This window comes from Bidens hawaiensis, unplaced genomic scaffold, assembly GCF_021521415.1.
Source record: "Bidens hawaiensis isolate Kalapana, Puna unplaced genomic scaffold, B.hawaiensis_p1.1 tig00041035_1, whole genome shotgun sequence".
Lineage (NCBI taxonomy): Eukaryota > Viridiplantae > Streptophyta > Magnoliopsida > Asterales > Asteraceae > Bidens > Bidens hawaiensis.
The window spans coordinates 1-72,089 of record NW_027497243.1 but is presented as its reverse complement, the minus strand read 5'-3'; the positions used below and the strand labels follow the sequence as shown (position 1 = coordinate 72,089).

At 36.0% G+C, this 72,089-nt stretch overlaps 3 protein-coding genes across 4 annotated transcripts; 1 reads left to right on the top strand and 2 right to left on the bottom strand.

Moving 5' to 3' along the window:
* Nucleotides 1-9,111: 9,111 nt before the first annotated feature.
* On the bottom strand, nt 9,112-14,013 carry LOC143592541 (filament-like plant protein 7). 2 transcript variants are annotated; one of them, XM_077072440.1, is made up of 6 exons: nt 13,925-14,013; nt 13,321-13,434; nt 11,472-11,613; nt 10,145-11,387; nt 9,985-10,045; nt 9,112-9,709 (listed from the first exon to the last, which is right to left on the bottom strand). In XM_077072440.1, exons 2-6 carry the CDS (start codon nt 13,402-13,404, stop codon nt 9,293-9,295), a joined length of 1,947 nt encoding a protein of 648 aa, XP_076928555.1. In that variant the 5' UTR covers nt 13,405-13,434; nt 13,925-14,013; the 3' UTR covers nt 9,112-9,292. The 2 variants fall into 2 exon arrangements, with proteins under 2 accessions (XP_076928555.1, XP_076928554.1); XM_077072439.1 differs by lacking the exon at nt 13,925-14,013 and having other exon boundaries at nt 9,113-9,709; nt 13,321-13,472.
* A 24,840-nt stretch (nt 14,014-38,853) lies between these two features.
* LOC143592540 (putative E3 ubiquitin ligase SUD1) lies at nt 38,854-47,683 on the top strand. Its single transcript, XM_077072438.1, has 9 exons — nt 38,854-39,132; nt 42,060-42,725; nt 43,355-44,131; nt 44,222-44,433; nt 45,103-45,429; nt 45,506-45,666; nt 45,754-45,917; nt 45,999-46,145; nt 47,107-47,683. The coding sequence occupies exons 1-9, from the start codon at nt 38,884-38,886 to the stop codon at nt 47,608-47,610; spliced, it is 3,207 nt and encodes a 1,068-aa protein (XP_076928553.1). The 5' UTR covers nt 38,854-38,883; the 3' UTR covers nt 47,611-47,683.
* A 1,386-nt stretch (nt 47,684-49,069) lies between these two features.
* Nucleotides 49,070-49,603, bottom strand: LOC143592543 (uncharacterized). The gene has a single exon (XM_077072441.1). It carries the CDS (start codon nt 49,601-49,603, stop codon nt 49,070-49,072), a length of 534 nt encoding a protein of 177 aa, XP_076928556.1.
* Nucleotides 49,604-72,089: the final 22,486 nt, after the last annotated feature.

The following is a 72,089-nucleotide window of genomic DNA, read 5'->3' as shown; positions in this document are numbered from 1 at the left end:
TGAATGATCAATTCCATTCTATATGTATCTTTGTATCAAACTAGTGATTTACCCGCCACGTTGTGGCGGGGCAGCTAGTAAAACCGCTAGCGTTGAAACTCGGGTTCGTAAAACCTGAGTGTTACAAAGGCGAGTCAAAGCAAATTTGGACATTATCAGTTAGGCTCGTTACACTACTGACACCGTTGCTAAAACCTGAGCGTTAAAACCCAAAAAATAAATTGGTCAAGTTAACATATAAAATAAAGAGTCGATGTTTATTTGGTCAAAAAAACCGGGCGGTGATAAAACCCAGGCGTTGTCGGTCCTAGGCATTAAGGTGGTAACTCGACACGAATTCGGTCGGTTTCCGTAACCTTCGTTACGGTACCAAAGCTAAAAACGGAAAACATATAAAAATTGAGGTGGACCAATGGGGTGGCGTCGGCCAGTAAACTCAGGCGTTAATAAACCCGAGCGTTGTCGGTCCCACGCTTCGAAGTTATGAGCCTAAGTGAAATTAAAAATTGGGTTTCCGTCACATTTGTTACCGTAGAGAAATTACCACAATAAAAAGAACACTAAATTGGCGTTCGGTCGGCTTCCGTTATGTTCGTTATTGTACTGGAAATTAAGAAAAAAAAAACAAAATGCAAAGTCTAATAAGGTTACGTCAAGTGGTCCAATCGCCACTTAGCGGCGCCAAGCTCCTTAGTTGTTAATAATAATAATAATAATAATAATAATAATAATAATAATAATAATAATAATTAGCAATTTCAAATAATTTAACATTGTTTTGTTTAAAACTATTTGTTTTCAATTTAATACAACTGTTTAACAAAAATTAAAATCAGAATCATGTAATAAGTAATAATAAAAACATCATATACAAGATTCTTGTGTCCTATGTAATACATGAACAAGTATACATTATTTTTAACATCTCTTGCATCCCACTTATTAAGCATGAGCGAAACGCTTTGATTTAAGTGAATAAGCATAACGAAACACTCTGATTTAATTCCTAAGTGAGCCCAGTGAGGAGTGAGGGGCGACCAATTATCTAAAAAGGGGTGGAGGCATGTTATGTGATAATTCGGGTTAATTAGTTTTCTTGCTTGCCAAGTTGGGGTTTCTCTATATATAGAATATAACCAAGTAGGGTTTAATCTATGAGATTTATTGTATTAGTGTTTTTGAGTTATATTTCCCTATTATAATAAAAGCGAGTTTTACTTTATATTGTGTGTTCGTTATTTTGTTTGTGTTCTTGATATCGATTCAATCCATGAATTGGCATCAGAGCCTCGTTAAAGAACCGAACAAATAACCTGATCCGATCACCGCCGCCGCCGAAGGATTCGAAGCCTGTAAGGCCCCATTCCCGGCAACCCTACTTTGGTGTTGGATTTACTCATAAACACAGTTCTAAAATCAGAGTTAATTAAGAACTTTCGCGGAAAACTAAAAACATCAATCATCACATTACAAAACGTCAAATCATGTCTTAACATACAAGTTGTCTTTTAATAAACATTAACATAAAATAGTCATGACGCTTCTTCATATAAGTCAGTCTCTTTAGCTCATGCCATGTGTCCCTCCTCAAGCCAGCTGCCTCAATCTATTTGCCTGCACGCATACTAAAAGTCAGCTACGTTGAGTGAGTTCTAGTTAATCAATTAACATACATTAAATTCATATCCTTACTCATACGTGTCCGAAGATACGTATTCATACCTTACCTATTATTACTTCTTTCATACATACTTTATATACATGAATACGTACTTACATACATTCTTTCATAAAACCCTATGGTATACCATAAGCTATTCTATCTTAAACATCACAGATATTATAAGGGTCTGGTCCCTAACATCACAGATATTATGAGGGTCTGGTCCTATCATCTCAGATATTATGAGGGTCTGGTCCCTAACATCTCAGATATTATAAGGGTCTGGTCCCTTCTGTCTCGAATAACCATACCTTTATCATACGTGCATACTTTACATATCTTCTAGTTATAAATATATATACATACTCGTTCATACAATCATTATGTAACAATACATTCAATAAACAATCATACACGTATCATACACTTACCAATCAAGTAAGTGTATTATCTATCACATAGGAATATGCACACAGCCCCGAAAACATAACAGATAAAGGGGCTAGAACTCACATGGAGTCGGTTTCTCTCGCCGTTAATGGTAATGGTGCCCTTTCTTAGTTGTGCAGGGCTAACTGTACAATACATTACGCATGTCAATTATCCATTACTACGACTTCCAACATCTAAGTTAATGATACCCTCAACTAACGGGGGTCCGTGGGCAGCGCCCCTGGTAGCGAGGTCTAGGGGCGGCAGCCCATAGCAGGGTCCAAGGGGCAGAGCCCCTGGCTGAGGTTGAATCGGGTCACATTTTAATAGCAACTTAATAGGTCCTTTATCAAAAACGCATCAGAAAACGAATCGGGTCACGTTTTAATAGCAACTTAAACAATTTCGCATGGGAGGAATTTCGCATGGAAGAATATCGCTTCGGATGGAAGTATTTCGCTTTGCATGGAAGTATTTTGCTTCGCATGGCTTTTTCGCTTCACATGGAAGTATTTTGCTTCGCATGACTTTTTCGCTTCGCATGGTCATGCGATGCGATTTCCTTTTCATGCGAAAAACCCATTTTTACTTCATTTTCACTATTTTAAGGCCATTTTCCTCTGAGACTCTTCCTTAGGACCCGATTCTACACTTTTTATGAGTTTTGGGCCGTACCAACTTTGTATACTCGTGTTTTCATGGTCTGAACATCATCTTTTGTCCTACAACACTCCCGTGAGGTTATAACTTACCAAGTTTATGTTTTTCTTACGTTCTACAACCCGATCTATCGTTCTATCAGTTTGCATGTCGAATCAACCACAAAACTTACCCTCTTAAACCAAAACTCACCTTTTTGCTTTGGGTTCGGTTCGGATCTGGACCAACTCGTAGATCGGGACGTGTTCTTGTCGTTTAAACGGTGTTTACATACGAGATTCTTCCTTCTTCTTACACGGATTTGAATCCGGAATGTAGAGAGAAAGTGTGTGTGTGTGTGTGTGTGTGTGTGTGTGTGTGTGTGTTGTGAAAGGAAATGGTGAAAGGGTGGAGGGGTTGGGTTTATATAGGGGTTATGGGCCCCGTAACCCACTCACAATTCCAAGTGCAAATATTATCCAAACACTTAACACAAAACTAATTTAACGACACACAGTTAATAACAAAACTTTCTGTTATTTACTATTTAACAAAAGTTGGATGTTACAAAGCCGCTTCCATGATTAGTTTGCCGCCGCCGAACAAGGAGCTGCTGCCACCACCATCGATCCGATCGATTAAGGTCGATCGAAGGTAACTTGGCCACCAAGGTTTGAGCCGTCGTCAAGTTTGTTGACCAAGAAATCTTTCAAACACGAGGTTTGATTGAAGTCGGGTTTTACAACACATTATAACACGCTGTTAAACTACTCACGAAAAAGGAAATCAATGGGAGACAACGTTCGGCCACAAAAGGGTAAAGAATCCGGGCCATCATCCGTTCAACGTTCGATGCTTTCACCCAAGAACTAATATGATTGGTCTCTACGTTTGAAGGCCATTATTCATATTCACAAGGTATGGGATGCCATAGATCTAGGTTCGGCCGATTTAGAGATGAATGAACTCGCAACGGGGTTGTTGTATCAATCGGTGCCCGAGTCGTTGATCATGCAAGTTGGTGATCAAGGAACCGCCAAGAAGATGTGGGATACCATAAAGACTTGCCATGTCGAAACTGAAAGGGTTAGAGAAGCAAGATTGCAAACGTTGGAGTCTAAGTTTAATCGGTTATGGATGAAAGATTCGAAATCGATCGATGAATATTCTGGTAAGTTTTCCGGATTAGCTTCAAGGTTCTCGAGGAGCCAAAGTTAGTAAAGAAACTTCTCAATAGTGTTCCAAGGGCGAAGTATATCCAGATGGTAGCATCCCTCGAGCAGATCTTGGATCTCAAAACCGCAACTTATGACGACGTTGTCGGCCAGTTAAAAGCTTATGAGGAGAGAATCGAGGATGAGCAAATCCGTTCAGGTTCAGGTAATCAGACTAAATTATTATATTATAGTTTTGACTCTAATATCATAAGGGAAGCGAAGGAAGTCAGTCCTGAGGTTGTGGGGACCGAGGGCATGGCCGAAGCCGAGGTAACGGCCAAGATTAAACGAAATTAACCGGTGAGAAATCGAACCAAACTGAGGGCAAGGATAAGGTCAAGAAGGATCGATCCAAAGTTGTTTGCTACCGGCGTGACCAGTTGGGTAACTTTACATCGGCGTGTCCCAAAAGACGTGGTAAGACACATGAAGCCCACGTAGCCGAAACTGAAGTAGCTGATAAGGCTTTTTATATGCACGAAGTAGTCTTTTTAAATGAAGATAGTCTAATACCTAAGAGGTTCGAAACCAAATCGGTGGAACCCAACATGTGGTAATTAGATAACGGTGCTAATAATCACATGATAGGTAGTAGGTCGTTTTTCTCAAAATTAAACGAGTGGATTACCCGGAAAGCCAGATTTGGTGATGGATCATGTGTTGAGATTCGAGGCAAGGGATCTATTTTATTTCAAGGTAAGAAGGGCGGTCATATGTTGTTGACCGAAGTTTATTATATACCCAAGCTCAAGAGTAACATCATTAGTCTTGGATAAGAAACCAAATCTTGGTGTGATGTTAGGATGAAGGGCGAGTATTTGACTGTGTTCGATAGTGGTGGGGTTTTATTGATGCGGGTTACTCAATCATCCAACCGACTTTATAAGATCCTATTGAAAGTCAGTTAATCGGCTTGCCTTCAAGCCAAATTGGGTGATGATGCATGGCGTTGGCACGCTCGGTTAGGGCACATCAACTTCAAGTCGATGAAGACGATGGCCAAGAAGCAAATGGCTTACGGGTTACCAGATATCGTACACGAGAACAAGTTATGTGAATTGTGTTTAGTCAAGAAGCAAAACCTGAAACTCGTTTCCATTGAGTGCATCTTATCGAGCCTCACAAGTTTTGGAATTAATTCATGGAGACTTACGTGGGTCGATCACACCATCTACTATTAGAGGTAATCAGTATATATTTGTACTAATCGATGGTTTTTCTAAGTACATGTGGTCCTTATTGATGAAAGAGAAAAGTGAAGCGTTTGAAAGATTTAAACGGTTCAAGGTGTTAGTCGAGAGCAAAATCAGATCGATTATCAAAACTCTCCGAACAGATTGGGGAGGAGAGTTCACTTCACTAGCATGCAACCGTTTTTGTGAAGAAAGCGGGATTGCTCAACATTTGGCAACTCCCTATTCGCATCAACAAAACGGTGTTGCTAAATGCCGAAACCGAACCCTAATGGAGATAACGAGAAGTATACTCAAAGCGATGGGTGTACCAAATTACATGTGGGGTGAATCGGTACGTCATTCAACGTATATTATTAACCGGGTACCAACGAAGGCTTTAAAGAAGCAAACACCGTACGAGAAGTAAGAAAAAGAAACCAAGTCTTGAGCAAATTAGGGTGTTTGGATGTAAAGCATACGCAAAAGTCGAAGGGGTAAAGATGAAGAAGTTGGATGATTGTTCGAGACCACTTGTTCATCTTTGAACCGAGTCTGGTTCTTAGGCCTACCGGTTATGTAACCCAACAACCCGTAAGATTTTTGTGAGTCGGGATGTCGTTTTTGATAAATGTGTTGGATGGAATTGGGAGAAGTTAAATGAGACCGAAGAAGGGGAACCGAGGATGTTCAAAATGGTTTGGGAAACTTTATTGATATTGGAACGGGTCCGATTAACCCAATCGAACCTGATCCACCCGATGATGGGCCTCACTCGACGACCGAGACCAACCTAGAAGCAAGCTCCACTAGCGGTCCGGAAAGCCTAGCTCATAGCAGCTCATTTAGGGGTTCCGATATTGTGCATGTTGGCTTAATCGGAAGCCCAGTCTCAGCCCAATCTCCATAAACCAACAACGAATCAGTAGCCCAACAAATTTTGAGGAGATCGAATCGTGTATCGGTACCACCAAGACACCTTAACGATTATGTTTTGTTTTATTATGATGATTGTGAACAGGTTTTGCTAGCAATCAATGACGAGCCGATGAGTTATCTCGAAGCAAAGAATCTAAGAAATGGATGAAAGCAATGAGGGCAGAAATCGAATTCATCAACAAAAAGGAAACATGGACTTTGGTTGATAAACCGAATGGGGTACAATCCATAGGTTTGAAGTGGGTCTTCAAAGTCAAGAAGAATACGGATGGGACTATTAATAAACACAAAGCTCGTTTAGTGGCAAAGGGTTACGTGCAACAACCCAGAGTCGATTTCAATGAAGTATTCGCACCAGCGGCTAGAATCTATTCGATTTTTGATGGAATTAGCAGCTTCATATGGTTGGGAAATTCGTCATCTTGATGTCAAAACCGTGTTCCTACATGGTGAGTTAAAGGAAGTTGTTCATGTAACTCAACTGGAGGGTTTTGAAAGAAAAGGTGAAGAGTATAAGGTTTACCAGCTTTCAAAGGCCATATACGGGTTAAGGCAAGCACCAAGAGCATGGAACATAAAACTCGATCAGATCCGAAAAGAGATGAAATTCGTAAAGTGTAAGAAGGAACAGCCTGTATACCGAAAGACTGGAGGTAAACACTTTCTAATTGTTGCGGTGTATGTTGATGATTTGTTCGTGATCAAAACGAGTACGAGGATTATACACGAGTTCCAACGAGACATGTTGGCTAAGTTTGAAATGTCCAACCTTGGAAGGTTAACATAGTATCTTGGAATCGAAGTTACTCAAAGTGATTCCGGGATAACGATTAGTCAACAAGGATATGCTCGAAAGATTTTATTGGAGATCGGTTTTACCATTATTAACCCAACTCAAGTATCAATGGCATTTGGTTTAAAGTTTTGAAAAGCTGAGAACGAAGAAGAGATTGATGCCAAGGCTTATCACAAGATTGTTGGATGTTTGCGATATTTACTCCGCACACAGCCTGATTTGTCGTATTCAGTCGGAATTGTGAGTCGTTACATGCAAAGTCCAAGAAAACCACATGGGTTAGCAATTAAATACATATTGAGGTACGTTAAAGGAACCGCAAGTTATGGGATAAGATACAAACGTAGCAGGTCTAGAAAGTTGGTCGGTTTTTCTGATAGTAGCACAAGGTGGACGAAGAGGATCGAAAAAGTACCACGGGTTATGTTTCTATTACGGGTCTTCACCCATTGCATGTTGTATGCAAAAACAACACATGGTTGCCTTATGTTCATGCAAAAGCTCAAAAGGCCGACATGCTCACGAAAGCTCTCGCACGAATCAAGTTCAAGGAGATGCGCGAACTGCTTGGAGTTAAAGGCCTTCCTAATCATTACTCAGAAATTAGGGGGTGAATGAAGGCCCAAAGTAATTCCTGAGTGAGCCCGGTGAGGGGCAGCCCGATTATCTAAGAAGGGGAGAAGGTCCGTTATGTGATAATTAGGGTTAATTAGTTTTCTTGCTTGGCAAGTTGGGGTTTCTCTATATATAGATTATAACCAAGTAGGGTTTAATCTATTAGAGTTATTGTATTAGGGCTTTTAAGTTATATTTCTCTAGTATAATAAAAGTGAATTTTACTTTGTATTGTGTGTTCGTTATTTTGCTCGTGTTCTTGATATCGATTCAATCCTTGAGAGTTAAATGCTTCCCTCCATCTGGCTGGAGGGAATATTAGCATACATACTAAAATTCTATGACATATTAACATGCATGCATAGCATGAAATGGAGTAAGACTAAATGTTGTGGTCCGCTAACCAGGGCGCAAGCCCCTTGCTTGTAGTGAACACCACAACACCACCTCGTGAACAAAGGCGCGAACAGCCTAGCGCGAGACGAATTGCGGCAGAAAAGGAATGTTCGAGGTTGTTGGGTCTTAGATCTTGTGCATTTGGTCTGTGTTCACCCCACTTTCATTCATTTCTTTAGTTTAATAGTAAAAAGAAAATCAAACTTCAAGAAGAAGAAAGATGAAGGTTGGCTTTTTTGCAGGTAGCATGATTGTTATAAACTATTTCATGGTTCTTCTGTTCTATAAACTAAAACCTGGGTTTTTTATTTTTATTATTTCATAGCTAAATTTTAATGTATTTTCTAGCCTAATTGTTATAAACATTTCATGGGCCTTTGGTTGTAATATTTTCAGTCTGGTAGGTATTTTTTTTTATTTTAATATTAGTTTACAAATTTAGAATATATATATTTCTTTATTAGTCTAAATTCTGTTTACAAATCCGTAATATCAAATAAAAAGTTAGCAAGAAGCTAGAATTAACGGGAAAAATACCAACAAACAAAAACAGGAGAAAAGACCAAACCAACATTATCAAAATGCCTAAATAAATTTCATGGAATACTTGTTTTAGTGATTATTGTTTCTACAACCCTTCCAAAACACAATCTTGCTAGTTGGTGAAAACAAATGTTAGAATAAATGTGTATCAAATCAATTTTGTTTATTGGGCCTCTCATTTTTCTCAGTGTTGTAATCACTAGTTTCCAGTCAGATAGTGCGGTGGGCACTCTAGATTAATCAGGGATTAATGAGAATTAATCAGGATCAACTGGGTGATTAATCAACGTTTAATTGACGCATAGTCAAGATTTTTCAACTATAACTTTTATATATGCTCAAGCCTAATGAAAGCCATCTAACAGCATTCATAACAGGTCCTCTGTATTTATGTGAGCGAATTCCATATATTCTACGAAATGGTTTTGAGTTGAGGAGAGAAAAATGTTATTGTTCAAGATTAAATTTGAAAATCCATTATTCATACTCTATAATATTTTTATATTTGTTGAAAGTGGTTGTAAGTGGAGATGAGAGAAAATTAATGATAAAGGTATAAAAATATTATTTAACTAAAGTTAAAGTTAGTAGAGAGTAAAATGTAATGATTTTATTGTAATTATAAGAATTGAGAGAAAGGTTCTGCTAGGAATGGAATACTGCATAGAACAGGCCATGGGTGTGTGCATATTTGATCAAACCAAAGGCTTTTTATAGTAATCATTATTAGTTACCGCTAAATGACTCTAAAATTTAAATGCTATACTACCTTATGAACTTCTTTATTAGAAAACTAAGCATAACCAAGCCCACAAACACAAGTCATTAGGCTCACTAAACACAAACAACCAAACACCATTACACAAAACCATTACATCTTTTATGCACCAATAGTGAGCACCTTCTTATTACTTCCACTTTTCTTCCTAAACAGAAGCTTCCTCAACAACTCGGTTCCTTTACCCCGTTTCTTACTCGGCACAATAACCAAAGCCCCGGGTCCCACGCGCGACTTGCAGCTCCCGACACGAACAACCGGTAGTGGTACTTTCGTCTCAGTGGCAGTTATTGTCTCCTTGGTCTTCGGGGAGTTTAGTAGATCATCCATGTCAGCACCGTCCTCTGCCATGAGACGGTCACGTAAGGATGAACATTGACTTGACTTATTATTATTAGAAGTCAACTCTGTTGACTCTGGCAGTGGTGGTGGTGTTAGTGCTTTTAACTGGCGGCCGATGCTGAATATAGTCTCTTGACACTCCGCCAGTTTTGCAGACGCTGCGGTTATTTCCCATCCCTGCAAAATTTTCATAATTTGAAATCTCTTGATATTTTATGTAATCAGTCAAACGGGTAAAATAAAAGAAATCAACATATATAAGGAAACAGGTCAAACGGATTGCTAGCTGCGTATATTGTATTTTAAATGCAGACAACCTCCTAAATTGCTCTACTCTAAAAATTATATTATTGTCGTCATGATATAGTTAGTTATATTTACCGCATTAACTATATACATAATATAATAAAAGACCAAAAGGAATTTCAGGTCAATGCGCCCACTTTACTTACAGTCGGGACCAGCTTTGACTCTTGCACAACATCTACATTTGCCACATCTTTATCAGCCACACTGCACATTACATCTTCAGAAAATTAGTCCAGATTTCAATAATACAAAAAATGTTTAAAATTTTAAAATCAGAAAGCCAAATACAGCATTGACTTTGACCTTGCTAGTTGGAGTTGTAGATCAAGGCATGTTGCTTCTAGTTCTTCACAGCAATGACTTCTGTCTTCTAATTCCACTTTGAGAGCTGAAATATTCTGATTTGCTTCATTAATTTGAACTGTAGCAACTGAAAGTTTATGGTCAAGTTCCTCATTGACCAACTTCTGGTTCTCCAGTTGGTCCTCAATCATTGACTTTGACTTTTTTAGGTCTTCCAGTTCAGTTTTTAGGCTTGTTTCACTCTCAGGAGATTTCCAAGTAATATAACCACTAACATGATCTGAATCATAGTGGCATTTCAAACCTGTTTTAACTTCCTCCAAGATTTCATCAAAACCTTTTTCTGAAACACGGGTTTGCTCCAAGATCACGTTTAGAACGCTTTGTAACCAATCATTGGATGGATTGATGATGTCGCCTTGTGTAACAGGAACTAATTCCTTGCCTACAGAATCAAGATTACTTGCATCTGAAGAAACAATTGCTAATCTCTCCATCTCAACAAAATCATCCATCAAACTCATATCTGAGTCTCCGACCATTGTGCGCCGACTCACACTACTATGAGCATATTCTGCTTCCAAAACACGAATTTCATCTTCTTTTTTACGCAAATTTTCTTTTAAAATCTTGTTTTCTTCTTCCACTTCACATAACCGATTCATCATGAAAACTGTTCTTTTATCGTTAGACCCCGTTACCTGTTTCTTCACCAACAACCGAAGCTTCTGACACTCGGCCTCCAACTTCACCACCCGTTTCAAACTTTCTTGATTCTGTATGTTCGCCACGTCAGCACACCGGGTCCTTATCTCAAGTTCCCTTTCAAGAACCCGATATTCATATTTCAATATATCATTTTCCTTTTCAACAGAATCGAGTCTTGAAATCAACTCACTGAATCCCACTGTTGCTTGTGACATTTGGTGACTTACATCTTCAATGAGCTCTTCTTTCATTAAAAGAGCATTTGAAAGTTGAGCATTCTCAACCGTTAAAGTCGCAAGCTTTTTACTCGTTTCTATAAATTTTTCTTCCAATTTCTTATGCGCCCTTTTGATATTATCCACAGCTTCACTCACCTTTTGATCTTGTTCATCTTTTAAACAAGTTATTTGCTGTCGATAATCCTTTAACGCGGTGTTTAAGTTAACTAATCTTTCATTAGCCTCAGCTTTCTGTAACACGGCTTCTTCTAGTTCTTGGTTTTGCAAGGCCATTTGCGCAGCAGTCTTCTCACGGTCTTGAATAGTAATAAGAAGGAAAATGAACAATAAGATGTTTGAAATAGAATTGGAATATTGGATTTTGGAGGATTGATGGTTACCTGCAACGGCTTGTTGTGCGGTTTTTGCATGTTGGGCTATGAGATTATCTTTGGCATTGCATTCACAGAGAAGAGAAGCTACCTTTTCATGGAGGTTTTTCACAGTTCTCTCTAAAGCTGCTTCTTTGTCATACTGAAGCCTCTGTTGTATAGATGGAACATGTTTAGTGTATTAATAAGTTAAATGACTTTTTTTTAACCTATCATGCTTCAATTTTCAATATATATATATATATATAATAAAGGATCTCTCATGCCACGTGTCACCTCCATATCCACTCTCACAATTTTTTTTCGGCTCTCTGTTATACGCGTTTCTTATTTTAATAATGATTTATTTTTAAAGATAATGCTAATTATACTAACAATGCGCGTTTATTTTAAATTACCCCTTATTTAAGAAACTTTGAAAAAAAATTAAGAAACTTTTTAAATGGGAATCAAGATTTAAACCCTTATTGTACATATTTTATATTTCTTTTTATAAAATTTTAGTTTATGTAATGCATTTTTCCACCTGTAAGATGTACATAAAGATTTAAAAATTTTGTGTATTGATATTTTCCACCCCGTGTAGCACACGGGTTCTAAGTTAGTAATATATATACACAAAGGAAGGACAGGTACAAATTGATTTTCGCATGAGAAGTGTAAGAAGCAATCCGGACCTTTGATGAAATCAATTTAATGGTTAAGATTAACATGGTGGCAAATTGGTAATTAATTGAACATTAATAATAGCTAGGAGGGGTAAAAAGGAGAATTTGGCTCTTGTGTTGACTTTTTTCATTAAACAATAACTCCACCAATTTCTTTAAACTCAAATAGCTATTATATAACATTATAACTCATCATTTTGTTATATCATAAAATAGAGTATTTATTCTTTTAAACATGGGTATAATAATGTTATACTTGTATATAAAAAAAATGACAGTTTTTAAAAAGGTGTAACACACTATGCAATATAATTGTGTTATTATTCCATTACATGGTGCATTTATCTCTTTTACCATTTTGGCAGTATTTTACGTTTATTAAGATTTAGTTTATTAATATTTTTAATCAAATGTACAAAATAACTGAGAAACAATAAAAGAAGCTGGTATACATTTACTTTTTAACTGCAAAATAGATATATAATAATTCCTTCCCAAAAGAGGAACGACACACTTATTCATCCTCCTCCGGGCCCCATGCCATCGCCGGGCCCACCCAACCACCAACCGCCTCACACCTCCCTCTTCCGCCCACTCACCACCGCATCACTGCCACGTGGTCCCAAGTTATGGACCATCCATCTATCCACATGTCACCTCTACTCGCACGATTCTCTAATTTATGATTTTGTATAAAAGTTTCTGTTAATCCCTTTAAACGAAAGGGGTTTTCTTGTTCATGCTCGTCATTAAGAAAATGAGCGTGTTCGTGTTCGTTTATGTGTGTTCGTTAACAGTATAAACAAACAAACAAACAGAGATGAACGGGCATAATTGAGCTAGCACCAATTAGAAGTATATACCAACAAACAATTTGTTAGGCCTAAAAAGGTTAATTAAACTACACTACATTGTAATTAGCGAAATTTTAATTTCATAGAACTATATTGTAATGAGCCCAACAAACTTAAGTGAATATATAAAGACACATAAACGAACGCACTTAAACAAACAACAAAAATGAACATTAACGGTCATAAATGAACGATCGAGACATGTGTTCGTGTTTGTTTGTCACATGTCTCGTTCATTTAACTAAATGAACAAAATGTTTTGTTCATGTTTGCTCTTGTATTAAATAACCAAACATCACTACTAAACTAAATGAAGTAAATAAGCTAGTAGAATACCTCTGCTTCATTTTCAGATTCACTGTTTCCATCAATTGACTTTTGTGCAAATTTTTTCTTCCAAAGCCATGTTTTTTGGTCCATGATTTTGTGATCTGGTCACAATAATCAAGCCTACACACATCAAATAAACACAAAATTGAAGGCAAATATAAAATGTAAAAGATGCATTGGTAATTTACAAAAGAAAAGGTGGGATTCTAACTTAAAGCCAAGTAGAAAAATATATAAAGAATGTAAAAGAAAAAGAAATCTTATTTTTTTGTCCCCACTGCATGCTTATACATTTATTTATACAATAAATTCCATATGTTTCAACATAACATCACTCGATTTCACATTTACACCTCTTACACCTTCTTTTCTCTTTACTTATTGCCATTTAAAGATTAATCATTTAATGTAATAAAACCAAAGCACCCATGAAAGCAAAGGCACACAGAATTTGTTTAAAAGTTTTAGATTTGTAGAAGACTTTGAAGCACTCATGAAAACAGATAACTCTCCAAATTGTTCAAAACTGTTAAAATTAATAACAAGTAGTTAATTATCTTACAAACTCATGACTGAAAAAGAACATAAATCAAAACCCACAAAAGCTTACCTGACTAAACTCAGCTCAGAAGCATATACAGCAGTGATCAAAGTTATAAGCTTGGTTGAGGCATTTCATCAAACAGGTTGGCTGCATCACGGAAAGTGATGAAATTATGAAGAAACTTTGGTAGAAATGAAGTGATTTAAGAGACCCAGAAACTTAAGAAGCAAATGCAGCAGCAATGATAAAAGTGAAGGTTGGTTGAGGCATTTCATCAAACAGGTTGAGTGCAGCCGAGAAATAAATAAAAAGAAGTAATTATTATTATTATGGGATGAAAATGGGCACCGACAGATAAATGGGTTTGATGAGAATAGTGGCGTGGTGAGTGGGAAAATATGAGTGTGAGAAAAAGAAAAAGGGTGGCATATAAAAGTCATGGTGCACAGTACAAGCAGAGACTCAGGCCTGTGGTTTGGTTGGTAACTTGGCTTTACGATATGAATCAACAAAAATGTTGTACAAGGGTGAATAGTATTATCACCAAACAATACATTATTATAAGAAAAAAAATTACAGAAACATCTGAAACACATTTGGGACGAGTATTTGGGTTTGAAAGCAGGTATGAGATTATTTTTAAAAAATTCTACGTATATAAGACGGGTATAAGATTAGGTAATGCCTAGCTCGATTACTTGAAACTGCATATCAATTTACAGTGTTGTAAAAATCGCTAGTCGAATGGTGGGGTGGGAACTAACGATTAATCATGATTAATCGAATCGGACTTTAATGTATAATTTTCAGTTTCATATATACGCATTTTTATTTTTAATTTTCAGTTTTCTACATACATAAACACATTTGGACCAGAATCTAGCCAGAAACCGCTGATTTTTGCTGGAATCTTGCCGGAAGCCGCTGATTTTGGCCTGAATCCCGCCAAAACCCGCCCATTCATGCCAAAACCTCATCGAAAAAAGCCGTTTAAGTCTGATTAATCCTGATTTTGGCCGGATTTAACCATTGACCGATTAATTGGCCAGTTAGCCCAAAATTAATTAGCGATTAATCGGGGATTAATCAGCGCCTTGTCGGGATTTTTACAACATTGTTGATTTACATGAATCACATACTTAACTAGGTGTTATCCCGGCGCGTTGCGCTTGTGTACCTTCGTTGTAGTTGTTTCTTCGTTTAGCTAGGCGGGCGGTTACTTCGGTGTACCTTCGTTGTAGTTATTTCTCTGTTTAGATAGGCAGTGCGTGCAATTTATTAATTTACAAAAGTTCCTTCCATTTATGGTGCTACGTGTAGCTACTTGCAACAATTGCGCCGGTCACACGATTCAAATGCACATAAAACATAGTACGTTATAATAACTTTATCATCACACCACCTTTTCCATTACTTGATTTAGTAAGAAATCTATAAATATAAGAATCTATTTCTATTTAAAAAAAAACTCAAAATTGAACTGGAAAAAAAAATAGGTTATGAGCAAAGGTTCAAACTCATGACCCACCAATTGCTACAAACTACATTCCCACCACACCAACTTTCATAATTGTTACTTTTGTTGCTTTTAAATATTAAATACTAAAACATATTTTAAAATATTAAAAAAAAGAAACTTTGTTGCTTTGATTGGACCTCGTTAAAATCACTATAGCAGCAAGTATTCCTTTAATATATATTATATTGTATAATTTTTTTAAATATATATTTTTTTTATTTTTCATTGATAATTTTCCATTAATGTTTCATTCTAGTAGCTTACTTATGTGAAAACTTAATTTTCTTTTGGAACATGTGTATATGATGATATAATACGCATTTTGTATGCTATGAGGTATGAACTTAGCGTCTGGAACTTATATCATTGCGAAATCTATATATTTTAAATATTTCAAATATCAATATGATCATATTGATATTGTTATGTTATGTGTGTTATCTATCGTGTTTAATATATTTTAGTTATTATAAACATAAATTATACAATAATTAGAATGGCAAGAAAAAAAATATACTTGAAAATCTAAATGTGAATTTTTAACAAACTAATGGGCATACCTGTTATCCTCATATATCCCCAATACCGACGGATACTAGGTCATGTATGGAGCATTGTTATACAATTGGGTATGGGACTATGATCACTTATACTCATCTCATTATCCCAACATGTGTATCTTATATTCTCAACGAACGAATCAAATTGATTTGTTTATATTTTTTTAAAAAAAATTAGGAGAGAAGAGTGAGAAACAATAATCGTTAAAGTTTATGAGAGAAGACTTGCCAACATTAGTTGCAACTGTTGACTGAGAAAAAATGAGAGAAGGAACAACGAATGAAAAATCAACTTCGACAGTTATCGCATGTGGTTCGATAGTAGTGAAAACGTTTCTAATGTAATGGAGTTAGTGGAATGAATGAGATCAAAGTTGGTATTCCTGAGTATGATGTTAGGGTTGATGCATATTTACGAATTGAGGAGTGGGTGAGAACTATTGAACTAGTGTTCAATTACAAACACAAGATAACAAGGACAAGATTGTGGCTCACAAACTAAGAATATATGGTTGAATGCAGGTTCTACTGCAATACGGCATGATGGGCTAATACATGTTATAAGAGACAACAACTAGGTAATTAAATGCAAAGGCAATACATGGAAAAAATTAAGAAATCTTAAAACAAAAATTCATTCCATTCTATTATCTTAAGCGGAGTTTCTCTCAACTACAGCGACAACCAAATACAAGCATCCCACATCCAAAACCAGAAGTAAATAATTTTAATGTTTATATCACCTACAAATACAACTAACAGGCCCTCCAAACCATAGCACCCTCGTTAAATCGAATTTACATGAGTTTGATTCATTCAAAGAAATTATTTTAATTTGGTTAGATATACGACAAATTTGTCAGCTCCACCACACCAATTGACAAAACTGATGCTTGAATCCTACATACATGGTGGTATTTTTTTTTTCCCATAAGAAATACCCCACGGATACCCCAAATGCGAGATACACAACACAAAATAGACTTAACTCTAGGATCCATCACTCCGAACTAATCATCAAGAAACCGGTGATATCGAAAACCATATTGACGGGTTCTTACCAAATGCCTTATTCGAGAATTCTTAAGCTCTAAATTTATACTTACACTTTTAGTCCTTACTCTATTGGAGTGTCTACCACCTCCAAAATTATTACTATACTTAATATGTTGTTCCAACTTTGAGGTCAAACTTTCTTCAAGCCAAGAAGGATGAGGGTAATATCATTGGCAACCCAAATTTACCTGCTCCAGATCTTATTATCAGTTGCATAGTGAATGGCATGTTCAACTTAAGTGCATTGATTAGTCAAGACCCTCACAAATCAACATTTGTCAGTGTGATACATACACGTACACGTTGAAGAAGTTTAATCATTATGAAAACTAAATGTTCTTCACTTCTTCATAATTTTGATATAAACTTGTCCGAAGCACATGTACTTGTAAAAATGTTGGGCACTCCTATATTTGTTAAATTTATCTCTTAAATTAATCAAATTTGAACAACTTGAGTAAATCCCCGACACTTCTATATTTACGGCCTTTGTCTGGATTATTAAAAGACAAAAGTTTCATCAAATAAGCTAATCTCACATTGACGGGTATATATTAACTATTATGTAACTTTTTTTTATTATATAAGATTATATTTTTATCTTTTCTTTTTGTAAGATACTGAATATCACCTTAAGTTATAATGAGAAAACAAGCCATTATTGTAAAATTTGTTTTCATGATTTTTAAACATGTTTAAAGAATTTAATAAGTATTATTATATATAATAATTAGGAACTTTGGTGTTGCTAAGTGCTGATCGGGCCACTTGGCGGCACCGTATTTATCCTTGGATTTTTTTTTTTAGTTCTGATATCATGACAAAGATAATGAAAACCAAATGAATTCGCGTAGACTCGCTGCATTTTGTTTTAATTTCAATGCTATAACCAATGTGACGGAAATCAGCCGAATTTGCTTAGACTCACCGCCTCAACTTCCAGGATCGGCAATGCTCAGATCTTCCCAATGCCCGAGTATTACCGACTGACGCCACTCAATTGATCCAACTCAAATTTTATAAGTTTTTGTTTTATTTTTGGTTTTTAGTTCCGGTATTATACACACTTAACCTAAGTAGTTAATGCGGAAAAATATCGGATATCGTTCAAGGACGGATATATGAGATATCAGTTATCGCAGTGAGATATCGGTGGTATATCGTTAATTTTAATATCATATAAACTTCATATATATAGCAATTTAACACAAATAATTCAGTATAGTCTCCTACCATTAACAAATTAACCTTTTACAAATTGCAAAACAATAACAATCGTAGCAAGTAAGAATTGATTAATACTTAAAACAATAACATTGAACACTAAAAGTTAATAATTAAGACTTAAAACATTGATATCGGGAATATCAGTGATATATCAGTCAAATATTAGTCCAATATCGGTCAATATCGTTGATACTATCGGTACCGATATTCTGATTTATATATCTTCAAGGACCGATAACTGATATATCAGTGATATATCGGTGATATATCGGCGTTATCGACTGCATAGCACTTAACTGAAACCGACTGAATATGTGTCGACTTACCGCCTCAACGCCAAGGACTGACAAGTTTGGGTTTATCATCGCCCGAGTTTTACCAACCTGCTGGACGCAACCGGGTATCACACTAGTTTACTAGTTTGAGCCCCGTGTTACGAAGGTTTATTTAGGTTTTTGTATTTAATCTTTTTGTTACTTTATATTTTGTAATGATTTGTTTTATGTTTTAATGTTGTTTTGTTTTAATTTACATATATATTACTTTCATTATATTTTTTTTAATGTTTGGGCTCTTTCAATTGAGATGTGTATATTTTTTTAGGTTTTTAAAGAATGAACATGTTGATTTTTTAAAACGAACAAACATGAACATAAATATTTGTCTTATAAAAAAAGGTCGTTGATGTAGGTGACGATAGTAGTTGATGCATGAAAGGGAAGGTTGACGATGGTGGGTGGGAATCGGAAGTTAATCGATGATGAAGAGGATAGACCGGCGACAGAGAATATGCAGAGGAGAGAAATTACATTAGGGTTTAATGATGAAAGGGTTTCACAAATAAATGAGAAGTTACAGCCTGTTTAAAGGCTATCCGGGTTTGGCGAGAACCATGACTCGCGAAAATTATTGTTTAACGATTAAGGGGTTATTTCACAAACGAATGAGATGTTATAACCCGTTTAAGGGCCATCCAGGTTTGGTGAGACCACGACTCACGAAAGCGATTGTTTGATTATGAAAGGGTTTCACAAAAAATGAGATTTATAACCCATTTAAGGACAATTTGGGTTTAGTAAGACCCATACCCACAAATTCAAGTTAAACTTATGAGAAGCCTCAAATCACAAATCAAGTAATCTATTGGCTTGAGAGGCATGGGAAGCAACAAAAAAGTGGCACATAGGATTTTTTATGATATGCATTTAGATAGATAGATAGATAGATTTGTTTTTATAATAAAATTTAAAGATTTTAATATTGCAAAAGTAGAATTGATCCCCCACTTGTTGCTTGGTGGTATGGAGCAAATTCTCTAGTGAAGACCCAAATTCGATCTCTAATTGTGTTACTTTGGGTGGATATTGACAATTAAGGATTTGAGCTAGACCTTGCGAGTTATCAGTTCGGATCCCAAGCCCACTCGGGTTTTCGACCCACCGTGTGTTACGCCAGAGAGTTCTGCTCTTGTGGCGGCACAACGACTATCAAGTGGCAGACGCCCATATGGTTTTCAGGGGGAACGCCTAAACCAAACTCTGAACTCAGCATGGGTCCAGTTAAGACGACGTAGTCTAGCTAGAGTAGGTTAACGGGGCTCTTCAAATTAAATAATACGATTGCCTAAATATAAATAAGAAAGTCGTCTTTCAAAAATACAAGAATAAAATCGATGACTTCTTTCAATGTATTGTTGTAAAAATTTAGAAACTTCAATGCACCAAAATTATATGAGAAAATTCTCAGAATAACTACTAGAATGAAAGAGATTTAAGCTTGTCTCTCAATCTCACTTAATACACCAAATGTCATTTTCTAGATGGTCAGACCGAGTAGAAGAACAAATCTGACGAGTAATTTTTGGGCAATTCACAGCCATACGCGTGGCACTAATTTAGACAGGACGAGTATTAGGGGTTGAAAATTTGTGAAGACGAGTATTCTATAAAACAAAATGCAAGAGGGCGAGTTTTTTTAAAGAACAGTTTTGCCGGCCGTGTAAATTATTAAAAGGTTTGTTTTTTAAAAATTATATTATTATAGTTATTTTTACTCACAATTAGTTTTTCTTTTATAAATATAAAGTTCTATAAAATTCCGATATACCCTTGAGACGTAATTTTTTTATCTACATCCCGACATAAATTTTATTAAAACCAATCGGGCAAAAAAAACTTCGATATAAATATGGCCCACTTGGTTATGATTAACATTTATGTCAGGACGTAGAAATGAAAAGCACGTTTCAACGGTATATTCAAAATTTATTAAACTATATATTTTAAAAGTTATAAAAGAAAATGAATTATCATAGTATAATATTCAAACAAACTCTTTGAAAATTTACTCGCCCTGATAAAATTGTTCTTCAAAAAACTCACCCCTTACATTTTGTATGTTAAAATACTCATCCCGACAAATTTACAACTCCTAATATACTCGTTCCGACCAATTTTGTAGAAAAAACTCGTTGACTCTAACAATCTAGTTGGTCTGAGATTGTGATGGACATTTTAGGAATATAGTGTAGAATGAGGATAAAACTCGAAACTTTTTCCTTGCAATGAACATTATCGGAATTTTTCTAAATTATATTAATGAGCTTTTTTCACGTAAAACTTGTTTTAATAATTTATATCCATATACTCTAATAAAACGTTACAAGTTTTGTCACTTGTCACTTCTATATTAAAACCTCACAATTTTTAACAAATTTATAATAGTAAAATAATATTTACCATTCTTAGAATGTATACTTCAAAATTTGTTGTTGCCCGTTTAGGTTGCGATGCAGCTTGTTGTCCGTTTGCCTGCCACTTTATTGTAATCGTTTTGACTTGTTATATATAATTTATTTACTAAAAAAAATTGTTAATTTAATATTTATAACAATCTTTTACTTTAAAACTGTTTTAAAGATTATTGTATAACGATTGTTTATTAATAGTATTTAATAGTTTTATTGTTTCTTATATATCGATTATTTATTAAACATTTTATTTTTAAAAACTACTCGTGTAATAAACAGATCTCAAACTAGTAGTTTTATATAAAACTAATCACAAAATAAGGAAATATACAGTTGGTAGTGGTGACAAAAAGAGAGGAGACAACCAGGGCAGCTATCTGTCAATTACCATCATGGAGCATGAGTATCTATCTATTATTTCTATTCAAACAAACTTGTTTGCATTCCTTTTTCCCAACAAATACCACAAATTTAGTCGGTTAATATTTAAAATTAATATACTCGGTGATTTTTTTTATAACGGTAAACGTTACTTTTACTCTAGTTTATACCGGCAATCCTAAACTACCCTTATAATATTGTCTAACTTTGATCATGGACCTCCCCTTACAACAATTGTTTCTACTAGTGGGCTAACCCCACAATAGCATATACTCGGTAGATATCATGTGGTAGAATGATGTGTTTTGAACTGATTGGTTGCAACCTCAATTTTTACGAGGTGATGTATGATGATTTAGAAGTAAAATATGCATAAAGATAAAGTGTGTTTTTTATAGGAAAAAAAAGGATTTTTTTAAATAACATACTTTATTAAATAATAATCTTGTTATCTCAATTATCATTTTATAAAATAGTCATTTTCAACAATTAGATTAACTATAAATTCAAAAGTCCTAACATTACATTTGTTTTGTTTAAAATAAAAATACAATCTTAAAGATTATACTACAACATTAAAAGAGCATCGTTGTACCGCTCCTATCGTCCTGTCACAATCATGCGGATGAAGGGAGTGGTGCAACAACTCCTACTGCCCTACTTTGTCACCATTCCGCAGGCTTGTCGTCTGCTTGCTCCTGCACTCAGAGCATCACGGTACCACCGCACTATACCACCTTGTTTTCCCGATTCACCCTCCCCATGCAAAACTGCAACCAAATCTATTAGTGGGCAGTAATGCATGTGATTTTTGTGCTTTAGACTTTAGAGATTATAGATTATAGATTTTTTGAGATTATATATTTATGTTTTACAACCAAATTTAATATAAATTATTTACTTTATCACGTTTACAAACTAATATGACATATGTGTTGGGTTTCAGTGGTGATCAGTTAAAAATTTTTTTGTTTATTAAATCCGGTTCAATAAACGTGACAAATAATAATTAATCATATTAATTAATAATTATACGCAGCGGAATATATATAATTAATCAGCACCGAAAACTAAACCCGACAGGATCCGGTTACATACAATACGAGTGAGTACGAGTCAAAACATTAAATATAAACTAACAATATATTTAAGTTTACCTCGGTTAATAATTAACCGGTTGAGACACCGAAGGCTAACGAACCGAGCTAGGTGACACAACGAGATCCAACGACCAATCAGTGGCGGTGCACGACGGCAACGGCAGTGATGGTGGTATCCGGACAGCGGCGGCGGCGGCTGTGAGCGGCAACGGTCGGCGACGGCTGGCGTCGATGGCACCGGCAGCGGCGGCAAGCGGTGGCGGTGGTTGGACAACGCCGGTGGTCAGGCAGCGGCGGTGGTACAGGTTGGCCGCCGATTGGATGGAGGAAGAAAGGAGATGGACTTGTTGTTTAGCTTAGGGTTAAGGATATGTCAATAACATCATGTGTTTATATAACCTTTAATTAGGTTTAACTAACTTACTTAGTTATAAACCCATGGGCTAACAAGTCCACTTCTTGCTCCAAAGCCCGCTCCATGTAATTTCATCTCGTTAAAGTATCTAACCCGGTTAACTAACTTAAGCAGGTCAATGGCTCGTTACCTCACGGAGTAACTCTCACGGGTCATAACCCGGTTGGCCGTATTGACTTACCCGAACCGGTCCATAATTCCAACAGTCTCCCACTTGGACGGTTTTTGGTTAAGTTACTCAATACTGACAGCCAGCGGTGCTCTAGCTACACATAGCTGCCCCCAACAAGTTATAACATTTTAAATTCATTAACCAAAATAATCTTGGAATACACTATTGCAAGATAACGAATTTATGGTAATCGTTGTCATCTATCATTTCTGTATAAGACATCAATTGAACAATGAGACATGGATCAGGTTCAATCTCATATGATATTCAATCATTATAGTTCTCGATCAAGAGTCAAAGTGGTCCAATCAAACACACAGTTAGTTTGGGTGAGGCCTCACACTTTACCAGTTTGAATCAACGAGGGCGCCAAAATGTCTAACTGTTACATATCATTTAAGAGTACAGAATCCTATCTTGAATACATACAACTCCCACTGAACTTCAGATTATTCCCAACCAATGCCTTTATAGCTGGCAGTTACGCGACAGCGGTTGACATTGATTAAAGAATAGCCTTTAGTAAACGAAAGTTCGAATATGTACCTCAGGTCTAAGGATACTAAATGAGTATACCAGTATCAAAACATCTTATGACTAAGATCCATGAAGATGATTTGATGCGAGTTACATCCAACGTCATTCATAATGAGGTCTGTGAGTTTGGAAGTCAACTCCTTGAGTCCAAAGTCAGAATAGTCTTAATTCAGAGTCGTTCCCACAAGTCTGACCGACTACGGATAATATAGAATACAATATTCACGGATTAAACGTATTAAAACGAACACAGTTATATCATTCGACATTTGCATTTAACCATTAAATCAAAAGAGAACTTAAAGTATAACTGTGTGAAATGTTCACACATCCAAATACTAAATCAAAATAAACTACTAGCTAATCTAAAACCGATAGCATCTCTGTGATGATCATGCTTGTCCTGAGTCATCGGGTTAGTGAACGGGTCAGCTAGGTTTTGATCTGTGTCTACTTTGCTTATTATGATGTCTCCTTGTTCCAATATATCTTGTATATAGTAGAACTTACTTAGAATGTTCTTGGCCCTGTGATGAGATCTGAGCTCTTTGGCTTGAGCATTGGCTCCTGTGTTATCACAGATTACGTCGATCAGTTTCAGAAAACTTGGAACCAGATCGAGGTGGGCTATGAATTTCTTCATCCAAGCAGATTGTGAGCGAGAAACATCTCGGTCATTATGGAAGCTAGCATCAGTGTAACACCTTACAGTGAGTTCTTCTTTCACTCCTCCAAACACCAAGAACATGTCTTTCGTCCTTTTCAGGTACCTTAGAATGTTCTTCACAGCAGTCCAGTGGGCAATGCTAGGGTGCTGCTGAAAACGACTAGTCATGCTCAGTGCATACGAGACATCATGTCTAGTACATAACATAGCTACATGATAGAACCAATCGCTGAAGCATATGGAATCGCTTGCATGTGCTTAGTTTCAATGTCCGTTGCCGGAGATTGCGATTTGTTCAACACGGTTCCTTTAGCCATGGGGAGAGCTCCTTTCTTGGAGTTATCCATAGAGAAGCGTGCCATTACTTTGTCTATGTATGTACTTTGACTCAGCCCTAGAAGCCGCTTAGACCTATATCGGTAGATCTTAATTCCTAGAATATAAGCAGCTTCACCAAGATCTTTCATTGCGAAACAAGATCCCAACCAGTTCTTAACTTCCTTAAGCATGGGGATGTTGTTTCCAATGATCAGTATATCATCCACATACAGGGTAAGGAATGATATAGTGCTCCTACTAGCCTTTCTGTAAACACAAGGCTCATCTTCATTTTTGATAAAACCAAACTCTTTGATTTTCTCATCAAAATGAAGATTTCAGCTGTGAGATGCCTGTTTAAGTCCATAATTGGACTTATTCAGTTTGGACACCCTGTTAGGATATTTAGGATCGACAAAACCTTCTGGCTGAACTATATAGACATCTTCAGAAAGATGTCCATTAAGAATATCCTTATCGACTTAGTCATAGCAACGGGCAAGAAGGTTTCATCATAGTCAATACCCCGAGTTTGAGTAAAACCTTTCGCGACTAGCCGTGCTTTATAAGTCTGTACATTTCCATGCATGTCGGTTTTCTTCTTGAAAATCCACTTACTCCCTACTGCCCGACACTCGGGGGGGTAGCTCAACCAAGTTCCAGACTTGATTGGTACGCATAGATTGCATCTCGGCGTTCATGGCATCTTGTCATTTCTCATATTCCGGATCTAAGATAGCAGACTTGTAATTAGTAGGTTCGCCGCTTGACTCGGCTACTAAGAGGACCTCGGGACCATCTAGATGCCATAGGTATTTAGAGTTTGGTACGCGAGTCCTATTACTTCTGCGAATGCTTGTGCTCATGTCCGATGTATCAGCAACAACAACTTGTTGATCAAACGTTCCAACTTCCTCAGCGGTAGTTTGTAGTTCTTGAATTTCTTCAAGATCGACAATATTATCTCCAGTTCCTTGATTGAGAATTTCCTTCTTAAGAAAGTGGCCCTTCCTTTTTATTGAAATCACATTTGTATCAGGATGGAAGAAATAATATCCGCTTTGGTTATAGTATCCGATGAAAACAACTTTTACGTCGCGAGGATCGAGCTTATCGTCAGAATCACTAGTGACATAAGCATCACATCCCCATACTCTAAGGAAAGACAAATTGGGTTTTCACCCATGCCATATCTTATATGGGGTTTTGCTTACCTTTTTAGTTGGAGCCAGATTGACAATGCGGGCGGTGGTCAAAAGAGCAAAGGTCTAAAAGGAGTGAGGCGAGTTAGTTCTACACATCATCGATCGGACCATGTTTAGTAAGGTTCGATTTCTCCTCTCGCTCACGCCATTGTGTTGGGGTGTGTCGGGTGGAGTGAGATGTGAAACAATTCCACGCTCTTTCAGATGATGTATGAATTCTGCTGAGATACTCTCCGCCTCGATCTGATCGAAGCATTTTAATAGTTTTCCCGAGTTGGTTTTCTACTTCGTTTTGAAACTCTTTGAACTTTTCAAAGGTTTCATGCTTGTGTTTCATGAGATACACATAGGCATATCGACTATAATCGTCAATAAAAGAAACGGAGTATCTTTCATGATTTCTAGACATGGTTCTGAAAGGACCGCATACATCAGTATGTATGATTCCCAGCAGATCCTTTGCTCGTTCATTCTTATGAGTGAAGGAGTCTTTGGCGAGTTTGCCAGCTAAGCATGATTCGCAGTCATCAAAAGAGTCTGGTCCTGTGGATTCAAGAATCGCTTCGGATTGGAGTCTCTTAACTCGTGCCTTGCTTATGTGGCCAAGTCGGCAATGCCATAGAAATGTATCATTAATGCCAGATCTGATACATTTAGAAAGATTATATACATTATTGTTTATTTGAACATCAACCTCATAAATACCATTTCGAGGTTTAGCCTCAAAATAAAAAGATATCATTCAAGTAGGTAGAAATAGCATTACTATTAAAAATGTACTTAAATCCTTGTTCAAATTATAAAGAAACTGAAATAATGTTTCTGGTCAAACCAGGTGCAAACAAACAGTTATCCAAAGTAACTACAAGGCCAGACGGACAAGCAAAACGATATGTGCCGGTTGCAAGAACTGGGACTCTCTTCCCATCACCAACGATGAGTTCCATGCTGCCTTATTTCAACTTCTTCCAGTTTTCAGGCTCCTGCAAGACATTAACTATGTGGTAACCACATCCGGTATCAAATACCCATGTGTTGCTAGAGACAGTGAAAATTTCAATAACGTAAATAGAAATACCTTTAGAGGAGCTTTCACCATTGGTCCTCTGCCTTTTCAGCTCAGCAAGGTAGTCGGCACAGTTACGTTTCCAGTGTCCCATTTTATTGCACTTGCAGCACTGGCGCTCCTCAGGAGGCGACGGTGGTACCTTTGTAACACCTTTGTTAGTGTTGGTGGCAGACCTGGCAGCAACAGTAACCTTCTTCTTGCCTTTACCGTTATGACCCCAGTTCTTGGGTTTAGGCTTGACGATACCAACAGATCGAACCATAAGAACTTGATTGTTTTTAGCGGGAATATTCATCTCAGCCGTCTTGAGCATTCCATTAAGCTCCGGCACTGTCTTCACCCAGCCATTCATATTGAAATCCATTACGAACTGGTCGTAAGAACTGGGAAGAGAGTTCAGAATGTAATCCGCTGCCATTCATCTGACAGGGAATAATCAAGTTTCCTTAGCTGTTCGATGTACCATTTCATCTTGATGACATGCGCACTAACAGGTGACCCTTGTTCCATTCTGCAGCTGATGAGCTGCTTCATGGTGTCATAGCGTCTTTGACAGGCTTGTTTCTAGAACATGCCCTTGAGTTGCTCAAGCATCTCATAGGAACCAAAATCTTCCAAGCCTTTAGCAAGCTCGTATGACATGGTGGCTAGCATGATACACGCGACTTCAGCATAGTCGTCCATATGTTTGTCAAGAACCCTCCTGGCATCAACAGTATTGTTTTCAGGCTCGATTGGAACAGGTCAATCGAGAACATAGTGCTTCTTTGCCATCTTGAGAACAAGTCCCAAGTTGCGGTGCCATTCAAGAAAGTTGGTGCCATTCAACTTTTCTTTCTCAAGTATAGCCTTGAGGGTGAATGAGGTGTTATTATTACTAGACATCTGTTCAATTAAGCAAAAGTAAATTTTATTAGCATTTTCGATGTTTTAATCCTATTATTAATGACCCAATGACATTAGTCAATAGGAACTTGAGAATCTGGCTTCCAGTTACTAATGGCAGCTGTAGCACACAACATTAGTAAGTGGTTAGGTAGATAGACAACGATTGCCAATTGTGAATAGAGCACAGCTCTCGTTTATGAGGCTTATTAAGATAAAATTTGCCTAAGTAGATACGTTTAGCCTCATCTATGCCTACCTTAGTCTCCAGACAGCTGTAGCACGTAACAAGAGAGTAAAGTAATAGTCGCCTTAGTATAGTCACTTGTGAAAGAGCCAGATGTGTCAACGGAACCCTTTCACCTTGAAGGGATAGGCTAGAAATCCAGTGCGGTGCTGTAGCTCCAAACACTTGAAGTTTCGCAGTATGCCTCAAGTGTGACTTATAGTAGGATGTCATAGACTATTGATTTAAATTGGAATTAACTTTAAATATTTACCGAATAGAGTAAAAGTTCAATTTTATTTTATTGATCGAGACAACTTGATGAACCCTTTCATCTCTCAGGACACTTAGTTTTAAATAACCAACTAAAACTAAATTTTTCGCGATAATACCAACCAATTTTAAGTTAATAGTTTTACCTATTAAGTTATTAGTTATGGAAAATTAAATTTAGTTTAATTTTGCAAAACTTGATTGGTTAATTTATTTTAATATATTTGGTATTAGATTGGTGGTATTATAATCCTATTATAATCAAGCAAGCAACCAAAATAGCAAACAGAATATGTAAATCTTAAATGGCCAAGATTAGTGATTGATCTTGCAAGAGCCTATTAGCAAGATTAATCGGGTCAAGGGGTCACAACACAAAACAACCACAAGGATGGACTCTTGGTGCATCCCGTCATCTTTGGTAACTCCCACTGACTTCAAGAACTCCATGAGCTCGTCCTCGGTTTCCTTCGGGTCTTCTTCATTACAAAATTACAGTAATGCAACTAATGAAAAACTAAACCCTATCTATTACAATTTTGAACCATCAAGGTGGCAAAAAACCATAAAATAAAACTGAAAACTAAATACAACTTTTGAACCATCCATATGACCAAAATAAAAATCATTCAGCCAAACAAACAAGGTCGGGCCAGATTTACATATTCAACGAAAAATAAGTCGGGCAATATTTTGGTCAAATAAAATAAATATAATTTTGACCAAACTAAAATTGCCCTAATATTTTATCTAGATCATAAACGTTAACTCCTTTGAAATTAATAATGTAGAACCGATGAAAATACTGGATTCGACTCGTATGTTGTAACCAAGGCTCTGATACCACTGTTGGGTTTCAGTGGTGATCAGTTAAAAATTTTTTTTGTTTATTAAATCCGATTCAATAAACGTGACAAATAATAATTAATCATATTAATTAATAATTATACGCAGCGGAATATATATAATTAATCAACACCGAAAACTAAACCCGACAGGATCCGGTTACATACAATACGAGTACGAGTCAAAACATTAAATATAAACTAACAATATATTTAAGTTTACCTCGGTTAATAATTAACCAGAAGGCTAACGAACCGAGCTAGGTGACACAACGAGATCCAACGACCAATCAGTGGCGGTGCACGACGGTAACGGCAGTGATGGTGGTATCCGAACAGCGGCGGCGGCTTTGAGCGGCGACGGTTGGCGACGGCTGGTGTCGATGGCACCGGCAGGTGGCGGCGGTGGCTGGACAACGCTGGTGGTGCAGGTTGGCCAGTGATGAGATGGAGGAAGAAAAGAGATGGACTTGTTGATTAGCTTAGGGTTAAGGTTATGTCAATAACATCATGTGTTTATATAATCTTTAATTAGGTTTAGCTAACTTAGTTAGTTTTAAACCCAGTGGGCCAACAAGTCCACTTCTTGCTCCAAAGTCCGCTCCATGTGATTTCATCTCGTTAAAGTATCTAACCCGGTTAACTAACTTAAGCGGGTCAATGGCTCGTTACCTCACGGTGTAACTCTCACGGGTCATAACCCGGTTGGCCGTAATGACTTACCCGAACCAGTCCATAATTCCAACAGTATGATGCGGATTTGAATGCTAGCTTATTAAGCTAGGCGAACCAAATCAGTTTTCGCCTGAGCGCAAAGTTAACCGAGTTGGCACGACTTGTTTGCTTTTAATTATAAACTAAAACCTAAGCTTTAGCTCGACTTGTAACAGGCTCAAGACAGCTCGTTTAAATTAAAGCTAACGTTATAAGTAACAATTATTATTATATTGGACTTAAACGAGCTAGCTTACCCTTGGATTAAAAAAGCGTGAGGCGAAAAAAAGCGAGGAGGTCCTCAGCCGAGGCGAAAAGCGCAAAACAAACGCTTTTTGAACACGAAGCGACCATATTTTAAAAAATATTTAATTATTTATAAGCCATGTATTTTATACAAACCACATTATAATATATATTAAACGTCTAAAACATCAACATATATATATCCCAAAATTTTAAAAGTAGTGTAGAACAATTTTTCGAGTACCACATTAATCGTTCAAAATATAAAAGTAGCATAGAAACAAGTTATCGAGTACCAAATTACTCGAAAGTGTTTCCAAAAGAACACAACTTAAAAATGTTTCAGCTTTTAAAAGTTTATTGTCAAATGTGAAAAGTTTGGAAATAGATAATTATAAAGGTTATGTTGAAAATGAGCTAACTAGTCGCTTTTTGTACATAAGCCTTCGCCTCCTCGCTTTCTCGCTTCGCACAAAAGCGTAAATAGCGTTCGCTTTTTGCACAAGCTTCGCCTTGGGTAAGCAAAAGCGTTGAGGTGCCGCCTTTGGTCGCTTCTCGCCTCACCTCGCCTTAAGCGCGCTTTTTTAAACCAAGAGCTTACCTTAGCTCAAGCTTATTAGTTCGTTCACAGACCAAGTTAGCTCAACCCGTTTCGTTTGTAATGATCTCATTTAGAACGAACGTTTTTCAAGCGAAACAAGCTTTGTGAATCGTCCTACCAAGGATCAACTACGTATCATAATGAATGCACATATGTATAAAATTAATAAATTTTTTGGAAACACATATTAATAAAGAAAAATACATTTACTCTCTTTATTAAGCATTTTTGTTGTCATTGTATAAAACTCTATACATTATTTTTGTAATAGTAATATTAATGCTATGATAATTAAAAAAACTAATAAGAGACTATTGGCAGATTTTAAGTACTTGTGTAATTGTAAATTGATGAAAATATGACTTTTTTATGCGAAAATGGAGTGTATTTCTCATGTGTGCCTTTTGATAAGTTGAAACGGTCAAAAGAGAAACAAAAAGAGAAAGGAATGAAGTTGAGATTAGAGAGGCCAACCTACAAAATCATGACCTTTGATTTTTTCCATCTACTTTTGCTTGTGAGGGAATCTTAAACGGTCACCGGCCCACTGTAGTTGTTTCTTTTCTTTTTTTTTTTTTTAAGTGACATCTTTGTATAATTATGTATAAACAGAGTTACAGTGGGTTTTATGCAACGAGTCAAAAAAACCAAAACTGTTCAATCTTACACCAATAAAAAAATCATGGTCCAAACCTAAGCGCATTCTCAGACCATTCCCTTAAAATATGTGAGATGAATTTGTAAATTATATGGTATGGTTATGAGTGGTTGTTAGTAGAGGAGAGAGAAAATATTATAGAGGAACGTTAAATTTAAGGATTCACTATTCATACCCTATAATTTTTTAATATTTTAAAAAGTGTGTGTGAGTGGAGGAAAGAGAATAGATAATGATAAAGGTATAAAAAATATTATTTAATTAAACATGAGAGAGAAAAAACAGTGATGTGTAGTGTAATTATATGATATAATATATGGATATAGGGTAGGGAATGGGCTGGGAATGCTCTAATTTACGAGTTCACATGAAACTAATAGGTGTTAAGCCGTTTCATCTTGCAAACCACTTGAGTTGACGGAACATGTGTAATCTAATCTAACTGATATATTAAAGCAATACATGTTTACACATGTCTTTCAAATATGTCATCCACATGAGATGCCAACTAATCAATTTCTATTTATATATATTCCATCTAATTAACTAATTTTTTAATTATCACTCCTTCAATTTAATACATTTTTATGTTAAATCATATGACAATTAATGCATTTATTAATATTTAATATTTATTAATCTAACTAATATATTAAAGCAATACATATTTACACATGTCTTTCAAATGTGTCATCCACATGACATGCCAACTAATCAATTTTCATTTATATATATTCAATTAACTAATTTTTTAATTATCACTCATTCAATTTAATACATTTTTATGTTAAATCATATGACAATTAATGCATTTATTAATATTTAATATTTATTAATCTACCTATACTATTAAAGCAGTAGGCTTTTTAAACACATGGCATCTATCTAAATTTTCTTGGTAATTAAATAATTCAAAAGTAAATAATATTATTTAAAAGTAAACAGTTCAATTCATATATTAATATTAATAATTATGATTGTAACACTCCAATAATTTTAATGTTGGTCAAATCTTTTAAATATTTAATAGAGGTTATGCTTTATTTTAGTTATTAGTTATTGAAAATTTTGATAACTTTTATATTATTAAAATTACAATAAATGTTATGATTAAGGAAAATCATCAAAGATTTTAAATGACTTTAAATTTAAAATGGAAGAAGTCAATGCTTATTACGTTTTCATTGTCAGCATTATTTATTTCCTTATTTTCCTTTTCCCTTACTTATAATTATATGTAGAATGAAATCCAAGTTATTTTTTTTTTCAATACCAAATATGCATGGGGTACCCCGCTCTATAAACAACACCATTATTTTCTTTCCACATTATCCTCTCCATGAGCAAAAACTACTCCTGTTCAATTTTTCAATCAAGTTCTTATTGTTAGAGTTATACTTAAGTGTGGTACAAAGATTAAGGTACGGTTAGCCTATTAATATTATTTTGGAACCTGATGCGAAGAATTGTTTTGATATTGGATTCCATCATGTGTTTTTGATATCTTTTGATTTACTTTAGCCTACTATGTTGTCTTTATCGTATTGGTAATTTATATGCTAAATTTATAGCATGAATTGTTTATTGATTTATGAGAACCATTGATTACAAATCGTTTGATATGAACCACCGATTATGAAGTTGATTTTGATTATAATCGAATTGTTATGATACATTTTTGGGCTCACATACGAATAATTGTTTTGATATTGCATTTCATAACATGTTTTGACACGTTTTGCGCTTATCATTTTCGTTATTTTTCTCATGAGAAACGTGAGTGAGTTGAGGCACATAGAGAGATCACGGGGAAAATACATCGTCTTACTACTGAATGCTTATGGATTGGTCATAAGAATATTGAGTTATTGAATTATTGGATACGTATGTATCAATCCTCTGAGAGAACATATCATCTTAACCATGTCCTCACGAAACCTTATGACACTGTTATAGATTTTATATTTTTATTCGTTGGTTGAGAAATTTGATATGAAATTATTGTTTTTGAGATTGATCAAAGTTACGAATTGATATGCTATAAGTGCAAACTGATAGAATGTATTATAAGTTGAAAGTTTATACTTTATAATGTCTATGATTTCGTTATCCGCTCACTGAGCGCTTCGCTCATACGTGATTTTGTATTGTTGTTTTCTTGCACGTTAGGTATTTAAGATTATCCACGGAGAATCAATCGAAGGCTTGGGAAAATATTAAAGATCAAGAGTTTTAGAGAAATAAATGACATCTTTCATTTTTGTATTTATTGTAAAAAGGTAATGTTTTATCATTAATAATAATATAATATTTAATTTTAACCTACTATAAAAGTGGCACGTCAGCCTTAGCCGGAGTGAGGTGTTACAATGATATTCAATAAAATGGTAACTTCAGACTAATAAAGTCGTTAGTCAATCACATTGATTATTGTGTATCAAAATTTAAGCCACAAACATTGTATGAAATTAGAGAAAGAAACCTATTTCTGTTATTAAAAAAATTCAAACAACCTTAAATATTAAAATACTTAATAAAATTCAATTTTTGGATTCGTTAGTCAACTGGGTATTGTCTATATAAAAATAAGACACAAAATATGTATCTAATTATACTAATAGACTCATTTCCATTGTTCATAAATACAAACTACCTTCCATTATAATATCACGATTTAGTAAAGTCCATACAAAAACCGATTCAAAGAAACTAATTTCGGTGTTTCCTAATTTGATTATTTAAAGGCTAATATTGTTTAACAACACACTTTTTATTCATTTATATTCAGGAGACAATATTCTTACTGAATACACAATATTGGTGGCTTAGACACTTTTAAAGTAGCGGTTGTCGTAAATAGTTAGTTGTGCTTATATATTTTGTGTTATCATTAATGAGTTAGATATTCAACTAATTACTTAATGCAATTTGTCATGTCCTTACTCAATTCTATATTGTATATAAAAAACAAACAATTATGGCACAAAAACAATATGGTTTTCTACTAACAAACGTATTTCCTTTTTTAAAAATTTTAAACCACCTAAAATATTTACATATTAATCAATTAACCAATGCTACTTCTGCATTCCTTAGTTAACTAGCCATAATCAAATAACAATTGATTTTTTATGTACTATCAATTACACAAAATGTAGCATACATAATTAGTCAAAAATAAGTAAACTAATATAATGGAATACGTTGTAACCATCCTTTTAAATGTTGATTGACAACATATTTTTAGTACATTTAACACTTAATGCCGAAATTCAACTTTGGTTATTTTTGTTAGCTTGTAATAAATAAAAGTGTAACATAAGATGCCATCAACCTAAATCCAATCAAATTATTATGTTTATTTTAAGTGAATGTGATAAACAGTAACTATTATTAAGATTTTAAAGTATATTATTTAGATATTCCTATTGCAGTTATGAATTTTTAAAAAAATATTATTTTCTAAAGATATTAACTCTGCATTAGTTTACTTTTCTCAGTATAATAGACAACATGTTTTTGGTCCATTATAAATGCTTAGCCAATTCGTTTAAATCCAATTATATTGTAATTTTTGTATAACGCGTGTGTATTTTTTGGCATTATGTTTCGTAAGGACGATCGACATGATAAGTTTTAGTTATCTTTTTGACAATATAATTTCTTATGTTAAGTTTTTAAGTTCTATATTATGTGCTTGCAGTAGTTATTACCACATTTATTTGAGATATATATATGTTTTTATAGGTTTTTTCATGTTTTTATGATTTTACATTACATTAAATATTTGTGTATTTAAGTTACGTATGTAATAAATATCATGTTGTCGTCCCAAAAATATATACTACAAATTATCTTGTTATTTAAAATTATATGTGTTTATTAAACAATTTCTATATTTCCACCCGTGTGGTACACGGGTCGATAACCTAGTTAGCTCAAATAAACCAATTATGACTTTCTTAGAATTTTATTATTAACAATTTCTAATTATCTCAAGTTAGTTATTAGTTATTACCTAAGAAATAATAACCGGTTTTCACATTTTTGATCAATTTGCTGAATTTTTTTTACGGGGGTATTACGAGTTTACGGGTCAAAAGTGTATAATCTAATATTAAAGCAAGATGATTTTTCCACATGACATTATTCTAGGGCTTCTACATAAGATGTCACATATTTTATCATCCCTTCTTCTAAACACAATATGGGGCACGAACCCTTTTAGTTATGTTATAACCCGTGACTTAGTTATTTTTTTTAACCACCCGTGTGTCACACGGGCTCTATCCTAGTTCTTGTTAATAAAGCTACACGTACGTGTTGGAATATATACTTTCAATGACGGCTACTCTCATGTCTCATATGTTGAAAATGTTTATCTTGATAGACACTGTGGAGGTAGGGTCCTAAATACCCGGTACGACCTTTTACTTATTGTGTTTTATATTATATTTGTTATATTATTATTGTTTGCTAACCAATGCCTAATGGGCTGGGGGGTTGTGGAGGTAACCCCTAACCGGGCCTGGCCTAATACGGTTAGGGTTTCATGATGGTAGCCATGGAGTTCCTATATAAGGGGTCTTCATCTTTCATTTGAAGGATCCCTTCTTTGACACTTGGCTTCCATATATATTTTTGTGTCTGTAAACAAGAGGAAACTCTTAGCAGTCACTCCACACCCCCATATTTCCATGGCAGATCTCGAGTTACCAGAGAAGAAGACGAAGTCGTGGTTCGTTCATCTCGAACACCGAGAAACATCCTCATAGATCAGGTCAGATTCATTTCATGTTTCTTCATACACCTAACCCAATTATTCTAATCATAATGAGAATTCTCGATGTTGCAAATCTTATGATCAATTGCATATGTCGGTACCCTCATCCAATTGCAAGCTATGTTTCAAACCGAGGCCCCACCAACATCAACAATTGAGTCCAATATACATGCATGCGTCTTTATTTCTACCAACATGAACATTCTCGGGATTTTTTCACACTCTCAATAGTCCATCACTTACCCAACAATCCAATCAAAGTCCAGGCCCAGGCCCATTTCCAACACTGGCGTGAATGAGAAACTTCAACTTTTATATTTAAATTTTTTTAACTAAAATGCATATCATAGAGCAAATAATTTTTACTTGAATCAATTTTTGTTGTTGTAATCTATTTATTTATTTTTACAAATTACAAACCAAATTTAATGTTTAAACTAATTTATTTTTTTGTAACATAATTTTAAAAAAACTTACCTTTTAAAACCGTGTATTAATACGCGGGCTCATACTCGGTTATACCTGAATCTGATTATACTCTTCCCAGATACATAGAGTATGGTTTCTCACCTTAATATATGTACCCAAACCATACCCGGTTCTTTCAATACTTAATTTTCTAATACCCAATCATATCCGAACCTGATTACATACCCGAAATCAGATATTAAAAATACCCTATTGGTGCACCTCTAATAATAAGTAGTGTTTACTCTCAACCTTGATAAATAGTGGCTTGCCCCATACAATCCAGTTTATCCTATCAACCATAAGAAATACGTTTACTCGACAGCACACTCCCCACTATATACCCTACACATTATAATTATATTCCCTTCCAGTATTCAAACACATCTCCCTTATTATTTCTATAAAGACACCAGCCCTTCTATATCTCTCATATTCCATCCTTTCTATATATCTAAATCATGACATCTAGTGCAAATATTTACCTGCATGTTTATCTTCTCAGATATAAGCCTCGGAAGGCTCGGTGAACCTCCATCCGACATTGAAGCCTTACAAATAATTGGCTGTATCAACAATCTATATGTTCATATGTGTGTTAAGCTGAATCATGAACTGGTTCTTGCATATGTTCAAACTTATTGGATTCTGAAAAGCCTAATAGACACAAAAAAAATAATTAAAAGAAAAAAAAAACATGTACCACCAAGGGTATGCTTGGCAAAATAGCTAGTAACTGATGGTTGGTGACTGAAAGCTAGAAGCCGGTAGTTGTAGCTGTAGCTGGTGGCTGGAAGCTATAGCTTTTTATATATATTTATAGGTGTTTGACAGAGTAGCTGAAGCTTTAATAAAATGTATAAAATGATTAAAATGGGCATAAGTAAAAAACATAATACTAAATGTATATATATTGGAGGTTATTTAAGTAATTTTAAATACCAAAAGCTTGTAGCCTTTTCTAAACGCTATTAGTAGGAGCTTTAAGCTTTTTCTAATAACCTAAAAGCTTCAAGCTCCTTCAACCAAACAAGACTTTCTATTGAGTATAAGTTTTTTCTTAAAAGTTTGAAACTAGACGTTCTTAAAAGCTCCCTACCAAACACACCCTAAGTTTTGTTAACACGTGAATCAAGAAAAATGGACACTTTGTTGAGGATACACGATTGAAAGATAAATAGATAATACACGAGAGGTCTTTTACATACGTGACTATAGTTTACCCAACGGACGAATATATGCGTAATCTCTCATGTTACGTAAAAGTAGGGTTGCAAACGAGCCGAGCCAAGCCAAGCCCGAGCTCGACCGGCTCGTTTAAGTTACGCAGAGCTCGAGCTCAAGCTCGGCTCGTTTCGAGCTTTATTTTCAAAGCTCGAGCTCGGCTCGTGAGTAAATTTTCAAGCTCGAGCTCGGCTCGTTTACTATATATCAACTACTTTTTATATAATTATAATTATTTTTATATATTTTTTTCTATTATAGTTTTGTGTATAAAATAATATATATTATTGAGGTGTTTTTTCATAAAATTATATTTATTAATTAATAATTATTAAAGGTATATTTTAAAAAATTATATAAATGACAGGCTCGTTTAGGCTCGTGAGCCGGCTCGAGCTCGATAACTGAAGCTCGGGCTCGAGCTCGATTAAGCTTGGATCGATCGAGCTTTTTAATGAGCTGATCTCGAGTAGCTTGACTCATTTGCACCCCTACGTAAAAGGTATATAATATAAAGTATTTTTTTTATCATCTTTTTTATGATCAGCGGATCCTCCAAGTGAGTTATTAGCTAAATTCATCACATCAGGATACCCTCGTCTTTCGATTCGGGAAAACCCTCACCTAAGGCCTGTGAACACTCGCCCAAGGTCACGACTGAGGTAAAACTTGTTCAGCTCAATGATTCAATTAGTAGACGACGCCTATTTGTCTAGTCTCTCATCATCACCAAATACCACAAAAACTAAATAATAGGGTTGTAAATCAAAACCGAGTCGCATAAAACATAAAATCTCTCTTACCACACTGGTCGTTATTGTTATTTGCGGTTAAAGCAAGTCACCCAATTGTACAAAGTCGTAAATAAACATAGAGATATGGGCCATTCTCATCTCATTAATAGTCCCAACCTGCACACGCTTTCTCTTTGGCGTCCGATCTCTCTCTCCATTCTTCCCTTCCCACAACCTCCCAATTAATTAAACTCGCATCATTCAAATCCCAACGACCATCTCAACCGAAAACCGGATTCATTTCAATATCCCCAAATAATAACAATAATAATCAGGGCACCGAAACCCTAACACCATCATTCATCACAACATACTCTCCCAACCAATCAATCCATGGATATCATCCATCCGCCGCCAGCACACGACGGAATTGGACAACCACCGCCTCTGCCGTTTGGAAACGTAAATGCTAGGTATGATGTTGATGAGGATGAGGATGAAGATGTGTGTCGGATCTGCCGGAACACCGGAGATGATGATAATCCGCTTCGGTATCCGTGTGCTTGCAGCGGGAGTATTAAGTTTGTGCATCAGGATTGTCTTCTTCAGTGGCTTAACCACAGCAACGCGCGTCAGTGCGAGGTCCGGTTATTGTTTTGTTCGTTCGAGTTTCAATTGACGTTAATTGTTATTAGTTATATGTTTAGCTGGTTGTTTAATTTAGTGTTGGTTATAAACACAAGTGATTATGGTTACTATGAACTCAATTATTGGTGCTATATCGGTCTCTATGTGAAATATAGGTCAGGATATCGGTGCTGATAATATCGGCGATATTGGCATAGATTTGACTGATACATCACAGATTTTCCCGATATCAGTACCTTTCTTCTTAGTTCTTCTGTTCGTCTTTCTTCTTATTGCTGCCATTTGTGTTTTTAAGTCTTAGTCAATTCCTACTAGGTACATTTGTTAGTGTTTTGCAAGTTGCAAATGATTAATTTGTTAATGTTAAATTGCTATATATATATATACTAGCTTTTGAACCCGTGTATTACACGGGATTTATCAAACAATAAAAATAAAGTCCGTTATTTCAATTGTGATTCTCAAAATACTTATGAATTAATTTAATGTAGACTTAAAAGGAAAAACAAACGGGTTAACGAAAATTACTAAAATAGCATGGTTTTGAAAACGCCGGGTGTGAATTTGCAAGAAATTTTAAAAAAACGTGCTAAAGTTGCGTAGTTGATCAAGCTTTAGGTATGAAAATGACACTATGTTATAAAATCCACACTATGTTATAACCCTCTTGACAAAATGATTTTGACCCATGACCCATGGATAGCTCCAATGAATGAGACGAGAGATTAGAAATTAGAAGAAATATAGGGTTGACACATAAGTTTCAACATTTTCTTTTATTAGTATTGTAAGATATATATATATATATATATATAGGATTAGTATCATTTGAGAACTCTTAAATTATTTAAGAACTTGAAGGAACTCTTAATAACTAACGTTTTTTATAAAAATTTTTGTATGTTAATGTTATTTAAGTGTAATTTTATCACTTTTGACATCTATATTTACGATTACAATTATGAAAATTAGTTTTTTTGCGCATATCTATGTTTTTTTTACACATATGTAAATTTTTATCACATAAATTTTACACGTGTGTAACTTGTGATTTATATATGTAATCAAATTTTTTTTATAAATATGATAAAACAAGTCTCAAATAATGTTAATATATAAAAAGAGTTAAAAAAATATTTGGTTTTTAAGAGTTCCTAAAAGTTCTTAACTTTTTTTGAGTTCTCAAATGAAACTAACCCTATATATATATATATATATATATATATATATATATATATAAGTTTTGCATGATATTAAATTACCAATATCCCACTGCGATAACCTATATCCCAAATATCGGTCCTTGACCGATATCCGATTATTTACCACATTAATTGCATAGTGTGGTTGTTGTTACTAGCTATTTTAAGCATGTTCTGTGAGTCATGCCAAACTGGCAGGCTGGCAGCTTATCTCTGATTTGATAGAAGTGTTAGGGTTAGCTAGTTGATTTTGCAGAAGACTTGGTGAAGTGCTGATATTAATTGGAAAAGTTGTTATTGGTTCATTTATATTTGCGTTGTGTGGGTGAAGATATTAATGGCTGGTACATTAATTTCACCAGCCACTAACAAATTGATGCAAGATTGACTTTTGAGGCTCTATGCCTGGAGTAAAAGTGCACATAAACTTTTTGAAATGTCTTCCCGTTGTTTTTTATTGTCATGGTGAACTATAGCTTCGGTTTAGTTGCTGTTTCGGCATTCATTTCGTATTTTGGAAACAAGTAGTGTGTAGGATGTAGCTAGGAATTTTACAGACTTGATAACCCGCTTTTCAGTTAATTCGATTACCGGTCAATTTCGGTTCGGCTACGCCCTTTTCGGTTCAGTTTGGTTAATGCTCACCCTTACTAGGAATTTTACAGACCTGACATAAGTCCTGTCATTTGACTTATTTTGGCTGTTACGCTGTTATTAAAACTCGCTTCTTGCGCCTAGGCCCATTTTTCAGGCGGGGCCCAATATATGCGTTTCTAGTTCCTAGGCCCTCGCTTCTTGAAGTTGACGACATCTCTATTAGTATTGATGACGGATCACAAACAATGATCATTTGAGCCTTTACTATTTATTACTTTTTGAACTTTTGGTAATTTACTTTGAACATTTTGTTATTCAAGTTTTGGAATTACATTTGAATCTTGATTCTTTTAGAACTTTGCATACTAATTAGATGATATCAAATGTTATATAATTGCTCTTGTTTTTTTTATATGAAGAATAGCATTTTTTTTTAATACATAATATATATTTTAATTTTTTTTATTTAAGTGCGCCTTTCGCCTAGGCCGCAGGTGAGGCCTGTGCACCTAGCGCCTCTGATAACTCTGGTTATTTGGATCATTTATGTTGTGTGGGTGAAGATATTAATGGCTGGTATTTTAATTTCACCAGCCACTAACAAATTGATGTAAGATTGACTTTTGTGGCTCTATGCCTGGAGTAGAGGTGCACATAAACATTTTGTTACGTCTTCCTGTTGTTTTTACTGTCATGGTGAATGATAGCTTCGTTTTAGATGGTGTTTCGGCATTCGTTTTATATTTGGAAACAAGTAGAGTGTAGGGCGTAGCTAGGAATTTTGCAGTCTTGATATAAGTCCTGTCATTTGACTTATTTTGGCTGTTATATATGATTTTCTATTCCGTATATCAATTGTACAGGATTCTTTTGTGTTATTTTTGTAACTTGTCATGATATTGTTGTCTTATGGTCAAGAATCAGAGGCAAGTTGTACTTTTTAGTTGAACAACTTTCTTACAAATTGGTTTGTAGTCGTACATTAGCAAACACAATATTTTGTGGCGATATACTGTGGATCCTATGAAATGGACCATTGACAGTCTATATAGAATATTGCTAGTGGAATTTGTTGTCTTCACATTTGTTTGTGCTTTTACGCTATCTCAACTTACATTTCAGGTGTGCAAGCACCCATTTTCATTCTCACCTGTGTATGCCGAAAACGCACCTGCAAGGCTTCCTTTTCAAGAATTTATAGTCGGGATGGCAATGAAAGCATATCACGTGCTGCAATTCTTTCTACGGCTCAGTTTTGTGCTTTCTGTATGGCTTTTAATTATACCATTTATAACCTTTTGGATATGGCGTTTCTCATTCGTGAGGAATTACAGTGAAGCCCAGGGATTGTTCTTGAGCCATATTTCCACTACTGTTATTTTAACCGACTGCCTTCACGGGTTCTTACTCTCTGCCAGTATAGTGTTCATTTTTCTTGGGGCCACATCTTTAAGGGACTATTTTAGACATCTGAGAGAAATTGAGGGTGAAAGAGAAGATGAAGGAGATAGAAATGGTGCTCGGGTTGCCAGAAGGCAACCTGTTCAAGCCAACAGGAATGATGAAGATGCTGGTGGGGCCCAAGGGATTGGTGGGGCAGGTCAGATGATTAGAAGAAATGCAGAAAATGTTGCAGCCAGATGGGAGATGCAAGCGGCTCGTCTTGAGGCACATGTTGAGCAGATGTTTGATGGTTTGGATGATGGAGATGGTGCAGAGGATGTTCCTTTTGATGAGCTAGTTGGCATGCAAGGCCCTGTTTTTCATTTGGTGGAAAATGCATTCACTGTGAGTAAATTGTTGGGTTCCTTTATGTGTAGGGTGAGCTACAGCTCGTGTTTTTTAACTTCAATAAATACAGGAAACATCTCTGAGAAGTTCATATGTTATCACATTTTTTCCTTACTACTAAATAACAAAATGCGTATTTTTCACAGTTATTTCCTTATTTTTCTCATCACGAGTAGCTCATGAGTGGCTTAGCTCGTTTAAACCCCTAAAATAAAATAATCAATTAATATTTTTGAAGTATAATAATAATAATAATAATAATAATAATAATAAGAAAAATAAATAACTCAATTAAACAAACAAAAATAGATAAGTTATGAAATAAGTTATATTTTCATAATATACATAAGATTAGTAAATGAGACAAATAAATAATTCAATTAAACAAACAAAAATAAAAAAGTTATGAAAGAAATTATATTTTTGTAAGATAAATTAGTTTATAGTTAATTAGGGACCACATAAGAACTTCATGGACGTTTTTGTATTTAATTGAAGTTAAAAGACACGATCTATAAGGTAACTATATACATAAAGGATGAAAACTGTAATTTATCCTTTTTTTTGTTACGTATGATTTCATTTCAAGTCATGCATGCTAATTATACTCACCTTTTCATCTACAGGTTCTTGCAAGCAACATGATATTTCTTGGGGTTGTAATCCTCGTACCATTCCACCTAGGACGATTTATACTATACCACTTATCATGGATTTTATCATCCGCAGCCACCCCCGTGTTAACAACCGGTGTTCCATTCAATGAACATGCACTTGCCTTAGCTAACATTACATTAAAGAACTCGCTGACCGCGGTCACAAATCTGACATCTGACACCAACTCAGATAACAATGTGATTGGCCATGTGGCAGAAATGTTAAATGCAAATTCTACTGGACTTGCGGACTCATCAAACAATGTCACTATTCCCGTTTCATCAGATGTTATAAACGCGGTTGCAACAGGAGCATCACGGTTGTCAGATGTTACAACTCTTGCTGTTGGATACATTTTCATTTTTTCACTTGTTGTTTTCTACTTGGGAGCTATTGTGGTAATTAGGTACACGAAAGGAGAGCCGTTGAGTTTGACCATAGGACGGTTTTATGGTATTGTTTCTGTAGCCGGGACAATTCCTTCTCTGTTCAGACAGTTTGTTGCAGCTATGAAACATTTAATGACTATGATTAAGGTCGCATTCCTGTTAGTTATTGAGCTCGGGGTTTTCCCGCTCATGTGTGGATGGTGGTTAGATTTTTGTACTTTAAGGATGTTTGGCAAATCTATGTCTCAAAGAGTTGATTTTTTCTCATCATCTCCATTAGCAAGCTCATTGATTCATTGGGTTTTCGGTATTGTCTACATGTTGCAAATATCCGTATTTGTTAGTCTCTTGCGTGGGGTATAGTCTTCCAACCTAGTCTTTCAATAAATCATGTTTAACGTTTCAATCTCGAATTTTGTTTGATAAGTTATTTTTTATAATTTGCAGGTATTGCGTAATGGAGTTCTTTATTTTCTAAGAGATCCAGCTGATCCGAATTACAATCCGTTCCGGGATCTAATTGATGATCCTGTGCATAAGCATGCACGCAGAGTTTTATTATCGGTTACTGTTTATGGAAGCTTAATTGTAATGCTTGTGTTTTTGCCTGTTAAGCTTGCCATGCGAATGACTCCGTCCGTTTTCCCTCTTGATATAACGTAAGCATTTTTTTTATTTTAAAGTTCTATTGCATATAGGCTTGTAAACAAATCAAGATAACACGAAGATAGCATGTTTATGTTTGTTCGTTTAACTTTAGTAGAACAAACGATCGAAAACGAACAGGGTTTTCTCGTTCGTGTTCGTTCGTTTAAGAAAATGAACATGTTCGTTTATTCAACTCTAACCTAACAAACTTTTGAACGCGGACAATTAAATAAACAGGAGGTTCTTGTTTGTGTTCGTTCGTTATAAAATCAGCATGTTGTGTATGTTTAGGCTCGCTCGTGAACAGTATAAGTGAATGCTTCACAAATTAACATAACTGATCATAGATGAACAAACACAATGTGTTGGGCCTAAAAGATTATTTAAACTAGACCAAGTTATAATGAGTCGAAAAGTTTTATGTGAATATATTAAAGAACGTAAGCAAACAAACTTAGACAAACGTTTCTTTAACTAGATGAACAAAAACAAACGTGAACGAACGATACATGTGCTTATGCTCGTTCGTTTAATTAGATGAACAAAGTTTTGTTCATGTTTGTTCGTGAATTAGACAAACGAACTCCCGCTAAACGGTTCACTGAACGCTTGGTCCGCCTACAGGCCTAATTGTGTTAATATTTTTACTCACAATCACGAGTCTCACTCTGTCTTTGCAGGGTATCTGATCCATTTACTGAGATCCCTGCTAACATGCTTCTCTTTCAAATATTCATCCCGTTTGCTATCGAACACTTTAAGCTAAAGTCAACAATCAAGTCAGTTCTTCGCTACTGGTTCACTGCAGCTGGCTGGGCTCTTGGTTTAACCGATTTCCTATTACCTAATCCCGAAGATGATAATGGTCAACAAAATGGTCAAGCGGGTGGTCAAGATAGACCCGTGGTTGGATATTTAGCTCCTGAAGATGTAAACAGAGCGAGGCTGGCAGCAACTGATGCTAATATCGCGGAAGAAGCTGCTGGTGATGAACGATCTGATTCAGAGTATGTTATTGCACTATATAATTAAATTTACTTTTCAAACCGTCATGGTTTATGCGATTTTTTTTTTAATTATTAGGAGATATGGATTTGTGCTGTGTATTGTGTTGCTTTTGCTGGTGGCTTGGATGACACTGCTAATCTTCAATTCTGCTGTAATTGTGGGGCCCGTTTTCCTTGGACGAGTGTTGTTTAACTCGGTTCCTCTTCTTCCAATAACACATGGCATCAAATGCAATGGTGCGTAATTTAAATCATTAAATTTTTCTCTCTGTTTCATGTTTGAGAAACATATGCTGACACAACATTTATTTAACAATTTTGCAGACATGTACGCGTTCTTTATTGGAAGTTATGTCATCTGGACTATACTAGCGGGTGTAAGATATTCAGTTGAACAAATTAAAACAACAAGAGCAACCATTTTATTAGGTCATATCATGAACTGGTGTTCCATTGTTGTTAAAAGTTCGTTATTATTGTCTATTTGGGTAAGCCACAAGCCACATTTGCCGTTGTCTCTTTTATTCTTGCTTAACTATGTTTAATAATTAATATTATGCTTTTTGCAGATTTTTATGATCCCAGTGATGATTGGTCTACTGTTTGAGCTTTTGGTGATTGTACCAATGCGGGTGCCGGTGGATGAAAGCCCAGTTTTTCTCTTGTATCAGGATTGGGCTCTTGGACTTATCTTTCTGAAGATATGGACTCGACTGGTGAGTTAACATGGTTTTATTAACTTAGCAACATGGATTTCATCAATGTCAATGCACACAATACACAAGTTATTATTTTTGGTATATGCATATTCAGTTCCAAAATATTATTCGTCTTCTACCTGATTTATGATTACCCGAGCCTGAGCTCGATCCCGAGTGTCAAGCTAGGCTCGTCTGGAGCTGTATGTTTAAATCTTGATCTCAGGTTGCGAGTTATTCAACAAGCTTGACCTCGGCTCGTTTATTCTTCATTATTTAATAATAATTTATTTTCTTTTTAATAAAAACTATCTATACTGATGATATTTATTAATATATGTTATTTTGTTTTTAGTAACAAAAAGATATGTATAATGGTAGTAGGGTAGTATTCATTATGTAGTTATATTTATATCATGTAAGTGCTATTATATTCATATGAGCTATAAGGGTTTAGGTCGAAAGTCGCTAAAGCCTAAAAGTGTATCATGTATGCTCAATGTATACAACTTCCTAAATTTTCTTATGGGCAAATATCAGGAAGAACCAACATATGAAAGTTCATCTACATGCTAAATTTGAACAAAATTGTGAAATTGTTTTTTAAAACAGCTTGGAACTGGGACATCCAAATTGTTTTACAAACAACCGGGATAAAAATAAATATAAGCCACGTTAGAAAAAAAATAAAGAATGCGCAAGAAAACCAACAAGAAATATTAGTTCCAAGTGTTTTAAAAAAATTCACTATTTTTTTTAACATGTAGAGGGACTTTAATGTGCAAAAAAATGTTGACTTTTGTGAGAAAAGTAGAAAGTATATTGTTTATTTATGATGCTTGCCCTTGTTTTAATAAAAAATCTATATTATTGTTATAATAAAGTTCTCATATTTGACACAATTATATGTACAAGAAATAGAATGTTGCATAAAAGGTGTTTGCATAATATAGTTCTCTCATCTCCTTCTCCTGAACAGGTAATGATGGATCATGTGTTGCCTCTAGCGAATGACACCTGGCGGGTAAAGTTTGAGCGGGTGAGAGACAATGGTTTCTCAAGACTGCAAGGGTTTTGGGTGTTGCGTGAGATTGTAGTCCCCATCGTCATGAAGCTTCTAACTGCTTTATGCATACCTTACGTGTTAGCTAGAGGGGTATTTCCGGTATTTGGGTACCCGCTAGTGGTTAATTCGGCTGTTTACCGGTTTGCGTGGCTAGGGTGCCTTGGATTTAGTTTGTTATGCTTTTGTGCTAAGAGGTTTCATGTGTGGTTCACCAACCTTCATAACTCAATTAGAGATGACCGGTATTTGATTGGTAGGAGACTTCATAACTTTGGGGAAGATGAACAAGAGATCCCTCAAGCGGGTCCCGTTGTCGCGACCTCGGGCTTTGTGGAAGTTGTGGGAATGAGAGAGAATGGCGGTGATGCTGATTTAGGGTTGAGGCATAGACATAATAATGTTCCAGTGGAGGGTTGAGAGAGGTGGTGGAAGGTAAGTAATAAATTTGTGACTTAATTTTGTGATTTGTGTTTTTGTTTAGTTTTGTGAATATGGGTTCCTGGTATATTAGCTAAAGAAAGAGGTATAAGCATGATGTATTTTTATGTTTATATATGTCAATCGTGTCTAGTTGCATCATTGGGCCGTGACAAAAGTACACGGGTGGCTTTGATCGGGTTGGGGAACGGGTCATACCAGTTTTGAAACACTCTAACTTGAAGATTCACCTCCTACACCCTTTAGGGGTGCGTTTGGCTCACGGAAAGTTTTTAAAGAATTTGGAATTGGAATTGAGTTGTGATTGGAATTATTTCCTTTGAAATTTTGTCTTGCTTGGTTTGTAAATTTGAGAAGAAAACTGGAAAGTAAAAAAGGGAGAAAAGTACAAAACTACCCTCACTCTCACATCGTATCCTAACTGTCGCTCAGTCATCATAGAGGTGCACAAAATAACCGGTTCCGGCCCGACCCGGCGGTTCCGGGTCCCGATCCTACGGTATGGACCGGGTCTTGGGTTTCCCTCTGAAACTGGAACCGACCCGGACCCGGTTCCGCCAATACCCGGTCAAAACCCGGCCATACCCTACCCAAAACCCGAAAAAAACCCGATGGAACCGATCAAAACCCAGTCAAATACCCGACTATACCCGAAACCGGTTCCTACCCGGACCTGATTTTGACTTTTGTTGACTATACCCGGTTCCGGTTCCTACCCGATTTGTGCACCTCTAGGTCATCATCCCAAGTCCAACCCTAGAGTGAGAATGCAAGGCAGTTTGATTTATGTGGAATATGAACCATATGGTTTCAGATTTATTTATGTCGATTTCTGCCTTCGATCTCGTGGTCCCTTTGCTTATAATTTCAAATTAATACCAATAGATGTTGTATGAAAGAGATCTGGATTGTTTTAACCTACATAGAACCTAATTATATGTATGATAAAGGTGTTACAAAATGGTTCGAAGATTGATGCCATGGATGGATAAAATCTGGATTTGCTCATAATCCAATAATGTTTTTGGGTTAAACTCCATGATTCTTAGATTAATGGTAATAAGAAGATGAGGGCTTTTTGGTAAACTTGAAACAAGCAATCCGATCTTCCTATCCCGCTGAGGCTAAACCCAAGCGTTCAAGCACAAAGAAGCAATCCAATCTTCAATTATTTGGTCTACGACAAAAGGGTGCGTTGCATGAAACGAGTTTGGAAGAGAATTGAATTGATGAGTTTATATTAGAATATCCAAAACAATCAAATAAAAAGACACAGAGACTTATATTATTATTTACTTAAAAAAAGCTAGGATCTTATTATAGGATTCGAAAAAGTTGTACATCAATCTAATTAGGAAATTCATTAATAATACACCGGACAGGACAATATTAGTTTTAGGCTAGCCTTGTATTTCTTCCTTCCGAAAGCATCTTATTGTCATGTATTATATTTAGCCTTGTACTCTGTCCATAGCTGATCAACGGGCTTTCCCGTTAAGTCTTGAAAGAAGGAGACATCGTACGTGTACCGCATCATATTGTTAAGCTTGGCCACAAAGTCCGGAACAAGGCCATCGCAATACTCGAGAAAACGGGCTGTGAAATCATACCCCTGGTCCCATTTATCCCCAGAACCCGGTGCTGCAAAGGCCAGCGGGTAATAATTTGCTTTCAAGATGGTATAATCCGCGATCCCTTCAGTCAATGCCCCGGGGGTTTTACCCTCCCCATTCCATTGGAAAACATGGGTCATTTCATGGTGCATAAGGGACGTGAATTCCCACTTCAACTCCATTGGCCCCGCGTAATCCCGCAAATAGATCGCGCTCACATTGATATTGTTTCCCCAAGTGAATGCTTCGGCTCCGTCGAAATCCTGGATGTAGACTTCTATAGTGTCTACGGGTTTTCGGTCGGCTGGTGTGTTTTGTTTGAAAACGGTGGACCATATGAAGTTGGTGATCTCATGCATTACGCGTTTGGTGTGCGGAACCCCGCCAATAACTTTCTCGAATTTGATGCCACCGCCATGGTGAGGGGCGTCGTTAATCACTACGTAATTCGGGTCGGCTGAGATTCTATTGAAAGAGAATGAGATAGTTAGGAGGAGGATGATACAAATTAAAAAAGAATGGGGAGCCATGGGTGGTAAACCAGCTAGCTCAAGGTGCATGGACTATCAATCATACACACACATGCATATATACACTTACAAAAATAACGGCATGATCATGAGTAAAGAGAGAATTTGAAAACTATTTACACTTACGTTTCCTTTATTTTCGTTTCTTTCCTTTATCTCTTGATTTTTTTTTTCATAAAAATATGCTCAATCACCATTAATGCAATTAAAACAAAATTCATCTCCATATTAGACTAAAAAAATGGAGTAATCCCGACTAGTTAGTATAATTTCTCCCTCATATTTCACTCCATAATTCTCTCTCATTTTTCACTCCATAATATATATTTTGTATAATTTCTCTCTCATTTTTCACTCTATATTTCACTCCATAAAACATTATCTAAAGTTTTTGAGACACAGAGAATGCTTTGAATCAAAACTATTAGGACATCCATGATGCTACAGGGATGAGGTTGGCACCATACCGGTAACAGTATCGAAAATCCCGATCCTGAAAATCGTAAATTCTTGGTACCGCTACCGAAATATTCGGTTCGGTACCGGTACCGGTATTGAAGGTAAAATTCGAGAAATGTTGGTACCGTACTGATATTGAAAAACTCAAATATTTGGTACCGATTCAGTACCGGCGGTACCAATTAGTACCAATACCGAAGTTGCTTATCCCTAGTATCTCTAATAGTAGGCGGGTGAAGAGGGGGCTAAAATGTAAAAACTCAATTTTCTCTATAATGTCTACTATATGGATAAATGGTTATTTTCCCTTTTACCTCATAGTTAAACAAACCCCAGTAATTATAACTTAATATTTTTTTTATATTAATCTATATATTTAAAAATAATAAAAATAGCATAATTAAAAAGTAATAATCTAAGTATGCATATATATATATATATATATAGATATAGATATAGATATAGATATATAGGGTTAGGTTAGAATAAAAACCTACTTGAGTTGTAAAAACTCTAGAAACCTATTCTCAACCACATGTTTTTAATTAAAAATTAAATCTTGTGGTCCACAATTAAAGTTAATAAAAAATGTAAAAGTTTATTTACATTTTCTCTCTCTTGAAAACATATATAAAAATTACTAAAAAATGTAAAAAAAATAGCAAAACATTTTTTTATGTTTTCGATGTTTTGTATTAAATGTAACATATATTACATGTAACAAAAAAAAACGATGTTACATGGGGTTTTCACGGGTTTTCTCAACTCAAAAGGGTTTTCAAACTATACTTCTCCCACACACACACACACACACACACACACACACACATATATAGGGTAACGATCCTAAGAGAACCATTGGCAAATTGAAAACTTTGAGAACCATTTTTGAAAAAAAAAAGCCTCTAAAAATATTTAAAAAATTATAAAACAAAAAAAAAACAAAAATTTAAAAAAATTATAAAAACCAAAATTCTTATATTTCATTCCGGTTTCATTAAAAAAAACCGATTTTTTTTTTCTTTTTAATTCGTATTATACCTATACACATATGTATATTTTCATTTAATCTTTAGTTACGTAATGTACACATATATACATTATCAACAACAACAACCATGCCCAGTATAAATCCCACGAATAGCAAAGTTGTTAGCAGGGTCTGGGGAGTGTGGGATGTAGGCAAACCGCACCTCCATCCCAAAGGATAGAGAGGTTGTTTCCAGAGAGACCCCCGACTCAAAAACCATATGCATGGGATCAATAATAATAGTGATGTTAGTAATGAATACTAAATATGTGTTATAGTGATAATAGTGATAATAGTGATATTAGTAATGAATAGATCAATAATAGTGATATTATAATAAATAGATCAATACTAGATATGTGTTATAGTAATAATTGTGATATTAGTAATGGATACTAAATATGTGTTATAGTAATAATCTCGGAACAAAGTAAAGAAACGCCCCCTAAGAAAGAATTATAATCAAAACTCTACGTTTCTCCTAAAAGTCCTTAGCCTTAATCCTACATCTCCAAGAATTCATATCCTCAACCATGTCCTCGGAGAGGTGCAAATCTAGTAAATCATGCTTAATCCTCTCGGCCAAACATATGTACATTATCATTTACCTTAAATTATACATATATGTATAGGAAAAAAACATATGTGTACATATACATATATGCACATATATGTATAATTTAGCTAAACCGAGTTTAAAAAAAAATCCAAAATTTTTTTCTTTTTAATTCGTATTATACGTATACACATACGTATATTTTCATTTAATCTCTAGTTACTTAATGTACACATATGTACATTATTATTTACCTTAAATTATACATGTGTATAGGAAAAAAAACATATTTGTACATACTATACATATATGTATAATTTAGCTAAACCGAGAGATTTTTTTCGTTTTTTTTAAGAAACCGGGATGATAAATAAGAACTTTGGTTTTTTTTACTTTTTTTTATTTTTGTGTTTTTTTTGTTTTATGATTTATTTTTATTTTTGTGTTTTTTTGTGGTCCAAAATGGTTCTCATAGTTCTCAATTCTCAAAAAGTTCATCATGATTCTATATTATATTATATTATATTATATTATATTATACTATACAATACAATATATTTTAAGAACGTATTTGTGTAGCGGGTCCCTAATAGCCGAGACCTTGGCCTTGGTGTCCAAGGCCCTCTCCCCGAACGGATGATCGCTGATGGCCCTCCACCATACCCGTAGGTCGTCGTCCGGCATATGGTGGATGCTCTCAGTGTATATCGGGAGGCGTACCTCCTGCGTTGTGTATAAGCATAGAGCCACCGCGAACTCCTCCATGGAAAAGTGGACGTCCTGCCCGAACATGCGGAAGGAAACCTCCGAACGATCTGTGTCGACGCCTGGCTCCCTTATCGGGTACTCTGGCGTACCCGACGCACGCGGCCTGATATAATATAATATAATATAATATAATATAATATAATATAATATAATATAATATAATATAATATAATATAATATAATAGAGTAAACATACCTAACGTGTATCGTGGAGTAAACCTCCAGTGTCAGCTCCCCGGTGCGCTGATAGAGGCATACTGAAGCACCGGCTCCAGGGCGTACCATCTTTGACGTACTCAGCCGCCTGCCGGTGTGCGTCGCAGGACTCCAAAACGACCAGGAGATGACCGTGTTGTTAAACGGGAACATCTGGTGTAGGCGACTGTATCGTATGTCGGCCTCACTACCCTCAGTGAACTGCAAATGTGGGTAGGCGACCAACACGTTGTCACCCGGTGGGGGTCCCCGGACCCGCCCCCGCCCCCACCCCAGCTCCAACTCCTGCTCCTGCTCGAGCTCCGCCTCAATCTCATCGTCCACCAACTATAATAATAATAATAACAATAAATAACAACAACAACAACAATAACAAATAATAAAAATAATAAATAATAATAATAAACAATAATAATAATAAATAGTGATAATAAATAATAATAATAATAAATAATACTAATAATAAATAATAATAACAATAATAATAATAAATAAATTAATAAAAAAATAAATATATATATCAGAGACGGCGTATAAGACTATACGCCACCGATGACCTTCTCTATAAAACCGATGGCCGGACTCCGGCCATATTACTGCCATCCCAACAACAACAACAACAACAATATCATCATCATCTTAACATAATCATCATCATCATCTTAACATAATCATCACCATCAATATAATATTAAAAAAATTACCTCCATGTCATCTCGGTGTCGGGTCCAATCCCCTAGGCTCGTGTCGTGTGGTGTCAGTGTCGGTCAGATAAAGGCTCGTGTTTGGATGCTCGGGAGTAGGAGTTTGAAATTTGAAATAATGGGGCAGCTGAGCAGACGGGGCATTATAAGGGATATAATACGTCGCGAATAGAGCTATACGCGACCGTATTCTGCCTATTATTATTATTATTATTGTTATTATCATTACTTATTTATTATTATTTAGTTTAATTATTATTATTATTATTATTATTATTATTTATTGTTTATTATTATTATTATTTATTATGTGTGTGTATCTATATATATACATTGATACATTGTCTTGTATGAATATGTATGCGTGTGTGTATCTATACATATACGTTGACACAAACGATATTACGATGAGCTGTCTAGCTGTACGGTAGAGGGTTCTCCTTGCCAACCCCAGCGTATCTATTCGTACTCGTTCAAACGATGTCCAAACCGTGTTTTCCATTCGAGCACTGCCGATACGGCGTTTCTTTCCCAATTACGGTCCGTCGTCGGCATTGGGAAATCCCCTTCCAGTTTAATATATATCCAGTGATCACCTTCCTAGTTAGCGTCGCCTATAACCACTGGATCCAGAATCAATTCAGGACCTAGTCTCAACGGGAGGTAATATTCGGTTTCATTGCCGTGTAGGTTGACTAACACACACCTGTATGTTTCAGCAGCCACGTGCCCGTGACCGAGTACGCTGAACCAATGACTCAGCGGCGCCGGTTTGACCGTGTTGGAGTATGGAAGGCTGGAACGAACCCAGTCATACAATTTGTCATCCTCTTTCTTGAACATCGCCCTCCACTACCCTTCGTTCGTGTCCAGCTCATTCAGCATTGCCCGCCTAACATCTAGCCAGTGTCTCTCATGCCTCCCCAAACCCACGACGATTGCTCAAAAACCGCAGTTACCGTCTGGGCGTACGTTTTTGATGTCTGAGACGAATGGATGTGCCCAGCTAGGAATGAGGCTCTTAAACATTTCTATCGCCGGTACTTGCGATGGCAAAACCATTAAAGGAAACTCGAGGTGAGCTCCCATAGGTTTCGATGTCTTAGATCTCAAGAACGAATTGATAACGGAAACACAAACGAGCACACAATATTTAGGGTAAACCTCACATATTATTATAATCAAGAAACTAGCACAAAACTTGAATACAATAATCCCTCTCACAACTCCATAACCCTAACATGGCTATGTATTTATAGGGAGACCCTAACTTGACCAACAAGTAAAGCCCAAATATAAAAGCCCAATTGTAACCCCATAAACCCATTACATCATTAATGAATTCCATAGGCCCAATATGTCTAACCCGGTCACCTACACATGACGCGCCTAATAAGATGGAAATTACCAACAATCACCCCCTAATTTCCGACTCGAAACTAGGAGATTTTCAACACCGAGCAATCTTCTCATCTCGTTAAACTTGATTCTCGCAAGTGCTTTCGTAAGAATGTCAGCTCGTTGTTCCTTGCCACTAATGTGCTCCACCGCTAACTCATTCCGCTCCACACACTTCTGTATATAGTTAAATCGGGACTTTATGTGCTTGCTCCGACTATGAAAGACAGGATTTTTAACCAAGGCAATCGCTGATGTGTTATCAATCATTAACACCACTTTTTGCAATTTCCTTCTGGTCAATTCTGCCAATAGTTCACCTAACCATTCAGCTTGTCCCGCAGCTGAACTCGTTGCCATGTACTCTGCCTCGCATGATGAAAGTGCTACGGTGCATTGCTTTTGTGAGCACCAAGAAATCGGGGCTCCCCCATAATAGAACACATGACCGGGTAGTGCTTCTTCCATCATCTTCATCGATGTTATGGCTACTATCGCTGTACCCGATCAACTCCTTTGATCCACCTCGTTTATACCTGATCCCCCATCCAACAGTTCCTTGAATAAACTGAAGAATTTGTTTAATTACTGCAAAGTGAGACTTCTTTAGAGTTTGCATATATCTACTAACCATGCCAATCGAAAACGCCAAATCAGGTCGAGTGTTTAACAAGTAACGAAGACACCCAACCAACTTTCGGTACTCCGTTGCATCTGCATCAACATCATCCTCGGCTTTAGACAATTTAACATTAGGATCCATTGGTACACTTTTAGGATAGCAATCCTCCATCCTGGCTTCTTTCAATGCATAAGTACTTTGATGGATTTGAATCTCATTCTCCAACTGTGAGACTTCGATTCCGAGATAGTAAGTGAGCATTCCCAAATCAGACATTTCAAACTTCTTAAACATTGCAAGTTTGAATTGATTAATGTGATCGTTGTGCGTGCCCGTAATGACCAAATCATTGACATACACGCCGACAATAATATCGGTTCCAATCAATCTCCGATACACCGCTTGTTCTTTCAAGCACCTCGCAAATTTCAAACCCGTTAAAATACCATCAAGCTTGGTATTCCACGCCCTCGGTGCTTGTCTCAAATAGCTTGTAGACCTTGTTTCCTCCTCGGGTTTAACAAACCCATCTGGTTGAGAAAAAAAGACCTCTTCTTGTAGCTCCCTATGTAAAAATGCCGACTTTACATCCAAGTGATGTAATTGCCATCCTTCAGTAGCTGCAATGGCAATGAGCATACGTACGGTTTCAAGTCTCGCCACCAGAGCAAATACCTCGTCAAAATCGACTCCGGGTTGTTGCACATAACCCTTTGCCACGAGTCTTGCTTTATATTTATTAATCGAACCATCCGCATTTCTTTTCACCTTGAAAACCCACTTCAATCCAATAGCTTTAGCCCCTCTCGGTAACTCGGTCACCTTCCATGTGTCGTTTCTTTTAATGGATTTGAGTTCCGTTTGAATAGCCTTTATCCACTCCGGTTTGAATTTTGCTTAACCAAAATTCCTTGGTTCACCTTCTTCTAACAAAAGAAGTTCAATGTCCTCCACTTCCGAACATAGGACATAATCATTGAACTTAACCGGTGCGATCGGAACACGTGTAGAACTTCGTAGGTTAATTTATGGTTCGTCAAGTGCTGTTGTCGCTAAACCAGTTGCTGCTGGTGTCGCTAAACTAGTTGCTGAGTTGTTGGAATTAGCGACCAGAGCATCAGAATCTGTCGCTAAAGGTGCTGATGGGCTGTCTGAATTAGCGACAGAAGCTGTCGCTGATTCTGTTTCTGAATCTGGCGACGAAGCTGAATTTTCGTCGCTAATGCTGTTGCTTCCCATAGGCTCGGTAACAACTTGCCCAACTCCGGTATCAATAAACCCGTTCCAATCAACCCAAAATAAACCCGGTGCTAGCTCCGTTTCTTCATTGGTTTGACCCGAATTAGACCAAACCCACATCTTCTTCTCGTCAAAAACCACATCACGAGCTATCACAACCTTCTGGGTATTCGATCGAACAACCGGTAAGCTTTGGACTCGGTCTCGACTCCAATATGCACTAAACTCCTTGAACGATCGGTGAGATTCTTCAAGTGAGTGCCCACTATCTTTGTATACGCCACACAACCAAATACTTTAAGATGAGCAATATTCGGTTTCTTTTGTTTTAACATCTCATATGGTGTTTTCTCCTTTAGGGCACGAGTAGGAATCCGATTCTCTATGTACGTTGCATGTCGGATTGCCTCACCCCATAAGTAATTTGGAACACCCATTGCTTTTAGCATACTCCGTGTCATCTCCAATAAGGTTCGGTTCCGTCTTTCAACCACCCCGTTTGGTTGAGTTGTGTATGGTGCCGTTAGATGTCTTCGAATGCCTTCCATGTCAAAAAACTGGTTGAACTTATGTGAGGTAAACTCACCACCTCGGTTGGTACGAAACATCTTGATCTTTTTCCCAATATCACTTTCAACCAATTCCTTAAACTTCTTGAAAGCTTCAAATGCCTCATCTTTAGCCTTCAACAAATACGTCCAAACAAATCGTGAGTAATCATCGATTAAAACAAACACGTACCTGTTACCCACTATTGTTGGAGGGGTAATCGGCCCACACAAATCACCGTGCACAAGTTCTAGGGCTTGAGTCGCCCTAAACACCGCTGAATTAGGAAAGGATTGCCTCGTTTGCTTCCCGACCAAACAAGATTCACATAACTTGTTTTCATGGGTAACACCACGCATTCCTTCAACCATCTCCCTCCTAGCCATTAGCTTTATCGACTCAAAGTTCAAGTGGCCAAGCCTAGCATGCCACAACCAACTTGTTTCTTCAATTCGGCTAAGTAAACGAACCGGTTTACCAATCTTTAATTGTATCCGGTATAGCCGATTAGGGGAACGAGTCACCTTCATCAATAACCTACCTTGCCCATCATGCATCGTAAGGTAGTTATCTTTTATATGAATATCACACCCATGTTCTGAGGCTGGACCGAGAGTAATAATATTGCTTCGAACACTCGGTATAAAATAAACATCCGTAAGCATACGATGTTCACCACTTTTAGCCTCAAATAAATCGACCCTTATATCAACATAAGAGTCATCACCAAACTTAACCTTTCCCGTGACACGATTGTTAAGTTCATAAAAGAAAGACATGTTACCCGTCATGTGGTTACTCGCGCCGTTGTCCAGATACCATTCATCACCATCTTTGGACTCGTAGTTTCCGGGTATAACCTTCTTTTCATTCAAGAACACCGTTTCTTGAACACTCTTCATCATAAACAGAGAAGGCTCCCTTATCTCGGATACTTCGGCTAACTTTGCTTCACCTTGAACTTTCTGTTTTCGGTTGGCACTTATGGACAAAGTGTCCAAACTCATCACATCAATAACATTGAACCTTTGAAAGGTCTCGGGCTTTGCCCTTATGTTCACGGTTTTCCCGGTTCATGGCGTTTTCTTGATGACCGCGGTTTTGACTCGACCCGCGACCACCTAGTCCTCGCCTTCCTCCACGTCCACGACCTCCACGAGTGGACTCACGATCATTGTATCAACTACTTGAGGATTCACACTTTTGAAACATAAGCTTACCTTGGGTTTGGGAATGCATGTCTTCTTCCTGAATCCGCTCCTCGTATGCTTTTAAACGTCCCACTACGTATTCAAACCCAACAGTTTTGAGATCCAAAGTTTGTTCAAGAGAGGCAACAATTTGAATAAACTTCTTTCGGGTAGACTTGAAAGAAACTTCTTGACCATCTTAGTTTCCTTGATCATCTCTCCTAGACTCACCTCCTTTGACGCTGTACACGAGAGTTTCGCCACAAACTCATCAATGGTCTCCGTCTCTTTCATCCTCATACCATCAAACTCGTTCATGAGAGTTTGTAATCTTGCCTCCTTAACCTGATCAGCCCCCAGATTACGCGTCTTAATCACGTTCCAAATCTCCTTGGCCGAATCAAGATTACCCACTTGCATGATTGTTGATTCCGGGATCGACTGATAAATCAACGCAATCGCGATGTTGTTTTTATCATCGCCGGTTGCACCCGGATCAATGGTATCCCAAACCTTATGCACGTTCAAGAGTACTTTCATTCGAATAGCTCATACCGTGTAATTAGTAGAGGTAAGCATGGTACTTTGGAATGCATTCGGGTTCCCGCTCGTCTTCATTGTTTCTTTATCACTCATCGTTCTTCGTCAAACTCTAACCGCGAGGATAAGTGGATCAAGAATTCAAGAGCAAGGAAAAAAAAAATAAAACAAACTTGTTTATTCTTTTCCTTCTGTTCGTCACGTTAGAACCAAAGTAGTAAAACCCACAATTGGGTTTAAACCTAGCAGACTTCGATAATTCCTAGCAGAGTTTTATAGTGCTTCAATCAAGTCCACAAAAAGACAAATCGCCTTATTTGACTTTTTCTTCTAGCAACCAATCAACAACGAGTCCTCATAAAGCAAGAGCTTTATCTTTTTCTCCTTCGCAAAACAACTGAAGCCTTTTGCAAGTCGACATGGAGGTCTTCAAATCGTTGCAACGATACCTCTGCTTTTATCGATGGTCGACGGTGGGGTTTTGTATATATATATATATATATATATATTTGGAAACTGGCTCTGATACCAATTCAAGAACGAATTGATAACGGAAACATAAAGGAGCACACAATATTTAGGGTAAACCTCACGTATTATTATAATCAAGAAACTAGCACAAAACTTGAATACAATAATCCCTCTCACAATTCCATAACCCTAACATGGCTATGTATTTATAGGGAGACCCTAACTTGACCAACAAGTAAAGCCCAAATATAAAAGCCCAATTGTAACCCCGTAAACCCATTACATCATTAATGAATTCCATAGGCCCAATAGGTCTAACCCGGTCACCTACACGTGACAGGCCTAATAAGATGGAAATTACCAATAAGATCGGCCCCGAGGAAATTTAAACCGCGACGCTGACTGGGACAACGAACGAGACAGCGAGGATGGGGTGGGGGTTTCTTGGTCGGGCCCCTATGACGAGGATGGGGGTGTAGGAGCTGTGTCTGGGGAGATTTGGAGCGGGGGTGTATTAGCTGTGCCTCGGGGGATCTAGTTTCTTGGGACGCCTCCGAGGATCCTTTCTTTTTTCGGCCCCCTTCTTTTTGGATCTCCCTAGAATAGCAGATATGAGTTTGGAGAAAAAACTTTTCTTTTGATTAGGGTCCTCTTTGGATGATAGCGTATCTCTGGTGTCCCGTAGACCTGCTTCATAGTCTGACTCTTCGTTTGGCGGATAGGCTAGATCAAAATTAAGTGTCACACCCCAACCTAAGGCGGAATATGCCGGGGCGCGGCATAATTGTATCATAGCTTAAAAGACACTAAAGTAAAATACACGTGTCAATATCTAAGTTATTTATTTTATATATCAAGTACGCAAAGCACAACATTGTCTCAAAAGGAATAAACATTAAATCTTAAATAAGTAAAAATAAAATTCAATAAATAAATCTTTATTCATCATGCAACCTAAGGTCCAACTATTCTTTAACTTGTTTCTTCATCCAATATAGCTACCTGCATCATGCGTGAAAATAGATAGTTTGTCAACATAAAGTTGAGCAAGTAATCACGGTTTTTGAATACATATAATATTGAAAATGGCAATTCCTTGAAATAAATATGAAATACTACAACTAGCATAACAATAAATATAAAAATTGTCTTTTCACTCGAATCACATAGATAGCGAGCTACTCCGACGGCGTATGATCATACTAATGAGGATGAGGATGAGGATGAGGATAAGGATGAGTATGAGATACCAACCACCCAAAACATAAAATAAACACATAGTCACATTTGCACGTATCACTAATTGAGCAATATCATATAACCCAGATAAATGGAATTGTAGTGAAATAAAATGTTTGAATTGTGAACGCATAACGCCCCTAAAATATAAAACGGTAAAAAGGGGGATGTGAATTACTTACCTTATAGGTGAATTAATGAGGATGAGATAATAATAAAAAGTGAGGATGAACACGTTCAAGCCTTCGAGATACGTTAACAAAGATGCCATAATTGTTAAAGGTAATGCTAATTAAATATAAACGAAGTATTAACAAGACTTAACAATTAGGACACCAATTAATTTTAACAAGTATAAGTATCTTTTCGATCATACCAGTAGAATACGGACATGTCTACTCGTACGAATTCGCAACCAATAACAACATAAAATAAAAGTAACAAAAGTGTCTTTTCGAACACGCCGTCCGAGTAGGCATGCCCGAATCTAGTGGCATGTTCGAAAAGACACTTTTGTTACTTTTATTTTATGCTGTTATTGGTTGCGAATTCGTCCGAGTAGACATGTCCGTTTTCTAGTGGCATGATCGAAAAGATACTTATACTTGTTAAAATTAATTGGTGCTATTCACATACGCAAGGAATTATTTATTTCTCATTATTATTATTTTACATTTACACCAAACCGTGGTTACTCGCTCAACATGTGTTGTTGACAAATTGTTTTAACGCATAATGCATAGATTTGGATTATTTGTGTAAGAAGTTATTTGAAGTGAAGACATAGATTTGGACTTTAGGTTAAAAATTATAAAGTTTAAATGTTGTATTAAATTCTTTGTCATTTGAATTATTTGTGTACGATTGTTGTGAATAAATAAATTTAAATATTGACACTTATTATTATTATTATTATTATTATTGGTGTCTTTGAGCTATGATACAAATATGTCGCGCTCCGGCATATTCCGCCGTAGGTTGGGGTGTGACATTAAGCCTCCTCCAGAACGGGTCCACATCCTTTATTGGGATACACGTGTCGTTAACTTCGTATCCCTCAATCCAACAAGCACACGACAGCCCCGAAGACGAATACAAATGGTGGTCGCATGAAGCGCCGCCGTCACGCATCTTGTGTATCAATTCATACTCGTTCACAAGTAGCCTCAGAGCGTGAATCGACACCCTGTTTAGTAGCTTTTTCAATCAGGCGTGTTGTTGATGTCTTTCCATGACATTGGAATGGGAGTGTTGAAAAGATCGACCGATTTCTTTCATATGCGCATTGACCATATTAAGGACATGCCTCGCAATGGTGTCGAGCGAGTTGTTGCTTCCGTTGAGGTACCTTTTCAGATTTGTGTGTTGGCTCTCAACTCAGTTCGTCGTAGTTTCTCCGTTCGTTGATCCAGCAGGCTATAAACTTGTGTTTGTATGGATCCAGCCAGTTGTTGCGAATGTATTGCCAGACCTCTGAAAAATAAAGGGAAACGTGAATAAGTCGTTTGTCTAGACTATTAAAAACTGTCAACTGATACGAAGGACTCACCTGCTCTGTCGTCATGTATTAAATGATGTTCATGTTCATGCGACGGTTGTCGAACAGTTGTATCGTCGGAGACTGATACAGGACCTTCCACCAGTACGTGTAGTTCGCCCCCATATCCGTCACATAAAGACTCTTAAATTTTTTTCTTATATTCTCGGATATGTGCCACGTGCATAAATTTTTGGTGGCATTAGGTAAGACCGCGTCGCAGGAGTTTATGAGGGCCTGGTTCGCGTCAGTCAGAATCACGCATGGCTCCATGCAGTCATCGAGCATTTCTTTAAATTTCTCCAAAGCCCAGGTGAAGTTCCTCTTTCGTTCCCTGATAAAAAACGCGTGGGCGATACAAAACGACTGTGATGTCGACGTCACACCGATAAACTGAACCAATGGCCAGTCGTGCATGTTGGTGTTATGTCGTGTCAATCAACAACACCTCGGGGAACACACGCCGCATCTTATGCGACTTACTATGATAGAAGAAAATTTCCTCTGTACTTTCGTCGGTTGCACTCTCCCGGGTATAGAATGTGAAACCGTTGCATGCGAGAAAGTTTTCCAGCGCCTGCATTGGATGAAATAAAACTTTAGTAAATATTACAAGCACGAACATTACACAGTAAAACTAAAAAGGTTTTAAGCTACCTTCATAGGGGTATCGCCAAGTAACGCATCCCTTTTAATCTTGCACGTGTGGTTTTATATGTCCTTTAGGGGTTGGACACCGGGAAACTTTATGCCAGAGCTGCTTGGATTTGTAGGGGCTTCAAGCCGGTCCCGTGTAAACTCGCAACCATATCCAGCTGCTCGCTGGTCATTTTTCTTAAAGCCGCGGACCCCTCCTTGAATTCAACGGGATCGTGGTTGTGAGTCTCTTTTACCACTTGAATCCTCCAACATGCACCCCTCAAGTCATACCTGCCTAGGATCTTAAATGGACAACATTTTTTAATTCTGCCGGTACGTCTCACCATAGCCTTTATTTTCGGTTCGCCTCCACGATTTCATGCAAGGTCCACACCGTTTTTCTTTGACCACTGGACCACAACAACAAACCCATGCTCCCGTCCTCTATTTTTGACCCGTTTCTCTAGCTCCTCGCGACTCTCAAAAATCTGAAACAGTTTTACGCTATTTTATTAAGCCGTTTATTAAATAACGTACAAATAAATAATATTCACTTAAACAAAACACACGGGTCTTGCAGCATCCGTTTTATACGAAACCGTCACCTTGTGTATGTAGTCATCGTCGTACTCATCTTCGTTATTTGGGTTTACCACGGTGTCCTCATCATCGTCATTTAGGTTTGCCCCAGCATGATTGTTTCGCTAATGGTACGATGAAGACTCACTTCCGTAAAATGGATCATTTGCTACTAGTGTCTGGTACGATGAGGAAGGCTGGCCTCCATAATCCGACCCGGCGACAGGTGACTGGTACGACGGCTGACTACCGTAAAACCAGCTAGCTGATCTACATAATCCGACACGAAGTACTCCTAACATGTATAAATTAGAAAATCAAACAATGTTAGTGATAATAATAATAATAAAATTTTAATACCTATAATAATATAAAATTTAATATTTTAATAATAAATAATAATATTAAAATAATAATAACATAACTATATATTTAGAATAATATATTTTGGTAATACTAATATTGTAATAATAATCATAATATTCATAATAATAATAATACAATAATAATATTTTAATAATAATCACATTTTAACAATAACACTAGTAATACTGTAACAAAAAAAATAACAATAACGGTAATAGTACGGAAAACCTGGTTCGAATTTGGGAAGCCCAGCGAGCCAGGGTTACCGTAAACTGTTCAGGCTGACTATAATAACCGATTTGCTCCTAACAAAGCGTAATGTAACATGCTTTAGTTAAAAAGGCAACTAACAACTTCATAGTTAATAAATACAAATAACGAAACCTGGTTCAAATTTGGTAAGCCCGACGAGCTAGCCTGTAACGCCCATTAATTTCCGTTAAAAGGGTTTAACCTTGTAGCGTTGTGTATATCTCTCGGGACTTGTCCGGCATTCCTCGGGGGCCTTCACGTCATTCCTGTAAGTTAAACTAATTAACTTTTTCACCAAGTTGCTACTTATTTCCATTTGGAGGGGCTAGAGTGTAAGATTTTTATATCATAAACAAAAACCCTAACCCCTCTTTCTCCTTGGCCGATCGGAACACAGCAACAGCCTTAGGGCTTTGTTTTTTCTTTTTTCCAGCCGCTCCCAAGGTCTAAAACTCAAATTGAAGGTTAGTTTTATGTTCCCCCAAGTCCTATACACCTTAATTGATCATATTAACGCGTTTATTGGTCGTTAGGGTTGAGTTTTGATGATAATAGTTTGCTGATAGATTCGTATTCGTTTATTGTATGGTCTGTAACGCGATGATAATCCATTGTTTTTGATCGATTCTTGTTTCCATGATGTTCTACTTGCAGCCAAGTTTAGGGCGTGAAACTTCAATTGAAGGTTAGTTCTATGATTCCCCGAGTCTTTTACACCTTAATTGATCATATTAACGCGCTTATTGGTCGTTAGGGTTGAGTTTTGGTTATAATGATTTCTGACGGATTCGTACTCGTTTATTGTTCGGTATGTAACTCGATGAAAATATATTGTTTTTGATCGATTCTTGTTTCTATGATGTTCTATTTTGAGTCTAGTTTCCAGAAAGGTATAATACGTAATTTTTGGACGAGATTTGAATGGTTTTTATGAATTTATAAGATCGAGTGTCAAAGCTGATGCGGGATAACGGATTCTTTTCTGTCTTCCCGACATCATAACTCTTTTTCAACAAGTCCAAATTAGTTAGTTCCACTTCTGGAACTTAATATTTTAAGTTACGAATCAAACCCAATTGGAATCGTTTAATTTGGTTTGGTAATGAATTTTATAAAAATAAAACCATTTTGTTGCGCACTGAAATAGCTGCACGTACCTTGCTGTATTGGAGGAATTTTTATAATTTTTGTGTTCACTAGAAAAATATAATAAAAATAATTTTATAAACCTAAGACATTTCTGAAAGTCTGATAAACATTTAATAATTTATTTCAAAGGTTATCCTATGTAATTAAATACATCTTCGCATGCTAAAATCTGCCCGTTTTACTTGTTATTGATCGATAAGTTCGTTTTAGGCTTAACCGGTGGATGTTCTATTGTGTTCTTGTCGGGGCTGTTTGAAGTGAGTTTTTGCACCACAATCTTTCTAGGTATGTCCCATATAACATACTTTGAAATCACGTATTTTGGTATTAGTTTGATTGGTCAACTAGTTGTTGTTCGAAAGATAGTTTTCGGTTAGCTAGAATGGTAGATTGGTGTGTTTAACGCGAAGGATGAAGTAAGTGATGACCAATTCAGTTCGGATAGCTTCGGTTTATTATACGGGCTGTTGGAAAATGATTTTTATAAGTATTGGGGCTAAATTGGTTGTCGGTTACTCAAACGGGTTGGTACAACGCGCATTTGCGTTTATTGAATAGTTAGTGCGTTGTACTTGCGAATTACTGACCCATTCAACTCGTGTAGCGTTGTGTGGACTTGTTGGCTGTGATTTTACTAAATTTGGTCCACACGGGGCTGATTCGGTATCTAAGTGCATAAACAATCCGTTAACGCGCGTATTCGATAAAGTCAACAAATTTCGGGTGTAAATTGGGAACCCTTTGTCCCCGGGATTAACTATGGGTGGTTTTGGTAAATACATGGCCTCAGGGGCTGATGTAATTGAATTTGGTAATGTCAAGGCTTTAGGTCAATCAAATCAATTCGGAACGTTTCGTAGGATAAACGAGTCGATACGTTTAGTTAGTAATCTTTGTGTGCAATCCGACAGGCTTGTAAACTGTGGATTGGCTTTGAAGTTCTCAAACTCTTTGGTGTTTGTGTGGCTCGTTTCAGGTGAGTTCATGATGCCCTTTTTACTCTTTTTACGTTTTGGGCTAGCATATACACCGAAATACAAAGTTTATACGATTTTACTCGTTACAACGATTTGAATGGTCTTACTCATGATTGTGCATTTTGAAATCTATATTGGAATTATTTGCAACGCTTTAGGATATTTTAGACTCGTTTATGGTCTTATATCCTTTAAGGTTACATACGTCGTTGATGGTCTAGACTCGAGGAAGTTAATAGGCTTGGTAGAAATTGAATACGAGTAGATCTATTTACTTAGTTCACGTTGGGATGATATATATATATATATATGTATGTATGTATGAATGTATGGAGGTATGTATGTATGTATGAGTATGTGTTACCTTATAGCCTACTGTTGTGTGATGATATTTAGTTCCTCGTGACTAAGAATGATGTGAGTAGGCTTATTGATGTGTGTGTGCATGGTGATCACGGCCGGGTCAAATATATTACTCGGGTTTTCAAATCTCATGGTGGAGAGGCCCGTGTGGCGTGATCATCATTTTGGAGGGTCAAATATATTACTCGGGTTTTAAAATCCCGTGGTGAAGAGGCCCATTGTATGTTGAGCCGTGATCGGGTCAAATATATTACTCGGGTTGTACCCGTGGTGGAGAGGCCCGTATCACGTGCTTGGATGTGTAAGCTATGACTGGGTCAAATATATTACTCGGGTTGTACCCGTGGTGGAGAGGCCCGTATCACGTGCTTGGATGTGTAAGCTGTAACCGGGTCAAATTTATTACTCGGGTTGTATCCGTGGTGGAGAGGCCCGTATCACGTGCTTGGATGTGTAAGCTGTGACCGAGTCAAATATATTACTCGGGTTTGACCCGTGGTGGAGAGGCTCGTGTCACATGCTTAGGTCTTACCGCGTTCGGGTCAAATATATTACTTGAGTCTTGACTCGTGGTGGAGAGGCCCATGTACGTGTGTTCGACGATGAGTGTATTATTTGGTGAATTATATTAATTATTTTATTATTATCTTCTCTATTGTTTAGAATTATAAGTTTTGAAATAAAGTATGACATATTGTTTATGAAAACCTGAACACACTCAGCTCTAGCTGACTTTGTGTGTATGTTAGTTTGACCTTCATGTTAAGAAGTGGATGCTATCGCTTGGACGTGCTGGATGCTACTCGGAAGGTTGAAGGCATTTCTGGTCGAGAATTTCAAATAAAACGGATATTTTATTTATATTTGATTTTTGGACACTTGTACCCGTATTTGGGATTTTTAAATACTTACACTTTTTCGCTGTTATTTACTCTGAACTTGTTTTAAATAAAACGAATCAATTGGTTTTTGCCTGCTATAGGGCTATACGCGGCGTATTGCGTACGATTTGACAACCTAGCCATCTTTTGCCGGCTAGGATGTTAAATCCACTAATACGCCGCGTATAGCACTATACGCGACGTATTAGTGGCGTGTGGAGGGTGTCCCTAGCAGGACCCTTTTAGACTAATTGCCTTTTCTGATTGGTCCATCTCTATTGCTTCCATATATATCAAGCATTCTTTGATTTTCTTTACAATTAAATAATTCAAAAGAAATTAAAATATGTATTAATTTTTATTTATTTATATTTGACTTATAATTATTACTAATATACAATTAAAGAAATAGTGATTTTGGACAATTGGTCTTTTTTGATTGGTCCATCCCAATTACTTCCATATATATCAAGCATTCTTAGATTTTCTTTACAGTTAAATAAATTTAACTTGTAACTGACTGGTATTTGACTTATAATTATTACTAATAAATTCAACTTGTAACTTATTTCCTAACTCACATTGATTATTTGATTGATTTCTAAATTAATTTTTTTAAGAAAACATTTTTGATTACGTACGTTTGAATTGTACATATGTTGTCTTCATTTTTTTAATTAAGTTAAAAAATCATGAAATATACTTTTCATCTATATATACTGTTAAAGAAATTCATTTTGGCTCATTCTTATTGGTTGATTTTACTATATTCTAAAAATAATAATTCCTAATAGAATTTGTTACTAATAAAGTAAGCCAAAATTAAATCATAATAATCATTTAATCTATATAATAAATAATATTAAAGACGTTCTTTTTGGCTCATTCCAATTGGTTGATTTACTATACTCCAAAAATAATAAGCCCTTATAAAATTTGTTAATAATAAAATAATTCAAAATTAAAATCATAATAATCATTTAATTGGATGTGTTTTCTCCTATACAACAAATTATGGACCCGTATACGTTTTGTAACCCTAATTTTCATTCCTTTCTCTCAACTCACTGTTTGCGAATCACACCATTTTCAAATTATCTTATTTGAATATATATCCCTCAATTTAACATGCTTCGTGTCTACAATGCTATCAAGTTCTTGGTGTTTTTGAAGAGTTTAGAATCGAAAAATTGGAATCATTGGTTGGACCAATAAGCAGAAGTTATTATTTCTTATCTGGAGGTAATCATAATCTTTCCTCTTTATATATTTTGGCATTAATTTTGCCTAAAGTTTGACCATTTCTGTTAGTAACATTTTTGTTTGGTATCTGAACATATTGAATTAACTGCATTTGCAAATGAATTTTAAATTAAAATTGAACTACTTTTCTTATTATTTGCTAATTTGATTCGCAATTGAAGCTTTAGATGTAGAAGATGATAAATTGCTATTCTCCACTGGTGAGTCACTTATGCTCCCATAAATTGTTCTATTCTTGCTCCTTTTGTAGTCAATTAGCATACATTAAAACGCGCACCTATGTTGCAAAATCAAATTTAAAATTTGGAGATCAGAAGGAAAAGAATATACAGTAAGTGGCAAATTAAGAATTTCCATGGACGGAAATTTCCAAGATAACGAGTTTGAGTCAAAACCAGGTTGTTTTAACTTGTAGTATAAACTTAAAAGGCAAATTTATTAATGATGCATTCTTAATTTTTATTTTTATTTTAAACAAGCGGGCCGGGTTGGATGGAGTAACAGGTCAAATTAGATTCGGGTCAAAATGAGTAATAATGATCATAATGAGTTCAGGTCGAAACGAGTTGTTTAAAAAACTATAAATCGAAATAAGTCAAAATAGCTAACTTTATTTAATGAGTAGGATATGATGGGTCAGTAATATAGACCTAGAGTATAGAAGTCGAACACATGCTGTTTACATTCAGGCTTTCTTATCAGGTAAGGCTCATATTAGAAATTACAAATTTGAGACGCTATATGTGGCAAAGATAGTTAGTAATAGGCTTGGCTATGTTGTTGTATCCAATGATTTGGATTAGGTGATCGTTTCACAAAAGTATTGAGAAATTAATTACAAGAAAAGACATATTACAATTGAACTATTGATAATTTCTTTTAAGTTGATCTTTTCAGAGAGCTATTTATATTTGGGGATTTTTTGAATCGGTACGTCATTATAATAATATTATAGTTTCATCTTTCTTTTTTGATTGGTTAAATGCGACAAGGATTTTGTGGATATACATAAATCTTCAGCGATAATATTTGGCAACATGATTGCAAGTTGGTCATCCTTTCTCGTAGAGGTGACAATTTTGTCCATGTTACAACTTATTATGTGTTGATTAATTTTTCCATGTAATATGATTTTTAAGTAACATTGTAATATAAAAAGTAGTTCAATTAATAATATATGATAATTTTTATTGTGTAACATATTTTATTTATATTTTCTTAAATTGGTAAAAAACTAATAGTCTATTTCTTTTAGTAAAAAAGTTTGGACCACCACAACCATCATCTCTTCCCAATTACACTAACACTAATATTAAATATATAAAATAGCCACATTTATTTGGCATAATATGTTTATGGTAGTTTAAATAGAAATTAGTTTAAAAAATTTATAATTCCATAAAATGAATTTTTAACACATGTTGTTGTGACACACTAAATTAAATAAAATATATAGGATTAGTTTTTACAGCAAATTAATTATTCAAGGTAAACGATCTATTTATGAATATTGTTGTATCACGCAAAATTAAATAAATATATAGGATTATTTTTTATAACAAATTAATTATTCAAAGTAAAACGATCTATTTTATGAAAATTTGAAAATGTTTTAAGTGAATGAAACAAAATAAGGAGCCTTTTATATAGTTTTTTTTGGCAGATGTGTTATGTTCACTAAAATGAATTATTAGTTTTGTGATTATTAAAATGCATTTTTATATGTGAGTTAAAGACAAACATAACATTTATTTAAAATAATTTGACACAAATACAAAATTTACAAATTACTCAAATATATATATATATATCTCACACACACACACATACATAATTGACACATTCAGATAAAAAAAGTTTCTGTTTAAGTTTTAGAAAAGATAGTTTCCTGTTGTAGTTTGGTTTCGCAATGATCATCAACAAAAGTCTAGGCCAGTCTATAGCAAGAGTTGGCATACTTAAAAGACCCGTTTTACACATAGTCAACTTTATGTAGATTTATCAAGAGTGAAGAGTAGAGACGACAAAAAAATAAATACTTATTTTAGATAAGCAAGAGAAAATTGCAAACAAAGAAAAAATAAATACTTATTTTAAATAAATACTTATCATGTTCTAAACCGTCAGTTCTTGGTGCTATAGGCAATCGGGATTAATCGGGTGGAATTCAGGGTTGGATAATCTAATTGATTTTGAGTGATAACCTTGCAATTGTTAATCCAAGTACTTAGTCCTCAATTATCACAATCATTTGCATATTCATGAATTATGTTTTATAGTTCGTCCTCAGATTAAAAATTTACATTAACATTCATTGAAACCTGAAACTGAGGGAAAACATATCCTCTCATCTTTGATTAAAAAAACCGTGTTAAGTGTTTTAGTTAATTTTCGTTAATCAAACAAAACAATCAAAACTTTGAAATTTTATTTTCTTTATTTAGTTTAAATTTAGTTAATCTATAAAAATACTTCTTAACACATATTCCACAACTCCCTGTATTCGATACCCATTTGCCACTATCTATTTAGTTGTAATTGGTTTATTTTTGCACGAGTCTTCGACCTCGTGTCAAATTTTGGCACCGTTGCCGGGGAGTAGTGCACAACGTGTGTTATTTTTGTAGTTTTTGTTTAATTGTTTATTGTCAGTTTTATGCGGGTTGTGCTAGTGTGCAGGTACTTACAGGTATATGCATACAAGACGCTCTCGGTCTTCATCACCGTTAGCGTTTAATTCTGAAATCTAGAGAACCTTTCGTCAGAACCCGGCTTTTGCAAAGGGAAAGCAAGGTTATTGGGTCGCCTAGCACAAAAAGTCGAAAAACTGACACCACAATCATGGCTTCGGAACAAACCGTACCGCCGATGCCACCACCCATTAATTCACCAAACCTACCATCTACTGTACCCATTACCACCACCAATTCCACAAGTGAACTTACTTTAGCTGCGTTTAGCTTTCAGCCACCGGTTAACCTCCCACCCTTAACAAATTTCATGCCTATTAAAGGACAATCATCAAACTACCACAACAAACATCCTTCCAATCCCAACGAAATCCACCTTATCAACAACCATACACCGTTTACCCAAGACCCACCCATAATCCATACTTCACCGGGTCAAAGATCGGGCCCGCATTTGTTTGGTGGGTCACGGTATGGTGATGGCAATGAAGGGTATGAAGAGTTTGAAGAAGGTTATTCAAGTGGGGTTGATGGGAGTCAGTTGAGGATTCAAGGGTAGTTTGGGTATGAATCTGACTTTTAACCGCAACAACAAGTGCAACAATGAGGTGGACCACATGTCAATCAAGTACAACAAC

Coding starts and splice junctions, on each gene's coding strand:
- LOC143592541 (XM_077072440.1), bottom strand. CDS start 13,404: ATGGACCAAAAAACATGGCTTTGGAAGAAAAAATTTGCACAAAAGTCA. Junction 11,388..11,471: donor CGCACAACAAGCCGTTGCAG/GTAACCATCAAT, acceptor TTACTATTCAAG/ACCGTGAGAAGACTGCTGCG. Junction 9,710..9,984: donor AGTCAAAGCTGGTCCCGACT/GTAAGTAAAGTG, acceptor AAAATTTTGCAG/GGATGGGAAATAACCGCAGC.
- LOC143592543 (XM_077072441.1), bottom strand. CDS start 49,603: ATGCATGAGATCACCAACTTCATATGGTCCACCGTTTTCAAACAAAAC.
- LOC143592540 (XM_077072438.1), top strand. CDS start 38,884: ATGGATATCATCCATCCGCCGCCAGCACACGACGGAATTGGACAACCA. Junction 44,434..45,102: donor GTTTTCCCTCTTGATATAAC/GTAAGCATTTTT, acceptor CTGTCTTTGCAG/GGTATCTGATCCATTTACTG. Junction 45,667..45,753: donor ACATGGCATCAAATGCAATG/GTGCGTAATTTA, acceptor ACAATTTTGCAG/ACATGTACGCGTTCTTTATT.